The 69,817-nt window shown below is 48.4% G+C and overlaps 9 protein-coding genes and 1 pseudogene across 9 annotated transcripts; 5 read left to right on the top strand and 5 right to left on the bottom strand.

Moving 5' to 3' along the window:
• Nucleotides 1–4,059: 4,059 nt before the first annotated feature.
• On the bottom strand, nt 4,060–4,452 carry LOC149279786 (histone H2A type 2-B). Its single transcript, XM_089500949.1, has one exon. It carries the CDS (start codon nt 4,450–4,452, stop codon nt 4,060–4,062), a length of 393 nt encoding a protein of 130 aa, XP_089357075.1.
• Nucleotides 4,453–4,802: 350 nt separating this feature from the next.
• Nucleotides 4,803–5,183, top strand: LOC149279785 (histone H2B 1.1-like). The gene has a single exon (XM_089500948.1). It carries the CDS (start codon nt 4,803–4,805, stop codon nt 5,181–5,183), a length of 381 nt encoding a protein of 126 aa, XP_089357074.1.
• Nucleotides 5,184–7,170: 1,987 nt separating this feature from the next.
• LOC149279784 (histone H3-like) lies at nt 7,171–7,581 on the top strand. The gene has a single exon (XM_089500981.1). It carries the CDS (start codon nt 7,171–7,173, stop codon nt 7,579–7,581), a length of 411 nt encoding a protein of 136 aa, XP_089357107.1.
• Nucleotides 7,582–8,063: 482 nt separating this feature from the next.
• Nucleotides 8,064–8,729, bottom strand: LOC149279783 (histone H1-like). Its single transcript, XM_089500952.1, has one exon. It carries the CDS (start codon nt 8,727–8,729, stop codon nt 8,064–8,066), a length of 666 nt encoding a protein of 221 aa, XP_089357078.1.
• A 14,319-nt stretch (nt 8,730–23,048) lies between these two features.
• LOC149279782 (histone H2A type 2-B-like) lies at nt 23,049–24,368 on the bottom strand. Its single transcript, XM_089500947.1, has 2 exons — nt 23,980–24,368; nt 23,049–23,184 (listed from the first exon to the last, which is right to left on the bottom strand). The coding sequence occupies exons 1-2, from the start codon at nt 24,366–24,368 to the stop codon at nt 23,049–23,051; spliced, it is 525 nt and encodes a 174-aa protein (XP_089357073.1).
• A 351-nt stretch (nt 24,369–24,719) lies between these two features.
• LOC149279781 (histone H2B 1.1-like) lies at nt 24,720–25,100 on the top strand. Its single transcript, XM_089500946.1, has one exon. The coding sequence runs from the start codon at nt 24,720–24,722 to the stop codon at nt 25,098–25,100; it is 381 nt and encodes a 126-aa protein (XP_089357072.1).
• A 3,310-nt stretch (nt 25,101–28,410) lies between these two features.
• LOC149279780 (histone H3-like) lies at nt 28,411–28,800 on the top strand. The gene has a single exon (XM_089500970.1). It carries the CDS (start codon nt 28,411–28,413, stop codon nt 28,798–28,800), a length of 390 nt encoding a protein of 129 aa, XP_089357096.1.
• Nucleotides 28,801–29,297: 497 nt separating this feature from the next.
• LOC149279779 (histone H1 pseudogene) lies at nt 29,298–30,068 on the bottom strand (annotated as a pseudogene).
• A 20,410-nt stretch (nt 30,069–50,478) lies between these two features.
• On the top strand, nt 50,479–51,081 carry LOC149279778 (histone H1.01-like). Its single transcript, XM_089500967.1, has one exon. The coding sequence runs from the start codon at nt 50,479–50,481 to the stop codon at nt 51,079–51,081; it is 603 nt and encodes a 200-aa protein (XP_089357093.1).
• Nucleotides 51,082–51,565: 484 nt separating this feature from the next.
• Nucleotides 51,566–51,976, bottom strand: LOC149279777 (histone H3). Its single transcript, XM_089500944.1, has one exon. It carries the CDS (start codon nt 51,974–51,976, stop codon nt 51,566–51,568), a length of 411 nt encoding a protein of 136 aa, XP_089357070.1.
• Between the last annotated feature and the right edge of the window lie 17,841 nt (nt 51,977–69,817).

The raw sequence follows: 69,817 nt of genomic DNA, 5'->3' as shown, positions 1-69,817 counted from the left end.
GAGTCTGTGCTGTGAACGAGTCTATGAATCTATAAGGGCATTATGGCATATCTGGGGGGTATAAGGCATATGTGGGGAGGGCAGTGTGGCATATGTTGGGAGGGAGGAGTGGCATATCTAGGAGACAGTGTGGCAAGCCTGGGCTCAAATGTGCATAACTCGGGGGGCTGGTTGGGAAATAAAAACAAGAAATGCATTTTTATCATAGTTTTTTTATTCTGCAGTTTGTGTTTAACATCCTGTTATTTTAAATAAATGGAAAATTTACATTTATTTTTTTTAATCCAACAAAAAAATAAATTGGCCAACTAATTGATTATGAAAATAATCGTTAGTTGCAGCCCTAATTCCCACTGAAACCTGCAATTTCTGAACAGATACACCCCCATCCATAGCACTGGCCAAGCCAGCACTGGCCTTGAACTCAGCATATCCTGTGAAGGAATATTTGTCCGCAGGGCCGGCCCTACAATGGAGCCGACTGAGGCAATTGCCCCAGGCGGCACTTCAGAAGGGGCGGCACTTTGCCGCCCCAAGCATTTTTTTTTGTTTTTTTTGAAGCGGAGGAGAGAGAGAGGGGCACCGAGTGGTTTTCGCTTACCCGCTCGGCGCCCCTCTCTCTCTCCTCTGCGGCGAGTTTCCCTGTTCGGTCTCGGTGCCGGCTTGTAATGCAGAGCGCCGGAAGTGACGTGAATTTCCGGCGCTCCGCATTACAAGCCGGCACCGTGGCAGCACAGGGAGACTCGCCGCAGGACTGTTTAAGGGTAAGTACCGGTGGGGGGGTAGATAATGCCGCCCCCCCGGCGTCGGCGGGGGGCGGCATTTTAAACTTCGCCCCAGGCGGCGTTAAGTCTTCGGCCGGCCCTGTTTGTCCGGCTGAATGACGCATGCACACAAAATAGCCGGGGGAGGGAATCTCTAGGATCTCGCAATTAATTTGCAAGAAGGATATCACAAAAAAAACTAAAAGTGCCATGTAGTTATCATATGCATTACAATGATTTTAGCTGAAGTATCCTGCTAAACAAAGCCTAAAAGGCAGTAAATACAATGAGAATAATGCATGGTGCAGTTGCCACACTTCTGCTGCGCGGTCACAGAACGTTCTATGAGCTCGAAGTACCCCCAGCCACATCGGGAAAGCAGGGACAGAGGTAAGTCCAGGACTCAGGACGTACGTCTTCATTCCAAAAACGACATCCTGCTTCCTGTCCCGTTGCCCCCTTGTCCTTTGCTATGACGACATTCACTGAACCACTCCATTAGTTGCTATGGACATTTTTTTTTTTTTAATCTCTGCGTGAGTATTACTACTATTTATGTATAAACCAAGTGGGCACTTCAGGCTGCATTAATATACAGGGTTTTTGTAAGTAAACTTACTGGGTTTCCCAAAACAACTGGGTGATCCGGTAAGTGTTTTGGTTTCTGTCTGGATACCGACAGGCTAGAGAGGTTGACCAGAAGATCTCTGGAATACGTAATTCTATCTGCACTCGGTGAGGAAAAGAAAAAGCATAATAAGAAAACGACATTTAGCTGATGAAATATCCTGGGTTAAACATCATAAACAATACAGCTTGATTTGTTGAATCTATTGAAAAGTCATTTAACTTAGCAAAAAGTACTAAAATAACAATATGACTAATGGGCGCATTACACTCGGTGTCAGCAGATACATTTAATTGACAAAACAGGGTGAATGTAACAATTTAAATGGGGGCTGAAAAAACCCAGACTTCTAAAATGCTACAATCCGATGACACCAATCATCTAACTGCATATATCGCTTCCTGGCTCCTACACTCTAAATGCATTTACAGCTCTGAGCTACTGCAAAAGGAGAGCAATCTTCTAGTCAATGGTACTAAGCGCCGACTATCTCCGTTGGCTCCAACTACCTAAAAAAAAAAAAAATGGAGCTAGCACTTACTATTTACCACACTTTAAATACCCTGTAGTGTCTAGTTTTTAAAACTGGTTTGATGAGATAAATTGAATTGGCCGAGTTCAAGGATATCCCAAATAAGACATGGGGGCAGGATAACCAGATGGTAAAGTTCTAACTTGAAGAATGCAAACCTCCCAAATGTGGCATTTGAGACCCAAAACACTACTTGTACTTATTGCCCAATAACTTGCAAAAAACCACTTGGTAGCAGTTTTGTTTTTCCCCATTAGCTTTTGTAGATGAGTAAGAGATTTTTTTCTTTTCACATTTTCAGCATATTTTTTTAGAATAATTAAAGCCCTTCTTGTTCTGAAAGAAAAAAAACCCAACATATAACTTGTGTGGGTTCACTAAACAAGACAGAAGAAATTTACAGCTAAACACGAGCACCAAAAAAGTGTTAACAGCCTGGGTCACAAAGGGTACAAAAATAAACAGCCTGCTCCTTAAGGAGTTAACTAAATAGGAGAGAATGATTACATCACTTCTCACAATAGGTATTTGTTTGGAATACTTAACAGATCTGTGACGGGACCGACCTGTACCCCGACTGGGTACTCCAGCCAAACGTTGCTTCCTTTGCCCCATGGCCACCGGGGCACCAGAGATTCACTGTCTGTGGCTAGCCAAAACTGAGCTACACAGTGGGGCTATCGTCCTGAAAAGGACAATACGCGATCATAGCCGAGAACACAGCTCTTCAGGAACCTCGGCCGCACTGTAGTATACCGAAGTATAGCAATACAGCGCTCTACCGCCCTGATAAGGGCAGCACCAAGGCTTACCTCAATAACAAGACAGAACTCGTAGTGAGGTAAAACAGGAACTCTCTTTATTTGGGAACACAGGGGTATTTAAGCAGTACAAGGGATTGAATTACATCCAATAGACACACAAGGGCATTACATCCAATAGACACACAAGGGAATTACATCCTGCCCTCCTTTGCATATGACTGAGTATTACCACTCAGCCCAGTGGGGGGTCTCTACTGTAGTCTGTGTAAGGGGGGAGGGGGCAGGACATGTGGCACCTGGACAGGGTAGCAAGCAAGGGGAACAAAATCACACACCATAATTACATATACTGGGAAATGCAGGTATCACAAACAATAACTATTACAGACGGTACCGATTAACCCGGGGCCGTCACAAGATCCACTTTAAGACGATTTACCTTTTTCCTTCTGAGGTGTCGGTCTTTAAATCGATAGGGAGCCGAACATTCTTTGAACGTATCATGTATGTTGTCAGCTGAGCTCCGCTAAAGGAAATATCAGATGACGTGTAACAGGTGAGAACATAATATTGGGAACATCATAACGGCACAATTACTTGAGAAGTGTTAATGCCGTATTTGCTCGATTATAAGACGACCCCCCAAAAGATGAATATTAATTTAGGGGGGGGGGGGGGGGGGGAACCTGAATATAAGACGACCCTAAAGAAAAAAAGTTTTACCAGTGAAAGTTAATTCATGTAAACTATTTATTTATTTTTAAACAAAAGCTATGATTGAGAAAAATATTTTGTTTTTATTGCCTTGTATTTTCCAACCTGCCCCCCCGCCAGTTATGCACATCTGCCCCAGAAATGCCTTATACCCCCTATATGCCACTGTGCCCCATCATATGCCTTTTGACCCCCCCCCCATGTGCCACTCTGCCTCCAGAAATGCCTTATACCCCTATATGCCACTCTGGCATTTAGGGGGTTAAAGGGCATATTATGGGGCAGAGTGGCATGTAGGGAGGTATAAGGAATTTCAGGAGGCAGATTGGCATAGAGGGTTAAAAAGCATTTCTGGAGGCAGAATGGCATTAAGGGGGTTAAAAGCGATTTCATAGAGCACTCTGCCTACAGAAACGCCTTATGCAAAGGGGGGGGTAGGGTGCATGATGTAGCTTGTATGAATGGTGTTTAGCCCACGTGAATCTCAACAACTAAACATCGGGCTGAAAAACTGCAGTGGAAAGCAGTTGCCTTTAAAGAAGTTTGCAGCAAGTTTATAGCAAGGGAAGATATAGCTTGTTCCAGAGATTATGGGTGGCTCTGAAAAGAGCCTTTGGTGGTGCTGGCTAATTGCCCTGCAGTTACCGATTGCTGCACTCACTTGCTCTTGGCAGGTTTGTGGCTCTCTGTCTTCTTGGGCAAGAGGACCGCCTGGATGTTGGGTAGAACACCTCCCTGAGCAATGGTGACCCCGCCGAGCAGCTTATTGAGCTCCTCGTCGTTACGAACAGCGAGTTGCAGGTGGCGAGGAATGATACGGGTCTTTTTGTTGTCGCGTGCAGCGTTACCAGCCAACTCCAGTATCTCAGCAGTCAGATACTCCAACACCGCTGCCAGATACACGGGTGCGCCGGCGCCTACTCTCTCGGCATAATTACCCTTGCGAAGAAGCCTATGCACACGGCCGACAGGGAACTGCAGACCAGCACGGGAAGAACGTGTCTTTGCCTTAGCGCGAACCTTTCCACCTTGTTTTCCTCTGCCAGACATGCTTTCGCTCAACAACCGGCTAATCAATCAGTTAACTGTGAAGTTCCTAACGAAAAGAGGCCGCTCACTTACCCTGCTATTTGTAGCTTCCCCCCGTGACGCTCATCGTCGCTGATTGGTTCCTTTTCAAAACAGCCAATCGGGTGGAAATAGTCTGAGACACCAATCGGTGTAGGCACTGCGGTTCATGGGCGGCCGCATCTTCTCACGTGACAACCTCATCGAATCGGACGCGAGACAGCAGAACGGCCTTATTTGCATGCGGTGCCTATAAAGGGAAGGGCCCGGCGCAGTAATTTCAGTGTTAATCACGTTCTCTTGAATTGCGTGCTGAAAGGAAAGCAGACGCGATGCCTGATCCAGCGAAATCTGCGCCTGCGCCGAAAAAAGGCTCTAAGAAAGCTGTTACGAAGACCCAGAAAAAAGATGGGAAGAAGCGCAAGAAGAGCAGAAAGGAAAGTTATGCGATTTATGTCTACAAGGTACTGAAGCAGGTGCATCCCGACACTGGCATTTCCTCCAAGGCCATGGGCATCATGAACTCGTTTGTCAATGACATCTTTGAGCGCATTGCCGGGGAAGCTTCACGCCTAGCCCATTACAACAAGCGTTCCACTATCACTTCTCGGGAGATTCAGACTGCTGTACGCCTCCTCCTTCCTGGAGAGCTGGCCAAGCACGCTGTGTCAGAGGGCACCAAGGCTGTTACCAAGTACACCAGCGCCAAGTAAAGTTCTCGTTCTCTCACTTTTTAAACAAAGGCTCTTTTGAGAGCCACCCACATCGTCCATCTCAGAGCTATGTAACTGATCTAGCGCTTTTGTCAGGGACATGCTAGCTCTTGGTAGAGCATTGAAATGTGCTTCTCACTCCTCCAGGTTAGCTGGGGTATCCAGACTGCTTGGGAAGAGAAGCCCAAGGTGAAGGGGCTCCTGTGACGGCACCGACCTGTACTCTGACTGGGTATTCCAGCTAATCGCTGATTTCTCCTGCTGGGATGCCGGAGATTAACCCCTACACCGCCAGACAGAACCAGCGTTGCAGAGAGAAGGGGCTTCTTTACCACTGTGGCTAACCGAAGCTGAGCTACATCGTGGGTCTGTTGTCCTGAAAAGGACAATGCGTGAGGACACAGCTCTTCAGGAACCTCGGTGGCGCTGTAGTATACGGGCTTTCCCAAATAATACATAACTCGGTAGTGTCGTGGGCAGGACATTTAGCACACGGACAGGATAACACATGAGCGGACTACAAAGGCATAATAAAATTCACCCACATACCGGGACATACAGAATACAGATAACTACCACAGACGGCACCTATTAAACCTGAGCCGTCCCGGCCCCCATTCAAGCGAGCCCCGCGCAAGCCTTTGGTGGACACCAGCTGCCAATCCCAGCACATGTTCTGCAAACGGGCCCAACTCCCAGCACTCCGATCCTGCCAGTAGCTCAATCTATAGCCAGACCCAGCCACTGTGCAGCTGGTTATTTCAAGGTGTGCATAGAAAAGCACGGGCAGACAAGGGAACAACATGATCATAGCCTAAGAGAGGGTGTGGGTGGCTCTGAAAAGAGCCGTTGGGTGTTTCTGGGTCACGAGTCAACAAGCTTAACCTCCGAAACCGTACAGAGTACGGCCTTGGCGTTTCAAGGCATACACCACGTCCATAGCGGTAACGGTTTTCCTCTTGGCATGCTCAGTATAAGTGACTGCGTCACGAATCACGTTCTCCAAAAACACTTTGAGCACACCACGAGTCTCCTCATAGATCAGCCCAGAGATACGCTTTACGCCTCCTCTGCGAGCCAAACGGCGGATAGCAGGCTTGGTGATACCCTGGATGTTATCCCGAAGCACCTTCCTGTGCCTCTTTGCGCCACCTTTCCCGAGTCCCTTACCTCCTTTGCCACGGCCAGACATGCTATCGCTTACTTCACGAGTTTCACAGCACAATACTCGCTGACGGCCAGCCCGCTTTCTTTTATACGTACTTGACGGACCTGATAGGGAACCGCACCATGATGCCTCAAGGGGGCGTTGCTATTTGAATATATGCTTCACGTTGGTTGGCTGGAGAAGCTTCCAAGCGTGCCTCAGACACCGATTGGCTATTTAGGAATATCAAAGGAAACCGGATATGAAGAATTCAAACCAACCTCCTTTGCGCCACTCTCTACACCAAGCCCGCATCTGCTTTCAAAGATGCCTAGCCTTTATTAATCAAACCTTTCTACTGCATCAAGTACCTTAAGCTTCTGCCTCCCTCACCTCCACGTGATCGCTTTCGACAATCCCTCATTTACCACTAGGTGGCAGCATATCGCTGTAAATAAACGCCAAACGGCGGCCAAGATAAAGGCGGGCTTTTAGCTGTCGCCGTATCGCTGTTAACGGTCAGCCAGTACACAGGTTTACTAGGTAGGAGGCTGACCAAAAGAGAGGAGAAGAAATAAATAAAAAAAGAACCGCAGCTAACGAATAAATGACCGATTCGAGCATTTAATTTAAATAAATTAAAAAAAGATAACGCTCCACACCGAAGTCTCTTGATCAAAAGCTGGCTTTTTCAAACCATCGTCCTAGCCTATGAAAAAGCGGGGCGTGATTAAGCGTATCCAATCACATTTACCGCTACTCTATAAAGGGGTTGAGTTGGCCACAGAATCGTTACAGTTACGTTGTATCCGTCGGTGAATCGTATCCGCACGCAGCAGTATGGCTCGCACCAAGCAGACAGCCCGTAAGTCCACCGGAGGAAAGGCTCCCCGGAAGCAGCTGGCGACCAAAGCTGCGAGGAAAAGCGCTCCAGCTACCGGGGGCGTGAAGAAACCACATCGCTACCGCCCAGGCACCGTAGCTCTTAGGGAAATCCGCCGTTACCAGAAGTCTACGGAGTTGCTTATTCGAAAGCTGCCTTTCCAGCGGCTGGTCCGTGAGATTGCTCAAGACTTCAAAACTGATCTACGTTTCCAGAGTTCTGCTGTCATGGCTCTCCAGGAAGCCAGCGAGGCTTACCTGGTGGGGCTTTTCAAAGACACCAACTTGTGCGCTATTCACGCTAAGCGGGTTACTATCATGCCAAAAGACATTCAGCTGGCTCGCAGGATCAGAGGTGAACGTGCCTAAGTAAACGCGGTGTGGGCGAACGCGATCTCCCCACAGCCCCCACAAAGGCTCTTTTAAGAGCCACCACATTGTCACTCAAACGAGCTTGTGGTTTGTGTTTCCCTTCGCATGCACGAAATTAACCCTGTTGTTCGCGCCCAAGCTTGAAACGTCTCACACAATTATCCCACTACCGAACGAGCCGTTGAGCGGCCGAGTCCCCGGCTGGGCATAACGAGTAACAGCAAAGCACAATCTTTAAGCCCGCCCCTTATCTCTATTCTGTTACGGACAGAGCTCCGAGCGAGAGCGCTGGCCGAATATGTCATTCTACGCACAAGTACGGGGCTAGGCTTTCAGCGGGAGGCCCACATAGCCGCGGCCGGGTGATTAAACGCTTTTTTCCTTTTTCGGAGGATATGATGGTTCTGAAAAGAACCTTTTGTGAAGAACTAAGTGGGAAAGCACACACCAGAGGCGCTCCAAAACCCATGCCCCCCTCCTCATTTTTTCGGGGCTGCCTTTTTAGCCTTGGGCTTTGCGGGGCTTTTGACTGCCTTGGGCTTTGCGGGGCTTTTGGCAGCCTTGGGCTTTGCGGGGCGTTTGACTGCCTTGGGCTTTGTGACCTTCTTAGCTGGGCTTTTGCCAGCTTTCTTCGCCTTAACAACCTTAGGCTTCTTGGGACTCTTGGCAGCGGCCGACGGTTTCTTGATCTTTTTCGGGCTTTTCTTCACTCCTGCAGGGGCTTTCTTGGGCGACTTCACAACCTTCTTAGGGGCTGCTTTTTTAGGCTTTACGGGAGTTTCCTTCTTCTTTGATGTCTTCTCTCTGCTCTCCGGCTGCTTCTTATTCAGCTTGAAAGAACCAGAGGCACCGCTTCCTTTCAGCTGGATCAGGGTCTCTTTAGACACCAGACCCTTGAGAGCGAGCTTCAGGCGGCTGTTATTCTTTTCTACGTCGTAGCCGCCAGCAGCGAGTGCTTTTTTAAGAGCTGCGAGAGACACTCCGCTGCGCTCCTTGGACGCAGAGACTGCTTTCACAATCAGTTCGGAGACACTGGGACCGGACTTCACAGGACGGCTTTTTGCAGCTGCCGGCTTCTTCGGCTGTTTCTTCTTGGCAGAGGTTTCTGCCGGCGGAGGCGCCGGGGAAGGAGCTGTCTCGGCCATCTGAATGCTTGGATCGCGCCACGGAAGACTTGCAATCGCACGTAAACACGGGGTTAAACCGCCAGAAGTTTGGCTTTTATAGACGAGCTGCCGCACATTCATTGGTTCATGAGCGGTAGCCTGCGAGTCTATGATTGGACGCCGTTTCTGAAACCTCCCCATGCTGCAGGGGCATCGCTGGATTTGCATTCAGGGGAAGAGGGGGGTTGGAAAGGAAAATATACTTACCGTTTGCGCGTAAACGTCTCATCACACTTCTAATTCAAAGCAGTTGAATTTCCTACACCAAGCAGCCCCCACCCCCCCCCCCCGAAAAAAATCAAAAACTGCCAGGGAACAGCACCCAAGGTGTGAAATAATAAATAAATAAAATAATGAATACAGATAATTAATAAAATAAATTATTTAATTTCACCTATTAAATATTAATTTACCCTTAAACTTAATCTATAAATTTATATAACCCAATTATTATTATATTAAGAATAGCCTAATATTTATACATTAAAGAATAACATAAAAAATTATGAATATTTTTAACTAATAATAATCAAATAATTTAAAATAAATTGCATTTCTACTGCTAGTGCCTGGCTGCCTGCCGGTCTTAGGACTTGTAGTTGACAGGAGTTTACTTAGGGGTTATTTATTATTAACGTATTATATTATTTATTTATTATTCAAAATAATAAAGTAATTATTAAGATTAGGTTTTGTCTTATCAGGACGTTTTATGTGCGAGAGTGTGTTTGTGTGTATTAGCGCGTGAGCATACGTCAGTGAGGAAAGGGTTATGCGTGAGAATGTGTTTGTGTGCATGCACCACTGTGTATTAATTATGTATATACTATTTATTTAACGTGAGTGCGTGTGTATAGAACTAGAAAGGGAAAATAACAGGAAAGATCCTTGTGAATTGTGTGTGTGTGTGTGTGTGTGTGTGTGACCTCCGTAAAACACAGCTTTACATCTATGATCATATAGACTGACCTCTGTATAATAACACACAGCCTGACTTCTATACAAAACCCCCTGACCTCTGTATAAAACCACACACCATGACCTCTGTATAGTAACAAACAGACTGACATGACTATACGTTAATATTGGGGGCCCAGAGCAGCAGACTAGCGTGCCCCCCTCCCCCTGCCCTGTAATCAGCCCTTCGAAGCCTGTATTTTTGTGACAGGGGGAGCCGGCACCAGACTTACTTAAGAGGGCGCGGCTTCAAATTCAGCAGCCGGCACCAATACGGAGACAGGGGAGGGACTATCTAGCCTTCTACTACCTCTCTCATTCTCCTAGCCCCTCCCCCGAGTGTCTGTTTGGATTAACCCCTTCCTTTCTTGTGTCTTCTGGAGATTCCAGATCTGCTCAAGGCAAGAAAAAGTTGGAGGAGGGAGAGAGCGGATGGACGTGAAATTACATTTTTAATATATTTTTTAAATAACATTTTAAATGGATTCCTGCCTTGAATAGGGAGCCGAGTCCCGCTCCTTAGGTATTTAGTTTCTTGTTGTTCTTGTTGAGTACTTTGATGGTTTGGGCAGCAGTCCCGGTGTTCTTGTTGCGGTTTGGCAGCAGTCCCGGTGTTCTTGTTGCGGTTGGGCAGCAGTCCCGGTGTTCTTGTTGCGGTTTGGCAGCAGTCCCGGGGTATTGATTGGTTGCGGTTTGGCAGCTGTCCAGGCGTTCATTGACTTGGTGTTGTGATAAATGAATGCCGGCGAGGAGAGGGAGCCGAACGTTCCTTTAATTGTCACGTAACAGGAGGGGACGCTTCTCCGTGCGGATTGAGAAAGCTCACACAGCTCCCTGACTGCGACTCGGATGATTGACTGCCACGCGGGGGCCACTCTCCCACAGCTTCCTGACGGCCACTCGGCCCCCCCCTCCAGAAGGCCACTCGGGGGCCCCCCTCCAGAAGGCCTCTCGGGAGCCCCCACCCACAGCTTCCAGACTGCCATTTGGGGGCCCACATCCCAATTATTCCAGGGGGCCACCCGGGGGCCCCCTCCAAACGGCCAATGGGGCGACCCCCTCAAACTGCTTCCGGACTGCCACTCGGGGCCCCCCTCCTAAGGATTCCAGACTGCCACTTGGGGCCCCCCCTCCCACAGCTTCCGGACTGCCACTTGGGGGCCCCTTCCCACCGCTTCCTGGCCTCATAATGTGTATTTATACCAGCAATGTATTATATATATAAATAAAGTTAGTTCCATTTATATGTGATGGCTCAGAGTAGTAGTAGTGTTCGACAACTAAATAATGGATAATAAATTACACTGACATACTATATACTGTGCTGCAGAGTATGTTAATGTATTCTGTTACAGTATTATATAATTGTGGCATATTTGTTACATTGTGCATTCTATTTGATAATGTCATATATATATATTCATTGTCGCTTCCCAATGTTATTTCTTTGATTTACTGTAAAAGTTATGCCATAGTTAGTACAGGCAGACAGATGCCCAGACTCTTCTTTAATTCTGTGATCAGGCCCCAGTTACCCCTGCATTCCTGTGAAAATATGTTGTCGTTCCATGTCAGTAATGTCACAGAGCTGGCTAGTACGACCGACTACCTCCGCTGACTTGTGCTCCCTTAGCCTTGGACAACACTCCCTTCCCAGATTCCCCAGTCACTAGCAGTGTAGGGTATATAAAAATGAAGAACACTTTATTTTTTACACACATGGCTAGATATAGCCAGCAAAGCGAACATTAACATAAACAGTCAGGTATTGGATTACAACGGCTACAGAACCGCCCCCTTAATCTGGGTAATTTGGACTCCCAGGGGCAATAGGGCCATTAAAGTGATTAACAATACAATGGGGTCCCCACCTCCACTATATATTACTGGCCAACATTTCCAGGGAAAAGAATGGTTTGGCCGGTGTCAGACAATTCTTGCGTGAAAAGAGTTAAAATGCTAGCGTGTTAAATGTCCATGGGTTTTCTAGTGTTTTTTTTAAAATGTATGATTTGATGGGTAAATTGAATTGGCCGGGTTCAACAATGTCCCAAATAACACGGGGGGCAGTGACCACACGTCACATTTCCAATTTGAAAAATGCACACCTCTCAAATGTGGCCTTTTAACCCCCCAGACGAGGACAACAGTCCCACTCGCCAGGGCAGGGAGGCAGGGTCCATAATCTGTGGGTAGCAGGCCTGCGTTCGGTCCTCTCCAGGGGCCCCAGTGATGGACCCTTCCGTCACACACTCCATCACACTGTTGAGGTGTAAATATACTAAGTATGCACTGAGTTCAGACTTTGGAAACTGAGAAACAATTTCTTTTTAGTGCCTGGATTAACTAGCAAATCCGGCAGCACTGAAATCTGGTACAGAAAAAGATAGTAAATATTTTAGTTATCCCACCGCTGCCACCACATATGTCACGGTCAGGACTACTTGCCAAGCTGTGACGGTGTGGAGGGTGTGGGCATGAACAGAGCCGGCCTTAGGTGTTCCGGCGCCCTGTGCAAATTACTCCTCTGGCGCCCCCCCTCTGTCCCTTCAAACTACCCCCCCCTCTGCCCCTTCAAACTACCCCCCTCTGCCCCTTCAAACTACCCCCCCCTGTCCCTTCAAACTACCCCCAACTCTGCCCCTTCAAACTACCCCCCCTGTGCCTTCAAACTACCCCCCTCTGCCCCTTCAAACTACCCCCCCTCTGCTCCTTCAAAAACTACCCCTTCAAACTACCCCCCCTGCCCATTCAAACTACCCCCCCTGCCCCTTCCTTCAAACTATCCCCCCCGCTCTCCCTACTTCTCCTTATCCTAACTTACCTTGAGGAGTCCTGCCGGCATTTCATAGTGAGCGCCGGAATAGTCCGGCGCTCAACATGAGATGCCGGCACCGCAACGGAGTCACGGAGAGTAAGGGGCGTCGAGTGGTTGCTGAGAACCTCACGAGCAACCGCTCGGCGCCCCTGCCCGGGACATAAATGAAAACATTGTTGGTTTTTTTAACTTTATTTAACATCCTCCATGTTAAATAAAGTAAAAAAAAACTTAATTTAACATGGAGGATGTTAAATAAAGTTAAAAAAAACAACAACAAAAAAAAACAACTATGTTTTCATTTAGGTGCAGAGGGGGGGGCAGCGGACCCCGCGGCGGCATCGGAGGAGGACCCCGCGGCGGCGTAGGAGGACTCCGCGGCGCCCCCTGGCATCAGTTATACCAAATGAACCCCCAAATCCTGCCTTTATCCCCTCAGGTAGTCTGCCACCACTCACGATTTTGATACCGGATTTGTGAGAAATCCGAACTAGAACATTTATCTCTCTATATATATATCAACCCACCACGTATTTGCCCGAATATAGGCCGCACCCCCCCCCCCTTTAAGTCTTTAAAGTGGGGGTGCGGCCTATATTCGGGGTCTAGCGCCCGACGCCCGGGACATGCGTCCCGTTATGATACAGATCCCCCGCAGCGGTGCTGGGGACCTGCATCCTACTCTCTGATACGCTCAGACAGCCTCCCCTGCCGGAGGTTGTTTATGCTCGCGTCGCCGCAGCCGGTGAACATCTGTGTGATGTACGTTAACAATCTTCCTTTCCGGTACTTCCCGCGGCGGAGGGGGTAGAGTGGCAGCAAATCTCGGGAAGGGGGGGATAGAGTGGCAGCATATCTCGGGGGTGGCAGAATTTTTTTTCTTTAAAAAAGCACCAAATTTTTAGGGTGCGATCAATACGGTATATATCCTCTAGAACTTAATAACAATACGGTAACGTGTTATCCTCTCTTAGAGTTTGTGGATATCTATACTAGAGCCAGAGCCAGAGCTGGCCTTAGGTGTTCTGGCGCCCTGTGCGGACTACTCCTCTGACGGCCCCCCATCCCCAAAAAAGAAAGGAAACTCCCCTTTCTCACTATCTATCCCCTCTCCCCCTTTATCACTATCTACCACCTCTGCCCCATCTCACTATCAACCACCTCTGCCCCTTCTCACTATCTACCACCTCTGCCCCTTCTCACGGCCTCCACCCCGACCCATCTCACTGCCTTCCCCTCCCCTCCTCACTACTTCTCATTATCCTTACTTACCTTGTTGAGTCCTGCGGTGGGAGCGGGAGGCGTCCATCTGCCGTGGTGCATGCGTCACAGCTGAGCGCTAGAATATGACATCATATTTTGGTGCGCAGCATGAAACGCCGGCACCGGACGGAGTCACGGAGAATGAGGGGCACCGAGCGGTTGCTGAAAACTTCACGAGCGACACTCGGCGCCCCTGCCCAGGACTTAAATTAAAACATTGGGGAGGTTTTTTGTTGTTAAATATGTTAAATAAAGTTAAAAACTGTTTTTAACATGGAGGATGTTAAATAAAGTTAAAAAAAAACAAACAAACTAAAAAAACAATGGTTTAATTTAAGTCCCGGCCACACAGGTCGTACACCCCTAAGGCCGGCCCTGACTAGAGCCCAAAGACAGACTTGGATTATGAATATTTTAATAACAAAAAGACAAAGATTACACAGTGCCACAATTACAAAAAAACAAGACGTACAAAACAAAAACAAAATGGCAAACAGTTCTTAAAACGATGGGACTTAAACACAGGACCCTCACTCACGGGTTTCTTCAATAAGCCAGCCTGTGGGTACTCGTTAAGTCCAGATGGTTTCTTACGATGTTGTTCCGATCAGAGTTTATCGTGAAGTTCTGCTTTCAGGTCGCTGCATTGCCCCTAAATCAGATTCTGTTTCAAGAAAACATCCCTCTGACCACATGGCCAATTAGATGACACCTTTTCCAAGAATTGGTTCCCATCTTTGATGTGCCAATAAGTTATGGTGGGGTAAAGGTGATGGAAAACCCCTCCACTTAAGATAGGAATGGAATTCCTACGACTAAGGATCCTTATCAGTTAGGCCATGAATCACCACAGGGGTCCTGGGAAGATGTTAATCCTTCAGGATCACCGGTGTTTTCGGGGGTGATCCTGAAGGAGCGGCGGCGATCCCCGGGTGCCGATAGCTCGGGGTCTTGAGTATATCCTGTCCAAAAGGTTAGGCGATCGGTCGAAGGGACCCCGAGCGGCAGCAGTTCAAAGTTTCCGTGACAGACCGTGAGATACCCCACGGGTGGTGGGGGCACGGACCAGGGGTGGTTCGGGGAAGAGGCCTCCTATAGATTACCGGCTGCTGGGGCTGCCAGGAGAGCAGAGATCAGCCGGCGTGGTAACCGAGGTTGGTAACTTGTTTCTGGCTCTTCATCAAGGTATCAGCTACATCTTTAGAGAGACCTTGTGACGGAACGTCCTGTGCCCCAGACTGGACACATCCGCCAGCCAGCTCCTTCCCTCTCCCAGTCAGCGGACACGCTGTGGCTGTCCGAAGAAAGCAGTCACAGACCAGCACTTCCCTCAATAATGAGACAGGACTTCATGCTTTGAGGTTAAAACAGAACTCTCCTTTTATTACACACAGAATTTATATACAATCTCAATTCAATGAGCACCGAACCCAACCCCCAATCCCATCAGCCATATCCCATCACAAATCCCATCAACCACATACCATCACAAATCCCATCAGTTTCCAGGGGATTTATCGGGTGAGGAGATTAAGAGATACAATGGGTTTCCCCCACCTGTGTTATCCCCCCTGTAGTGCGGGTGCCGCCTGGGCAGACAGGGCTGTGCTGGCTGATTAAGAGCCCCAGACGGATTACAGGATCGTCTCTTTGAAGGTTGGAGCTGCAGCTACATTCAAACAGGTTACAAATAAATATAATAATAATAACTAGACTTGGGCACCAGGGGGCTCTTCGTGTTCGTCTTCGTGCTCGTCTTCGGCAAAAAAAAAAACTTCGTATTCGCCTGGTCCTGTCTTCTCTTCGGGCGAATATTCGCGGACATTCTTCGTGTTCGGGTTTTCTTCGTTTTCCCCGGTTAAGGGGTTAAAACGGGGTTAAAGCCGCTCTTGCGCCAGGAGTTTAAATGTCCGTATGAGCAACTCTATTGGTCGTCAGAAGGGGGCTCATCTGCCATTGGTTGGCTGCTGGCGACCAACAGGGTCGCTCGTACAGACTGTTAAACTCCTGGTGCCGTAATTGTCCGGGAGATCCCGCTGGTCTCCCTGTTCTATCATTTATTAACTGATAGAACAGGGAGACCAGTGGGATGTGCCGGGTAAGTTGCAGCATTGGGATTTTAAAAGTCTGTACAAGCGACTCTGTTGGTCGCTCGTACAGACTTTTAGGCTCCTGGTGCTGTAACTTACCCGGCACATCCCACTGGTCTCCCTGTTCTATCAGTTAAATGTCCGTACGAGCGACCGATAAAGTCGTTCGTACGGACATTTAACTGATAGAACAGGGAGACCAGCGGGATGTGCGGGGTAAGTTGCAGCATTGGGGTTTTAAAAGTCTGCACGAGCGACTCTGTTGGTCGCTCGTGCAGACTTTTAAAACCCCAATGCTGCTACTTACCCGGCACATCCCACTGGTCTCCCTCCTTGTTCTATTAATTCAATGTCCGTACGAGCGACCAATAAAGTCGCTCGTACGGACATTTAACTAATTGAACAGGGAGGGAGATCAGTGGCATCGGCAGGGTAAGTTGCAGCATTGGGGTTTTAAAACCCCAATGCTGCAACTTACCCTGCCGACGCCACTGGTCTCCCTCCCTATTCAATTAGTTAGCATGTGCCGGGTTCAATGTCCGTACGAGCGACCAATAAAGTCGCTCATACGGACATTTAACTAATTGAACAGGGAGGGAGATCAGTGGCATCGGCAGGGTAAGTTGCAGCATTGGGGTTTTAAAACCTCAATGCTGCAACTTACCCGGCACATCCCACTGGTCTCCCTCCTTGTTCAATTAATTAAATGTCCGTACGAGTGACCAATAAAGTCGCTCGTACGGACATTTAACTAATTGAACAGGGAGGGAGATCAGTGGCATCGGCAGGGTAAGTTGCAGCATTGGGGTTTTAAAACCTCAATGCTGCAACTTACCCGGCACATCCCACTGGTCTCCCTCCTTGTTCAATTAATTAAATGTCCGTACGAGCGACCAATAAAGTCGCTTGTACGGACATTTAACTAATTGAACAGGGAGGGAGATCAGTGGCATCGGCAGGGTAAGTTGCAGCATTGGGGTTTTAAAACCTCAATGCTGCAACTTACCCGGCAGATCCCACTGGTCTCCCTCCCTGTTCAATTAGTTAGGGGTTAACTTTGTTTTTTAAAGGGTTAAGGGGCCGTGCAAGTAAGCCTATTGGTCGCTTGCACGGCCCTTTAACCTATGGATTTCCGCTCCCGTTAACCCCTTCGATGCTGTGTTAGATAACGCAGCATCGAAGGGGTTAACGGGAGCGGAAATCCATAGGTTCGCTGTCAGGGGTTACAAAGACCGTGCGAGTGAGCCTATTGGTCACCTGCAGGGTCTTCCTCTGGCATCAACCAATTGGTTGATGCCAGAGGAGGTCCCTGTAGGCGACCAATAGGCTCATTCGCACTGCCCTGTAACCCGTGACGGCAAACCTGCGGATTTCCACTTCCGGGAACTGCCGCGATGCCGCGAAGCCAAGGTAAGTTGGAAGAGGGGGGGTCGAATGGTAGACGAAGACGAAGACAATCACAAAGATCTTCGTGGCGTGTGTCATCGTCTTCGCCTATGTTTTACCGCCGCCGTATTCTCTTCGGCGTGTCTTCGGAACGAACACGAAAACGCACTCTTCGTGTTCGTTTCCATGTTCGCCCGAAGACGAATGCACAAGTCTAATAATAACAGTGAAGATGAGACATGGTTCTTCACAGACCTGCCTGAATTAAAGTCTCCCTTTCAGGAGCCAAACTGAAAGACTGAAACAGGCGGGATTTGGGTGGAGGACAGGCCGCTGCTGGAGCAGGTCTGGTTTGATCTCCAACCTTAGAGGGCTCTCTATGGACAGACGAATCAACTCCGGGTACCAAATCCTTTTGGGCCAGTTGGGAGCTATCAGAATCACCCGACATCTGTCCCAGGCGATGAGAGGAAGAGGGGGAAAGATATAACCCAGATCGAAGGCCCAAACCTGAGAAAAGGCATCCAGAGCTAAGGGGTGGCCTGCTGCTGACAGAGAATAAAACAGAGGGAGTTTCTTGTTGGCTGTAGTAGCCATGAGGTCGATCTCTGGAACTCCCCAGATCTTCGTGATCTGATGAAATGTCTCATAGCTCAGGCTCCACTCTCCTTCAAGAACAGAAGTTCTGCTTAGGAAATCTGCAGTGACGTTCTCCTTTCCATGGATGAAGACGGCCGAAAGGTGAGAAAGATGAAATTTGCCCCACTTCCCGATCTTTTGACGAAGACTTCCTAACTGAAGACTTTTCGTGCCACCTTGTTTGTTCAGGAAAGCCACTACCGTGCGATTGTCCGACAGAATTCTTACCGCTTTCCCTCGTAGCCTGGACTGCCATGAGAGGAGAGCTTTCCAAACTACCTGAAGTTCCAGCATATTGATTTGAAGATGGCGCTCGTGGTTGGACCAAAAACCTTGACGAAATTCTTTGTCCATCGTAGCTCCCCAACCGGATAAACTGGCGTCCGTGGAAACGACTGTCCAAGAGGGCTCGGTCCAGACCAGACCTGAACCCAGCCTTTTCGCCTGAAGCCACCATCTGAGGGAAGAACGGACGCTGGGAGGAAGAGAGACCTTCCTTGAAAGTGCCAGAACGGATCGATTCCATGACTTCAGGATGAGACATTGTAGAGGACGGATATGCAGAAGCGCCCATGCCACGGCAGGCCTTGTAGAAACCATCAGTCCAAGAAGTCACATGAGAAGCCGTAGACTGGAAAGACGTCTGGAAAGAATCAAGCTGGTAAGGCTGATAATGTTCTGAATTTTGTTCTCCGGCAGAAAAATCTTTTGACACGTAGTGTCCAGGATAAACCCCAGGAAGGGAATTATTCTGGTGGAAAGCAGGTGGGATTTTCGAAAATTGACAATCCATCCCAAATCCTGAAGCATGGAAACAGTCCTGTGAATCTGTTGAGACTCAGCTGATAGAAGCCAGTCGTCTAGGTATGGGACTACCTTGATTATTTCCTGAGGAAAGCCACGACCCCTGATAGTAGTTTCGTAAAAATTCTCGGTGCTGAAGCGAGACCGAAAGGAAGGGTCTGGCACTGGAAATGACGAATCCCTGATGTAGACGGAATGGCCACCCGAAGGAACCTCTGAGAATCTTGCTTGTTGGGAACATGGAGATAGGCGTCTTGAAGATCGAGAGTAGCCAGGAAATCCCCTTCGGAAAGAAGTTCCACGGTGGATTTGATAGATTCCATCCTGAACTTCCTGGAACTCACTAATTGATTTAGAAACTTGAGGTCTTTGATAAGCCTGAAGTCTCCTGATGGTTTGGGAACCACGAAGATGTGGGAGTAAACACCTCTTCCTCTTTGGGCAGCAGGCACTGGGATAAGTACTTGTTTCTTGACAAAATCCTGCACCAGATCCAAAAGCGCCTTTCTCCTGGAAGGATCCGCGGGAGGTGTAGACATCATAAAACGCTCTGGGGGAGTGCTGACAAGCTCCAGACCGTACCCTCTGGAAATGATCCCCAGGGTCCAAAGGTCTGGACAAACAAGAGCCCAAAGGTGGAAAAAAAATTCTCAGCCTGCCCCTACCGCACAACTCCTGGCGTCAAGGTCTCTTAGCGGCTCCATCTTCATGTTTAGATGGGAAGGGTCTGCCCCTACCATGAAACCGAGCCTGGGGTCGGAATCTTGACCTCTGGAGGACCTGAACGAACAATTTGGACGAAAACGAGGTAAGGGTTTACGTTTAGGCAAGACGTACTTATCCCTAGTAGCCTTTTCCAATAAAGTTTCCAGCTCTTTCCCAAACAGATCTTTGCCAGAAAAGGGAATCACATGTGTCACATAAAAAAATCAGCAGCGCTCTTCACATCTGAGATGCCATGGAGGATATCCTCTTCTCCTGCACCGCTTAGGATATCATCTTCAATTTGTTGAAGCCATAAGCGCATAGTCCTAGCTACTGAGGCTGCTGCAATGCCTGGCTTAAAGATAGCTGCTGAGGCTTCAAAAGATCTCTTAGCTGCCCCTTCTGCCTTCCTATCCATGGGATCCGAAAAATGAGAGGAATCTTCTAAAGGTATAGCAGATCTTCCGGTGGCTCTGGCCACTGGAGCATCAACTTTGGGAGTTGAATGAACAGAGCTCAGATAAATCGTCTGGAAAAGGAAAGAGTCTGGACACCCTTTTAGAGGTAGTTAGCCTTCTTTCCAGGGCCTTCCACTGGTCAGTGATCAGGGCCGGCCCGACAATGGAGCCGAGTGGGAGGGAAGGAGGGAGGGCGAGGAAGGGTAGATAATGGGGGGGGGGGGGGCAGGGACGGAGAGAGAGAGGAAGGGTAGATAAGGGGAGGGGGGGGGCGGCATTTTAAAATTCGCCCTAGGCGGCATTTTGCCTTGGGCCAGCCCTGTCAGTGATTATGGATTTTAAGGTTTCATGAATAGGAAAAACCTTAGGTTTCTTAAAGGAGCCCTGGTTTGTCTTTTGGCTGCTCTTCTTCCAGATCCAGAACAGCCCTTACGGCAGTAACCAGCTTGTTTACTTCTTCTGCTGGAAAGAAGAAGGATTCTTCCGATAGTTCCCCATCCTCTAGGGATTTGGGATCTTACATCTGCCATTCCTTTTCAGAATCTGAAGTGTAAGGATCCTGACCAGAGGGCCGGAACCCAGGCCGAGGGTCTAGGCTGAGGTAAAGAAAACATAACAGAGGTTTTAATCTGCTGAAACGTGGACTGAAGCTCAGCCTTCATCCATTCCTTGAATTCTGAAATGGACTCCTCTCTGGCTTTGAGGCAGGATGAGCAAAATTTCCTAGAGGCGTCAGACATTGTAGCCTTGCAGTTTTTACAGGCAAAATGTTTCGTCTTGGATGCAGCCTTCCTAGGGGCTGGTGATTCTTCAGGGAGGTCTGGCTTATCTAGTGACATCCTGATAATAAAGGATAGGAGACGGTTAAAACAAAAAGAAAAAACAAACGCAGACAAATTCCCATAGACTCATAACCTACTTGGGTTAAGAGGCAGAAAACACCAGAACAGAAAATCTCAGGAAGCCAGGACTCTTCATCAGAAGAAAACTACAAACTAAAAGCAGTACAAGATAATAAAAAACCTTACCAAACCAAGGGAAAAAGGTCCAGAAAACCGCCAAAAAACCTTCTCTGACCTGAGAGCTGCTTACAGATCTGCCCCCTTCCTGACCTCAAATGCCTCCTGGCAGACTGAGATGAAACCGGAAGCACGCCACCGCAAAGATCAGACGCTTCCTGTCTGAAATCGTCGGCAGACTGAAGCAGAGTACCGGCGTTCTGCTTCCAGTTACTCCGCCCAAGGGCTGCTAAAGGTAAGTAGGCTAGAGTCCTACCGAGGACCCTGAGTGAAGGAGCCTTTCCCTGCTCCGGTAAACAGGTTCCTACCGAGGACCGGACCGGAGAGGGCTAAAATGGCCGAGAAACGCTTGCCCGCTACCCAAAGCGGGACTGCAGCGCTGGACAGGAGAGCTCTGCCACGAGCTCTGAAAACAACAAATGGGGGATGTACCTACCCGGATAGGGTAGGAAAGAACTGTGGGTAAAAGGGAGGTTCTGGGGGTTTAAATCTTCCCTGCCCTATTCGGATAGGCGGAGCTATCTCCTATGCTACCGGTAGTAACAAGGGAAATTTATCCTCACTCTCGTGGACTATGCCACCCGTTACCCCTCTAGATTTGCTTAGAGAGCACTGGCAGGGACCGAAGGGCCGACCATAGTAGAGTATGTGTTGGACATGGTCCAGGAAAACCTTCAAGTGGCGCAAGGTTGGCAGAAACGGTGGTACGACTGAACCGCCCCGGAGCCGCGCCTTTGAAATAGGGCAGAAGGCCCTAGCGCTTAAACGATCCCGTCAGGATAAGCTGCAGGTGGTGTGGCAGGGATCGTATCGGGTGGTGAAGCAACTGTGCAACACCACCTACATGGTAGCTAAATGTGCAGACAGAAGGATCCAGCGAACCTTCCGTGTGAACATGTTGAAAGCCTACCAGGAGCGTCCCGAGGAAGTAGCAGTTATTTGCACCCCGGCGATAGATGACCCTGAGGGATTACCGTTGCCCCAGGTAACGTCGGGGACGAGGGAACTTGGCACGATATAGTTAGCGGTGCAGTTAGGGGAATTCCAGAAGTCCAAGTTCACCAGCTGTTAGACCAGAGAGGCGGCTTACTCTCTGCCCTCCCCGGATGCACCACCGCGTGGAGACTCCAGGGCAGACCCCGTTACGCCAAGCGGCGTACCGAGTTCCTGAGTCTGTCCGAGAAGGGATGTTAATGGAGATTAGGGAGATGCTCGATCTCAGAGTGATTGAGCCGTCCGAGAGCCCCTTGGCTTTTCCGGTAGTCCTAGTGCCTAAGAGAAATGGGACGACCCGGTTCTGTGTAGACTACCGCAGGCTCAATGACCGGACTGTGACTGACACGTACCCCATGCCCCGAGTAGATGATTTGTTACACCGCATCTCTCATGGTAAGAGAGATCGGCCTTCATCACCCCATTGGGACTATACCAATTTAGGGTAATGCAGTTTGGGTTGAAGAACGCTCCAGCGACGTTCCAAAGGATGATAGATCGACTCCTCGATGGCCTCCAGGACTATGCTTGCGCGTCGCAATCGGAGTTAGCCACCTAACCAAAGAAACAGCCCTAAGCCGACCCGTTGGGGTCTAGCCGGGTCTGTCACTGGAAACAAAGGGGGGAGTAATGTGATGGTTCCTAGAGTCACCCTACCCCTCAGTTAATGTTATCCAGTGACATGAAACTCTTTGATGTGTTATTAATAAAAATGTATATTATTGCCTTATTTTGTAAAAGTTTGCACACGGCACACTAAGGTCTGAGAGATAATCTAATAAAGATACTGTGTGCTCTTTATCTCCAAGACTTAGTGGTGCCGGTTGCCTACAGATTGCGGGGAATTATTGTCCTGAAGGGAGAAGTCGCTCTTGGTGGAGAGGGAGAACCTGAGGTCCCTGGTCGGTCCGTCACACCGACACTAGCGGAGCAGGTTAGGTGATAAAAAGGTCATAAATCAGACACACATCTTCCCTCCCTGCCCAGACGGTCCGGCACCACGCTTAGGCAACCGAGCCCCGCAATATCCGTAGGGACCCCGAGCGGCAGCAAATCGAAGTTTCCCCGGGACAGCCGGCGTTTGTACGATAGCCGCACAGCCTGATTGCCACCTCTCTAGCGGCTACAGTGACAAGGGATCCCCAGTCTCTGCGAGGGTGTCTGGGCTACGAGAGCCGAAGTCCATGGGTAGAGCAGGTGATACATGGATGAGGTAGGACGGGAAGGGGAGCCGAGCGGCAGTAGGTTGACGCTTCCCCCGGGATGGACCGCGGGACAGCTGGCGTGGATCCGATAGCCGCGCTGGGGCAGTTATGGTTAATGAGGGTATTTAGGGGCAGTAATGGTTAATGGGATGTTTAGGGTTAATTTAATGCTGAGGACTGAGGGTTAATTTAATAAAGTTAACTAAAGGTGCAGTTAGAGGTAAAGCAATCTAAAGGTGGACAATCTAAGGGGAATCTAAATCCTGGGGGCAGTGAAAATTATTAATGTATTTATTTATAAAAGTATGGTGTCAGTGATATTCTCTGAATGGTTTGAATCTCTGAACGATTCTCTGCCTTCAGTGACATCGCTAGAGTAGGCAGGCAGGAGGGTTCATTGACCCTAATGAAAGGGAAGGGGCCAATCGTTAATTTGACTGCAGGGAGGGACTGGGCAAAAGATTCGGATCATGAATCGGATCATTTCAATGAACGACTCGAAATGATCCGATTCTGCCACTTTAATTTGCGGTAAACCACAATTTCCTATGCAATGCTGCCACCGTGTGGTAGCACTTGCCCACCCACCTTTCTTGAGAACCATATTTATCCATTTAAGTGCTGGCAGCTTTGCCTCGAATTTTAACCCTGAAACGGACGGGGGGGTAGGGTGTATGATGTAGTTTGAATGAATGGTGTTTAGCCACCGTTAAGCTCAGCAACTAAACATCGGGCTGAACATCTGCAGTGGAAAGCAGTTGCCTTTAAAGACGTTTGCAGCAAGTTTATAGCAAGGGAAGATATAGCTTGTTCCAGAGATTATGGGTGGCTCTGAAAAGAGCCTTTGGTGGTGTTGGCTAATTGCCCTGCGGTTACCGATTACTGCACTTACTTGCTCTTGGCAGGTTTGTGGCTCTCTGTTTTCTTGGGCAAGAGCACCACCTGGATGTTGGGTAGAACACCTCCCTGAGCAATGGTGACCCCGCCGAGCAGCTTATTGAGCTCCTCGTCGTTACGAACGGCGAGCTGCAGGTGGCGAGGAATGATACGGGTCTTTTTGTTGTCGCGTGCAGCGTTACCAACCAACTCCAGTATCTCAGCAGTCAGATACTCCAACACCGCTGCCAGATACACGGGTGCGCCGGCGCCTACTCTCTCGGCATAATTACCCTTGCGAAGAAGCCTATGCACACGGCCGACAGGGAACTGCAGACCAGCACGGGAAGAACGTGTCTTCGCCTTAGCGCGAACCTTTCCACCTTGTTTTCCTCTGCCAGACATGCTTTCGCTCAAAACCGCCCACGCGAACAAGTGATTAAGAAGTATGTTACAAATAAACGCCGCTCACTTACCCAGCTATTTGTAGCTTCCAACCGTGACACTATTCGTCACTGATTGGTTCATTTCCAAAGCAGCCAATCGGGTGGAAATAGTCTGAGACACCAATCGGTGTAGGCACTGCGGTTCATGGGCGGCCGCATCTTCTCACGTGACAACCTCATCGAATCGGACGCGAGACAGCAGAACGGCCTTATTTGCATGCGCTGCCTATAAAGGGAAGGGCCCAGCGCAGTAACACTTCAGTGTTCATCACGTTCTCTTGCGTTGCGTGTGGAAAGGACAGTAGACGCAATGCCTGATCCAGCGAAAGCTGTGCCTGCTCCGAAGAAAGGCTCTAAGAAAGCTGTTACAAAGACCCAGAAAAAAGATGGGAAGAAGCGCAAGAAGAGCAGAAAAGAAAGTTATGCGATTTATGTCTACAAGGTACTGAAGCAGGTGCATCCCGACACTGGCATTTCCTCCAAGGCCATGGGCATCATGAACTCCTTTGTCAATGACATTTTTGAGCGCATTGCCGGGGAAGCTTCACGCCTAGCCCATTACAACAAGCGTTCCACTATCACTTCTCGGGAGATTCAGACTGCTGTACGCCTCCTCCTTCCTGGAGAGCTGGCCAAGCACGCTGTGTCAGAGGGCACCAAGGCTGTTACCAAATACACCAGCGCCAAGTAAAGTTCTCGTTCTCTCACTTTTTAAACAAAGGCTCTTTTGAGAGCCACCCACATGGTCTGTCTCAGCGCTATGTAACTGGTGTAGCCCCTTTTGTCGGACTGCTAGGTCTGGGAAGAGCATTTGTGATCATTGAAATGTACTCCTCACTCCTCCAGGTTAGCTGGGGTATCGTGCCCATCGACCAGACTGCTTGGGAAGAGAAGCCCAAGGTGAAGGGGCTCCTGTTATGGCAACGACCTTTTCTCCTGCCGGGACTATAGAGATTAACCCCTTCACCGCCAGACAGAACCAGCGTTGCAGAGAGAAGGGGCTGCTTTACCACTGCGGCTAGCCGAAGCTGAGCTACATCGTGGGGCTATTGACTAAGCCATGACTCGGTAGTGTCGTGGGTAGGACATGTGGCACACGGACAGGATAAGACATGAGGGGACAAAGGCATAATCAAAATCACACACATACTGGGACATACAGAATTAAGATAACCACACACCAGACGGAACCTACTAATCCCGGGCCGGCCCCCATTCAAGCCAGCCTTTGGAGGACACCAGCTGCTGATCCCAGCACATGTTCTGCAAACGGGCCCAACTCCCAGCACTCCGATCCTGCCAGTAACTCAATCTATAGCCAGACCCAGCCACTATTAAGCTGGTTATTTCAAGGTGTGAAGAAGTGAAAAGTTATGAAAAACCAGTCCGTATATTAAGTGTGTAAAAATAAATAAATAAATAAATCGAGGGGGATACTACCCTTAGTTTCTGGACCGATTACACAGCTGCGACCTTGTAACACACTCTCCAGGTGCAGAAAATTCACAACACAATCCAACCAGGTGCGCTCGTGTTAACCGATAAAATAGAATAATGTAAAAAAAAAAATAATAGTGTAGACGTATAGTCAATCAATTAAACGGATCAGTATGTTATATGCACTCACAAGTATACGTGATGCTTCAAAGTGAAAGAAAAGTCCTCTATAGGCCCGTCTGTCTGCTTGCATATGTGGACAAGAAACACAAAAACCAAACAAACATGGGATAATATCTTTCAGGGAGGGAGTACCATAAGGTGGTGGATGCACTTACTCTTATGTAGAGAGTGTTCAGCGTTGGATCCCCAGAGGGGACTTTTTTATTCCAGTACTTCTATCTTTTTTGATTACTGGTTTTTAATACATTCATTTATTTTTATCTTTGGACATAACGGACTGATTTTTAAATATTTATCTATTTATTGTGGCGATATTTATTTATTTATTTTAAAATCATGTACTTGTAGTCCATTAGGTACTTTTTGTATAGGGCTTTGCCCTCAAATAAATTCTTTTTTGATTAACTACTTTGTTGGCTACTAACTTATGGTAGCTTCCTATTTCGATACTACATTTTTTGGGAAGAACTACTAAAGACCAACACGAGACTGCAGACAAACGTAAAGGAGAAATCTATCAGGAGCCACCCTCTGGGGATCTCGTTGGTTGGCTGGAGAAGCTTCCAAGCGTGCCTCAGACACCGATTGGCTATTTAGGAATATTAAAAGCCCGCCCGCGGGAGATCGCTTTCGACGATCCCTCATTTACCACTAGGTGGCAGCATATCGCTGTAAATAAACGCCAAACGGAGACCAAGATAAAGGCGGGCTGTTAGCTTTCGCCGTATCGCTGTTAACGGTCAGCCAGTACACAGGTTCACTAGGTAGGAGGCTGACCAAAAGAAAGGAGATCAAATAAATTAACAAAAAAAGAACCACAGCTAACGAATAAATGACCGATTCGAGCATTTAATAAAATAAAATAAAAAAACTCTCCACACCGAAGTCTCCACACCGAAGGCTGGCTTTTTCAAACCCTCGTCCTAGCCTATGAAAAAGAGGGGCGTGATTAAGCGTATCCAATCACATTTACCGCTACTCTATAAAGGGCTTGAGTTGGCCACTGAGTAGTGATGGGAAGTTCGGATCATTAAAGTGAATCGGATAATTTCGATTCGTTCACTGAAATGATCCGATTCATGATCCGAATCTTCGGATCACTCAGTGTGCCTGCACGGAGTTACTGTTTTCCAGTAACTCCGTGCAGGCACACTAACAATTGGCCCCGCCCCTTTCATTATGAATCCTCCCCCCTGCCTCAAGTGATGTCAATGAAGGCAGAGAGTCGTTCAAAGATTCGAATCTTACAGTGATCCGGATCACTGTAAGATCCGGATCACTGTAAGATCCGGATCTTTGAACGACTCTCTGCCTTCATTGGCATTCTAATCATTCAGAGAATATCACCATACTGTTATAAATAATACATTAATAATCACTGCCCCCAGGATTTACATTCCCCTTTACCTGCACCTTAAGCTAACTTTATTAAATTAATTAAATTAACCCTCACCATTAAATTAACCCTAAACACCCCATCAACCATGACTGCCCCTAAAATTAACCCTTAACACCCCATCAACCATGACTGCCCCCAAATTAACCCTAAACACCCCATTAAGCATAACAGCCCCTAAATTAACACTAAAGACCCCATCAACCATACCAATTTATTTGGTAATTTATCTGGAGTACATGCAATTAATTTAGGGGCAGTTATGGTTAATGGAGTATTTAGGGTTAATTTCAGGGGCCGTTATGGTTAATGGGGTCTTTAGGGTTAATTTCAGGGGCCGTTATGGTTAATGGAATCTTTACGTTTAATTTCAGGGGCAGTTATGGTTGATGGGGTATAAGGGTTAATTTTATGCTGATGACTGAGGGTTAATTTAATTAATTTAATAAAGTTAACTGTAGGTGCAGTTATAGGTAAAGGGGGGCCAAGTCAGGGGAATCTAAATCCTGGGGGCAGTGTGAACTTTTTTAATGCATTTATTTATAAAAGTATGGTATCAGTAATATTCTCTGAATGATTTGAATCTCTGTAAGATTCGGATCCTTGTAAGATCCAGATCCCTGTAAGATTCGAATCATTCGACTCTTCGGATCATTCGACTCTTCGGATCATTCGACTCTTTGAACGACTCTCTGACTCTATGAGTCATCGTTCCTGTGTGAATTAATGAGCTGTAACCTGACCCCAGAGTCTGTGTCTGAGTGCTCTGCAGATGACTCACAGCTCTAGGATCAGGTTACAGCTGCATGATTCACAGACTGAACCGCTACAAATGAATCGTTCAGTCTACTGAACTGATTCATCCGGATCCCTAAAAAGAACCGGATCAAATGAACGATTCGTTTATGATCCGGACATCACTACCACAGAGTCGTTACAGTTACGTTGTATCCGTCGGTGAATCAGATCGTTACGCAGAAGTAGCATGGCTCGCACCAAGCAGACAGCCCGTAAGTCCACCGGAGGAAAGGCTCCCCGGAAGCAGCTGGCGACCAAAGCTACCGGGGGCGTGAAAAAGCCACATCGCTACCGCCCGGGCACCGTAGCTCTTAGGGAAATCCGCCGTTACCAGAAGTCTACGGAGCTGCTTATCCGAAAACTGCCTTTCCAGCGGCTGGTCCGTGAAATTGCTCAAGACTTCAAGACCGATCTACGTTTCCAGAGTTCTGCTGTCATGGCCCTCCAGGAAGCCAGCGAGGCATACCTGCTGGGGCTTTTCGAAGACACCAACTTGTGCGCTATTCACGCTAAGCGGGTTACTATCATGCCAAAAGACATTCAGCTGGCTCGCAGGATCAGAGGTGAACGTGCCTAAGTAAACGCGGTGTGGGGGAACGCTGTTTCCCCATCACCCTCCCACAAAGGCTCTTTTAAGAGCCACCACATTGTCATTCAAACGAGCTTGTGTTTTGTGTTTCCCTTCGCATGCATGAAATGAACCCTGTTGCTCGCGGCCAAGCTTGAAACATCTCACACCATTATCCCATTACCGAGCGAGCCGTTGAGCGGCCGAGTCCCCGGCTGGACATAACGAGTAACGGCAAAGCACAATCTTTAAGCCCGCCCCTTATCTCTATTCTGTTACGGACAGGGCTCCGAGCGAGACCGCTGTCCGAATATGTCAATCCACGCTTAACACACAAGTATGGGGCTAGGCTTTCAGCGGGTGGCCCACATAGCCGCGGCCGGGCGATTAAACGCTTTTTTAAAATCTTTTTCGGAGGATATGATGGTTCTGAAAAGAAACTTTTGTGTGAAGAACTAAGTGGGAAAGCACACACCAGAAGCGCTCCAAAACCCACACCCCCCTTCTCACTTTTTGGGGGCTGCCTTTTTAGCCTTGGGCTTTGCGGGGCTTTTGACTGCCTTGGGCTTTGTGACCTTCTTAGCTGGGCTTTTGCCAGCTTTCTTCGCCTTAACCTTAGGCTTCTTGGGACTCTTGGCAGCAGCCGACGTTTTCTTTATCTTTTTCGGGCTTTTCTTCACTCCTGCAGGGGCTTTCTTGGGCGACTTCACAACCTTCTTAGGGGCTACTTTTTTAGGCTTTACGGGAGTTTCCTACTTCTTTGATGTCTTCTCTTTGCTCTCCAGCTGCTTCTTGTTCAGCTTGAAAGAACCAGAGGCACCGCTGCCTTTCAGCTGGATCAGGGTCTCTTTAGACACCAGACCCTTGAGAGCGAGCTTCAGGCGGCTGTTATTCTTTTCTACGTCGTAGCCACCAGCAACGAGTGGTTTTTTAAGAGCTGCGAGAGACACTCCGCTGCGCTCCTTGGACGCAGAGACTGCTTTCACAATAAGCTCGGAGACACTGGGACCGGACTTCACAGGACGGCTTTTTGCAGCTGCCGGCTTCTTCGGCTGTTTCTTCTTGGCAGAGGTTTCTGCCGGCGGAGGCGCCGGGGAAGGAGCTGTCTCGGCCATCTCAATGCCTGGATCCCGCCACGAAAGAGCTGCAATCGCACGTAAACACGGGGTTAAACCGCCAGAAGTTTGGCTTTTATAGACGAGCTGCCGCACATTCATTGGTTCATGAGCAGTAGCCTGCGAGTCTATGATTGGACGCCGTTTCTGAAACCTCCCCATGCTGCCGATCGCCGGGGCATCGCTGGATTTGCATTCAGGGGGAGGTTGAAAGGAAAATATACTTACCGTTTGCGCGTAAAGTCTCATCACACTTCTAATTCAAAGCAGTTAAATTTCCTACACCGTGCAGCCCCCACCCCCCAAAAAAAAACAAAGCGAAGAGAGAGGGAAAGCGGCGCTGAGTGGTTTTCGCTTACCAAGCTGTCAGTACCCGCTCGGCGCCCCTCTCTCTCTCTCCTCTGCGGCGAGTCTCCCTGTTCGGTCTCGGTGCCGCCTTGTAATGCTGAGTGCCTGAAGATTTCCGGCGCTCAGCATTACGAGCCGGCACCGAGACCGAACAGGGAGACTCACCGCAGGACTGCTGAAAGGTAAGTACAAGGGGGGGGAGGAAGGGTAGATAATGGGGGGAGGATAGATAATATGGGGGGGGGGGGTAGATAATGTGGGGGGGAAGCAGGGACGGAGGGAGAGGAAGGGTAGATAAAGGGGGGAGCGGCATTTTAAAATTCGCCCCAGGCGGCATTTTGCCTTGGGCCGGCCCTGATCTCACCTATTAAAGATTAATTTACCCTTAATCTTAATCTTAAATTTATATAACCCAATCATTAATTATTATTAATTATTATATTAAGAATAGCCTAATATTTATACATTAATTATGAATATTTTTAACTAATAATAATCAATTAAATAATTTAAAATAAATTGTATTTCTACTGCTAGTGCATGGCTGCCTGCCGGTTTTAGGATTTATAGGATTTATTTATTATTCAAAATAATAAAAGCAATTATTAAGATTAGGTTTTGTCTTATCAGGACGTTTTATGTGCGAGAGTGTGTTTGTGTGTATTAGCGCGTGGAAAGGGTTATGCGTGAGAATGTGTTTGTGTGCATGCACCACTGCGTATTACTGATGTATATACTATTTCTTTAACGTGAGTGCGTGTGTATAGAACTAGAAAGGGACAATAACAGGAAAGATCCTTGTGAATTGTTTGTGTTTGTGTGTGTGTGAACTCCGTAAAACACAGCTTTACATCTATGATCATATAGACTGACCTCTGTATAATAACACACAGCCTGACTTCTATACAAAACCCCCTGACCTCTGTATAGTAACACACAGACTGACTTATGACTATACGTTAATATTGGGGGCCCAGAGCAGCAGAGTTGACAAGGACTAGCGTGCCCCCCTCCCCCTCCCCTGTAATCAGCCCTTCGAAGCCTGTATTTTTGTGACAGGGGGAGCCGGCACCAGACTTACTTAAGAGGGCGCGGCTTCAAATTCAGCAGCCGGCACCAATACAGAGACGGGGGGGACGACTATCTAGCCGTCTACTACCTCTCTCATTCTCCTAGCCCCTCCCCCGAGTGTCTGTTTGGATCAACCCCTTCCTTTCTTGTGTCTTCTGGAGATCCCAGATCTGCTCAAGGCAAGAAAAAGTTGGAGGAGGGAGAGAGCGGATGGACGTGAAATTACATTTTTAATATATTTTTTAAATAACATTTTAAATGGATTCCTGCCTTGAATAGGGAGCCGAGTCCCGCTCCTTAGGTATTTAGTTTCTTGTTGTTCTTGTTGAGTACTTTGATGGTTTTGGCAGCAGTCCCAGTGTTCTTGTTGCGGTTTGGCAGCAGTCCCGGTGTTCTTGTTGCAGTTTGGCAGCAGTCCCGGTGTTCTTGTTGCGGTTGGGCAGCAGTCCCGGTGTTCTTGTTGCGGTTGGGCAGCAGTCCCGGTGTTCTTGTTGCGGTTTGGCAGCAGTCCCGGGGTATTGATTGGTTGCGGTTTGGCAGCAGTCCCGGTGTTCTTGTTGCGGTTTGGCAGCAGTCCCGGTGTTCTTGTTGCGGTTTGGCAGCAGTCCCGGTGTATTGATTGGTTGCGGTTTGGCAGCTGTCCAGGCATTCATTGACTTGGTGTTGTGATAAATGAATGCCGGCGAGGAGAGGGTGCCGAATGTTAGGTTAATACGTACGTGTTTGTTTTGTATTAAATATATAAAGAAAAATACGTTATTTTTGCAGTTGTAAAACCTGTTTTTTTTCTCAAGCATAATTAAGACATTCAGAACGAACAAAATACGTTGCGAACGTTCCTTTAATTGTCACGTAACAGGAGGGGACGCTTCTCCGTGCGGATTGAGAAAGCTCACACAGCTCCCTGACTGCGACTCGGATGATTGATTGCCACGCGGGGGCCATTCTCCCACAGCTTCCTGACGGCCACTCGCCCCCCCCCTCCAGAAAGCCACTCGGGGGCCCCCCTCCAGAAAGCCACTCGGGAACCCCACCCCACAGCTTCCGGACTGCCACTCAGGGGCCCCCCTCCCAAGGATTCCAGACTGCCACTCGGGGGGTCCCCTCCCAAAGCATCCGGACTTCCACTCAGGGTTCCCCTTCCCACCGCTTCCTGGCCTCATAAAGTGTATTTATACCAGCAATGTATTATATATATAAATAAAGTTAGTTCCATTTATATGTGATGGCTCAGAGTAGTAGTAGTGTTCGACAACTAAATAATGGATAATAAATTACACTGACATACTATATACGGTGCTGCAGAGTATGTTAATGTATTCTGTTACAGTATTATATAATTGTGGCATATTTGTTGCATTGTGCATTCTATTTGATAATGTCAATGTTATTTCTTTGATTTACTGTAAAAGTTATGCCATAGTTAGTAAAGGCAGACAGATGCCCAGACTCTTCTTTAATTCTGTGATCAGGCCCCAGTTACCCCTGCATTCCTGTGAAAATATGTTGTCGTTCCATGTCAGTAATGTCACAGAGCTGGCTAGTACGACCGACTACCTCCGCTGACTTGTGCTCCCTTAGCCTTGGACAACACTCCCTTCCCAGATTCCCCAGTCACTAGCAGTGTAGAGTATATAAAAATGAAGAACACTTTATTTTTTACACACATGGCTAGATATAGCCAGCAAAGCGAACATTAACATAAACAGTCAGGTATTGGATTACAACGGCTACAGAACCGCCCCCTTAATCTGGGTAATTTGGACTCCCAGGGGCTATAGGGTCATTAAAGTGATTAGCAATACAATGGGGTCCCCACCTCCACTATATATTACTGGCCAACATTTCCAGGGAAAAGAATGGTTTGGCCGGTGTCAGACAATTCTTGCGTGGAAAGAGTTAAAATGCTAGCGTGTTAAATGTCCATGGGTTGCCTAGTGTTTTTTTAAAAATGTATGATTTGATGGTGTGGTAACTTGTCTTCTCCCCATAAACAAAGGGAATAGGTTAAGGTGGGCGTTCTTAGAATCCTTCCCTCCCACAGTTCACTAAAGGAAGTGATGAAACAGGATGTGATGTCAAATGAAGGGTTTATAATATAATACCACACATGGACTCTTTCAGTTCTTTTTGATTTTCCTCCATGGTGTATGTGGGGAGAGTCAGCTCCCAGCAGTGAGCTATTATCGGATCTGGAGGTTTGACATTGGGTGAGATCAAATTGTGTTGAAGGGAATTGTTATCTGTATAGAGAGAGAGATAAAAGGGGGTTGTTGTCCTGTGGGTTTTGGCTAGGCGTGTGTATATGAAATAAATGTGTTTGCTGTGTTGTTACCTTATAATAAATACCTTTTTAATGTAGACGAACCTTTGTGAGATATATTTTTATATTTGGTTTAAACACCACAGATGGGTAAATAGAATTGGCCGGGTTCAACAATGTCCCAAATAACACGGGGGGCAGTGACCACACGTCACATTTCCAATTTGAAAAATGCACACTTTTCAAATGTGGCCTTTTAACCCCCCCAGACGAGGACAACAGTCCCACTCGCCAGGGCAGGGAGGCAGGGTCCATAATCTGTGGGTAGCAGGCCTGCGTTCGGTCCTCTCCAGGGGCCCCAGTGATGGACCCTTCTGTCACACACTCCATCACACTGTTGAGGTGTAGATATACTAAGTATGCACTGAGTTCAGCCTTTGGAAATTGAGAAACAATTTCTTTTTAGTGCCTGGATTAACTAGCAAATCCGTCAACACTGAAATCTGGCACAGAAAAAGATGGAAAATCTTTTAGTTATCCCACCGCTGCCACCACATCTGTCACGGTCAGGACTACTTGCCAAGCTGTGACGGTGTGGAGGGTGTGGGTATGAAGTGGTTAATAGCACCAGGCCTCTGTATTTACTATCTTCCCCACTTAACAAGGCATCAGTTATACCAAATGAACCCCCAAATCCTGCCTTTATCCCCTCAGGTAGTCTGCCACCACCAGGGCCGGCCCGACAATGGAGCCGAGTGGGGCAACCGCTCCAGGCGGCACTTTTGAAGGGGCGGCACCAAGCCCTTTTTTTTTTTTTTAAGGCGAAAGAGAGAGAAAGGGGCGCCAAGTGGTTTTCGCTTACCAAGCTGTCAGTACCCGCTCGGTGCCCCTCTCTCTCTCCTCTGTGGCAAATCTCCCTGTTCGGTCTCAGAAGATTACCTCATTTCCGGCGCTCAGCATTACAAGCCGGCACGGAGACCGAACAGAGAGACTCGCTGCAGGACTGCTGAAAGGTAAGTATAAGGGGGGGGGCGGAGGGAGAGGAAGGGTAGATAGGGGGGGGGGCGGCATTTTAAAATTCGCCCCAGGCGAAGAGAAATCCGAATTAGAACATTTATCTCTCTATATATATATCAACCCATCACGTATTTGCCCGAATATAGGCCGCACTTTTTCACCCCACTTTAAGTCTTTAAAGTGGGGGTGCGGCCTATATTCGGGGTCTAGCGCCCGACGCCCGGGACATGCAGTCCTGATAAGACAAAACCTAATCTTAATAATTACTTTTATTATTTTGAATAATAAATAAATAATATAATATGTTAATAATAAATAACCCCTAAGTAAACTCCTGTCAACTACGAGTCCTAAGACCGGCAGGCAGCCAGGCACTAGCAGTAGAAATACAATTTATTTGAAATTATTTAATTGATTATTATTAATTAAAAATATTCATAATTTTTAATGTTCTTTAATGTATAAATATTAGGCTATTCTTAATATAATAATAATTAATGATTGGGTTATATAAATTTACGATTAAGCTTAAGGGTAAATTAATCTTTAATAGGTGATTTTAAAGAAATTATTTTATTAATTATCTGTATTCATTATTTTATTTATTTATTATGTCACACCTCTTGGGTGCTGTTCCCTGGCAGTTTTTTTTTGGGGGGGGGGGGGCTGCACGGTGTAGGAAATTCAACTGCTTTGAATTAGAAGTGTGATGAGACGTTTACGTGCCTGCATCCTACTCTCTGATACGCTCAGACAGCCTCCCCTGCCGGAGGTTGTTTATGCTCGCATCGCCGCAGCCGGTGAACATCTACGCGATGTACGTTAACAATCTTCCTTGCCGGTACTTCCCACGGCGGAGGGGGTAGAGTGGCAGCAAATCTCGGGGAGGGGGGGGATAGAGTGGCAGCATATCTCGGGGGTGGCAGAATTTTTTTTCTTTAAAAAAGCACCAAATTTTTAGGGTGCGGCCTATATTCGGGTGCGGCCTATATTCGAGCCAATACGGTATATATCCTCTAGAACTTAATAACAATACGGTAACGTGTTATCCTCTCTTAGGGTTTGTGGATATCTATACTAGAGCTAGAGCCGGCCTTAGGTGTTCTGGCGCCCTGTGCGGACTAGTTCTCTGGCGCCCCCCCATCCCCCAAAAAGAAAGGAAAAAAAATCTTGTCACGGAACTCCCCTTTCTCACTATCTATCCCCTCTCCCCCTTTATCACTATCACCCACCTCTGCCCCTTCTCACGAACTCCCCCCCGCCCCATCTCACTGCCTTCCCCTCCCCCCTCGCCCTACTTCTCATTATCCTTACCAGGCCCGGACTGGCCATCGGGCACACACGGTGAGCTGGGCCGCGGCAGGGCCGGATTGATTTAGGGGCTGATGGAGCCGCATCTCCAGGCCCCTACCTTAAAATATTCCCAGGCAGGACCGGACTGACTGGGCCTATGCGGCCTTTACGGCCACATTAACGCAGGGCATAAGGGGCACCTGCCCCATAAGCCTGCCGCAACTGCGACCGGGTCCGCCACTCTAAGGGGCCGCGAAGCCCCCACCAGGGCCGGCCTTACGGGTGTGCGGCCGCACAGGGTTTAAATTAAAACATTGGGGGGGGGGGGGGGTTGTTGTTTTTGTTAACTTTATTTAACATGGAGGATGTTAAATAAAGTAAAAAAAGAACCCCGATGTTTTAATTTAAGCCCTGTGCGGCCGCAGACCCCTAAAGCCGGCCCTAGTGGGGGCTTCCCGGCCCCTTAGAGTGGCGGACCCGGTCGCAGTTGCGGCGGGCTTAAGGGGCCCTGCGTTAATGAGGCCGCATAGGCCCAGTCAGTCCGCTCCTGACTGGGCCGATTTTAAGGTAGGGTCCTGGAGCTGCAGCTTCATCAGCCCCTAAGTCAATCCGGTCCTGCCGCCGGCCCGGTCGCAGTTGCTGCTTGCTCCGGCAACAAGGTAAATAGGGTGAGGGAGGGGGGTGCAGTGAGAAGGGGCAGAGGAGGGTTAGATAGTGAGAGGGGGTACAACATAGTGAGAAGGGGCAGATAAGATGGGGAGAGGGGGTAGTGTGAATGCGTATGAGAATGAATGAATAAATGTGTGGATGAATTGTGTGAATGCGTATGACAATTAATGAATTCATGTGTGGATGAATTGGTTGAATGATTTGTGAGACTGCATTAATGAATGTGTTAATGATCTGTGTGAATGAGTGAGTAAATGCAAAGATGGTACATGAAGGGTGGGCTTTAACAATAAATAAATAAATAAATAAAAATGGGCTGCTCAGGCTTAAATGCCCGGGCCTATTTTCTGTCCCAGTCCGGGCCTGATCCTTACTTACCTTGTTGAGTCCTGCGGTGGGAGTGGGAGGCGTCCGTCTACCGCGGTGCATGCTTCACAGCTGATCGCTGGAATATGACATCATATTTTGGTGCTCAGCATGAAACGCCGGCACCGCGACGGAGTCACGGAGAGTGAGGGGCACCGATTGGTTGCTGAAAACTTCACGAGCGACCGCTCGGCGCCCCTGCCCAGGACTTAAATTAAAACATTGGGGTTTTTTTTTGTTGTTTTAACTGTAACATCCTCCACCACCTGATGTTGACCCTGGGCTGGAGGGTGTCAACATACACCACCGTCGCCTCAGGGGCAACATACTCCACCCCCACCTGATGTTGACCCTGGGCCGGAGGGTGTCAAAAGACACCACCGTTACCTCGGGCGCAACATACTCCACCACCAACTGATGCTGACCCTGGGTCAGAGGGCGCCAACAGCTACCACTGTCACAACATACTCCACACCACCTGATGTTGGCCCTCGGCCGGAGGGCATCAACAGACACCACCGACGCCTTGGGCGCACTATACTCGGCCACCACCTAAAGTTGAACCTGGGCCGGAGGGCGTCAACAGACACCACCGTCGCCTCACGGGCAAAATACTCCACCCCCACCGGGTGTTGACCCTGTGCCGGAGGGTGTCAGCAGACACCACCGTCGCCCCAGGGAAAACATACTCCACCACCACCTGATGTTGACCCTGGGCCGGAAGGCATCAACAGACACCACCGTCACCTCAGGGGGAAACATACTCCACCCCCACCTGATGTTGAACCTGGGCCGGACAGGGGCAAGAGACACCACCGTCGCCACAGAGGCAACATGCTCCACCACCACCTGATGTTGACCTTGGGCCAGATGGCGCCAACAGACACCACCATCACAACATACTTCACACTGTGACGGGACCGACCTATACCCAGACTGGGTACTCCCGCCAAACGTTGCTTCCTCCTGACGGGACACCAACAAGTAACCCCTTCAGCGCGGGGCAGAACCAGCGTTGTAGATAGAAGGGGGGACGTCGCTGCACTGTAGCTGCTTTGGCACTGTGGCTATCAGAAGCTTAGCTACACAGCGAGGCTACAGCCCACCCCAAACATCAGGCAACACTCATGTTGAGGTGAAAACAGGACTCATTTATTAAAACCAAAGACAGAGCTATATATACACAAGTAAGAAAAGGGGCAAGACAAATATCACATGATCTAATTACCATGGCAGGAAGGAAGTAATTAGATCAAATCCTGCAACACAATATCCGGGGGAAGGACAGAATGACATGAGACATAAAAAATTACATTAATTGGGGACGTAGACGTGGAATGACGATAGACATATAATTGGCTTGAGACAGACAATGGCCAGGACACAGGGATAACAGGAGCTCACAGGATTAACAGCTACCTGTTATGTAATTGATAATTAGGTATGCAGCAGTGACACCTAGTCATACCTACAGGGGGTCTTAAGACAACGGCTAACACACATTAACAGGGGAAACACCTATACAATTAACAATGCTAAGACAATCAGCCTTTTTCCTACCACAGGATGTCCAGCTGACGTTACAGTTCTGAGACTCTGAGTGCTAAAACATGGGGTACATCAGCAGACTGAACTCCTGTATCCACACACAGAAGTCTCTACAAGGCCTGGGCCCATAGTCGATAGGGAGGAGGCTGGCTCTCAGGCCTCTCCAGGGGCCCTAGTGATGGAGGGTTCTGTCACATCCCTAATCTCCCTTAACATCCCTTCTCGGACAGACTCAGGAACTCGGTACGCCGCTTGGCGTAACGGGGTCTGCCCTGGAGTCTCCACGCGGTGGTGCATCCGTGGTGAATAAGCCGCCTCTCTGGTCTAACAGCTGGTGAACTTGGGACTTCTGGGATTCCCCTGTATCGCGCCAACATGTTCACACGGAAGGGTCGCTGGATCCTTCCGTCTGCACGTTTAGCTACCATGTAGGTGGTGTTGCACAGTTGCTTCACCACCCGATACGGTCCCTGCCACACCACCTGCAGCTTATCCTGACGGGATGGTTTAAGCGCTAGGACCTTCTGCCCTACTTCAAAGGCGAGGCTCCGGGGCGGTCCGGTCGTACCACCGTTTCTGCCAACCTTGCGCCACTTGAAGGTTTTCCCGGACCATGTCCGTGTGTCCTTCAATCTATCCCAGAAGGCCAACACGTACTCTACTATGGTCGGCCCTTCGGTCCCTGCCAGTGCTCTCTAAGCAAATCTAGGGGGGTAACAGGTGGCATAGTCCACGACAGTGAGGATAAATTTCCCTTGTTACTCCCGGTAGCATAGGAGATAGCTCCGCCTATCCGAATAGGGCAGGGAAGATTTAAACCCCCAGAACCTCCCCTTTACCCACAGTTCTTTCTTGCCCTATCCGGGTAGGTACATCCCCTATTTGTTGTTTTCAGAGCTCGTGGCAGAACGCTCCTGTCCAGTGCTGCAGTCCCGCTTTGGGTAGCGGGCAAGGGTTTCTCGGCTGTTTTAGCCCTCTCCGGCCCGGTCCTCGGTAGGAATCTGTTTACCGGAGCAGGGAAAGGCTCCTTCACACAGGGTCCTCGGTAGGACTCTAGCCTACTTACCTTTAGCAGCCCTTGGGCGGGCTAACTGGAAGCAGAACGCCGGGACTCTGCTTCAGTCTGCTGACGATTTCAGCCAGGAAGCGTCTGATCTTTGCGGTGGCGTGCTTCCGTTTTCATCTCAGTCTGCCATGAGGCATCTGAGGTCAGGAAGGGGGCAGATCTGTAAGCAGCTCTCAGGTCAGAGAAGGTTTTTGGCGGTTTTCTGGACCTTTTTCTCTCGGTTTGGTAAGGTGTTTTTTATTAGCTTGTACTGCTTTTAGTTTGCAGTTTTCTTCTGATGAAGACTCCTGGCTTCCTGAGATTTTCTGATAAGCCAGACCTCCCTGAAGAATCACGAGCCCCTAGGAAGGCTGCATCCAAGACGAAACATTTTGCCTGTAAAAACTACAATGTCTGACGCCTCTAGGAAATTTTGCTCATCCTGCCTTAAAGCCAGAGAGGAGTCCATTTCAGAATTCAAGGAATGGATGAAGGCTGAGCTTCAGTCCACGTTTCAGCAGATTAAAACCTCTGTTATGTTTTCTTTACCTCAGCCTAGACCCTCGGCCTGGGTTCCGGCCCTCTGGTCAGGATCCTTACACTTCAGATTCTGAAAAGGAATGGCAGATGTAAGATCCCAAATCCCTAGAGGATGGGGAACTATCGGAAGAATCCTTCTTCATTCCAGCAGAAGAAGTAAACAAGCTGGTTACTGCCGTAAGGGCTGTTCTGGATCTGGAAGAAGAGCAGCCAAAAGACAAACCAGGGCTCCTTTAAGAAACCTAAGGTTTTTCCTATTCATGAAACCTTAAAATCCATAATCACTGACCAGTGGAAGGCTCCGGAAAGAAGGCTAACTACCTCTAAAAGGGTGTCCAGACTCTTTCCTTTTCCAGACGATTTCTCTGAGCTCTGTTCAACTCCCAAAGTTGATGCTCCAGTGGCCAGAGCCACCGGAAGATCTGCTATACCTTTAGAAGATTCCTCTCATTTTTCGAATCCCATGGATAGGAAGGCAGAAGGGGCAGCTAAGAGATCTTTTGAAGCCTCAGCAGCTATCTTTAAGCCAGGCATTGCAGCAGCCTCAGTAGCTAGGGCTATGCGCTTATGGCTTCAACAAATTGAAGATGATATCCTAAGCTGTGCAGGAGAAGAGGATAGGTGGCCGGTTAGGGGGATGTTGTGTCCCTTCTTATAAAAGGCAACTTGTCCCATAATACACAGTTTTTCTTTTGTTGTACCTAAAGACTAGCCTCGCCTGGTTATTTGGGTACTGGATAGCGATATCACTTTGCTTGGGGATATTGCCTACAGATTGCGGTAGGTTATCGTCCTGAAGGGAGAAGTAGTTCTTGCCGTAAAGGGACAACCTTAGGTCCCTGATCAGTCCATCAGAGTGGCCCTCCAGGAGGCTGTTTTACCCCGGGGTCAGTGTCTTCCAAGCTCCGAACAACGGATTACAGTCCAGTGGGAACTACGGATGTCATTCCTGGGACAGCAACCCCAAGAGCAATGGGTATCCGAATTGGACAAGCTCGTCTGTGACGGCTCCAGGTTAATCGGTGCTGTCTGTAGTAGTTGTTGTGCCCATCAGATGGGTTAAAATGTGTGGATATATTAATTATTGGTGATTTATGTATTTTCCCCATATATGTGGGGTTTATTTGTGTAAACTTTGTTCTCCCTCATGTCCTATCCTATCCATGTGCCACATGCCCTGCCACCGGACTTCTAAGCCTGTATAACCCAGACACCGTCGGCCTGACCACAGCACTATCGTATGGAGATACCCCACGGGTGGTGGGTGTGACGGCCCTGGGTTAATCGGTGCCATCTCTAGTAGTTGTCATGACCATCCGGCGTTAAAATGTCCCAAGAGCAATGAGTATGCGAATTGGAAAAGATGGTCTGTGACGGCCCCGGGTTAATCGGTGCTGTCACATTTTAATCCGATGGGTTAAAATTTGTGGATATATTAATTATTGGTGATTTATGTATTTTCCCCCATACACGTGGTGTTTATTTGTGTGTACTTTGTTCTGCCTCATGTCCTACCCTATCCCTGCCCCTGGACTTTTAACCCCGTATAGCCCGGACATCATCGGCCCGACCACAGCAAGGATGCACGGAGACACCCAACGGGTGGTGGGGGCACGGACCAGGGGTGGTTCGGGGAAGAACCCTCCTATAGATTCCCAGCAGCTGGGGCTGCCAGGAGAGCTCTCCTGGCAGCCCCAGCAGCCGGGAATCTATAGGAGGTATCTCACGGTCCGTCACGGGGAAACTTTGAACTGCTGCCGCTCGGGGTCCCTTTGACCGATCGCCTAACCTTTTGGACAGGATATCCTCCGGACCCTTAGCTATCTATCGGCACCCCATAGTCACCGGACATACAAGACTTGGATCAACAGGTTGAAATATTGTCGAAGACAACAGGATATACAGCCTCTCAGGAACCTCGGCGGCACTGTAGTATACGGAAGTATAGCCTGTCATGATTAACTCATATAATGTAGTGGATACATGGAAGATAATCCAGCAGAGGTGGTTAATTCCTTTGTGTTAGCATTCAATGAGCTAACTCAGTTTCTTTGTACATGCCCTCCTTATCTGTTCTGGCAAGAGGTGTCATCTTCCCAGGACCCCTGTGGTGATTCATGGCCTAACTGATAAGGATCCTTAGTTATAGGAATTCCATATCTATCTTAAGTGGAGGGGTTTTCTATCACCTTTACCCCACCATAACTTATTGGCACATCAAAGAATGGAACCAATTCTTGGAAAAGGTGTCATCTAATTGGCCATGTGGTCAGAGGGATGTTTTCTTGAAACAGAATCTGATTTAGGGGCAATGCAGCGACCTCAAAGCAGAACTTCACGATAAACTCTGATCGGAACAACATCATAAGAAACCATCTGGACTTAACGAGTACCCACAGGCCGGCTTATTGAAGAAACTCGTGAGTGAGGGTCCTGTGTTTAAGTCCCATCGTTTTAAGAACTATTTGCCATTTTGTTTTTCTTTTGTATGTCTTGTTTTTTTGTAATTGTGGTACTGTGTAATCTTTGTGTTTTTGTTATTAAAATATTCATAATCCAAGTCTGTCTTTGGGCTCTAGTATAGATATCTACAAACCCTAAGAGAGGATAACAAGTTACCGTATTGTTATTAAGTTCTAGAGTGTGTATATATATATATATCTATGTTGTTTGCCCGGGGTGGGTTGATATATATATATACAGGGAGATAAATGTTCTAATTTGGATTTCTCACGAATCCGGTATCAAAATCGTGAGTGGTGGCCAGGCCGGATTGACTTAGGGGCTGATGGAGCTGCAGCTCAAGGCTCCTACCTTTAAAATAGGCCCAGTCAGGACCGAACTGACTGGGCCTATGCGGCCTCTACGGCCGCATTAACGCAGGGCATAAGGGGCACCTGCTCCTTAAGCCCGCCGCAACTGAGACCGGGTCCGTCACTCTAAGGGGTCGGGAAGCCCCCACCAGGGCCGGCCTTACGAGTGTGCGGCCGCACAGGGTTTAAATTAAAACATCGGGGGGGTTTTTTGTTTTTTTTATTTAACATCCTCCATGTTAAATAAAGTTTTTGTTAATTTTATTTAACATGGAGGATGTTAAATAAAGTTTAAAAAAAACCCCTGATGTTTTAATGTAAGCCCTGTGCGGCCGCAGAACCCTAAGGCTGGCCCTGGTGGGGTCTTCCCGGCCCCTTAGAGTGGCGGACCCGGTTGCAGTTGCGGTGGGCTTAAGGGGCAGGTGCCCCTTATGCCCTGCGTTAATGCGGCCGTAGAGGCCACATAGGCCCAGTCAGTCCGGTCCTGCCGCGGGCCCGGCCGCAGTTGCTGCTTGCTCCGGCAACAAGGTAAGTAGGGTGAGGGAGGGGGGTGCAGTGAGAAGGGGCAGAGGGGGGTTAGATAGTGAGAAATGGGGAGAGGGGATAGATAGTGAGAGGGGGTGAAAAGGGGGAACATAGTGAGAAGGGGCAGATAAGATGGGGAGAGGGGGTAGTGTGAATGCATATGAGAATGAATGAATAAATGTGTGGATGAATTGTGTGAATGCGTATGACAATTAATGAATTCATGTGTGGATGAATTGCTTGAATGATTTGTGAGACTGCATTAATGAATGTGTTAATGATTTGTGTGAATGAGTAAATGCAAAGATGGTACATGAAGGGTGGGCTTTAACAATAAATAAATAAATAAATATGGGCTGCTCGGGCTTAAATGCCCGGGCCTATTTTTTGTCCCAGTCCGGGCCTGGTGGTGGCAGACTACCTGGGGGGATAAAGGCAGGATTTGGGAGTTAATTTGGTATAACTGATGCCTTTGAGGGGTGAAGATAGTAAATCCAGAGGCCTGGTGCTATTAACCCCTTCATGCCCACACCCTCCACATTGTCACGGCTTGGCAAGTAGTCCTGACCGTGACAAACTTGGTGGCAGCCAGTGGCGGAACTACCGGGGTTGCAGGGGTCACGACTGCGACCAGGCCCTGGAGTTCTGCCAGTCAGGGGGGCCCAAGGGGTGCCGAGTGGTCGTTTTCAGCAACCGCTCGGCGCCCTTCTGTCTCCTCTGCCTCCGCAGGCGCCTGCCTCAGTGCTGCCCCGACTGCAGTGGTGGGAGCGTGAGGCGTCTGTCTCCGGTGCCATGACGTCATATGCCGGCGCTCAGCAGTGAAGCCGTGCACACCGCGGCAAGGCAGCGAGACAGAGGCCTCGCGCTCCCACCAGAGGACTGCACGGTAAGTGACCTACAAAGGGGGGTAGGGAGAGGGTAGATAGTGAGAAGGTGGGGGTAGGAAGAGGGTAGATAGTGAGAAGGTGGGGGTAGGAAGAGGTTAGATAGTGAGAAGGTGGGGGTAGGAAGAGGCTAGATAGTGCGAATGAAGGGTAGGGAGAGGGTAGATAATGAGAAGGTGGGGGTAGGAAGAGGGTAGATAATGAGAAGGGGGTAGGGAGAGGGTAGACAGTGAGAAGGGGGTAGGGAGAGGGTAGATAGTGAGAAGGGAGGGAGAGGGGGTAGATAGCATGAGAAGGGGGTTGATGGTGTGAGAAGGGGGTAGATTGGGTTGGGGGAGGCCCTTAACAGATTCTCGCACTGGGGCCCTGAGGCTTCTAGTTACGCCCCTGGTGCAGCGGTGGGATAACTAAAAGATTTTTCCAGATTTCAGTGTTGCCAAATTTGCTAGTTAATCCGGGCACTAAAAAGAAATTGTTTCTCAATTGTCAAATGCTGAACTCGGTGCATACTTAGTGTTATGAAAATGATTTTCCTAATTTGTGATTTACGTCATAGACAGCAGAATGACAGCAGAATTAATTTAATATAAAGGCTGAACTATTGACCTACTGGTCAATAGTTGTCCTAGGATCCCACCAACAACAACAACAAAGTTGCTATACAAGCTATCCTAGCCTGAGGCGATAACAGCCAGTTCTTGTGTGATTGGTGTTGCTTAGTTACATTTAGGCAGAGGCACATTTTGTTTTATTCACATGTGTGTAGGTATAGGATGTGTTAGTGATTCCGGTGTGCATGGTTACAACCGAAATACTGTGCACCTTTCAACCGAAAAAACTGTTACTAGTTTACAATTGATACGGTTGCTATTTACATAGCAACCTATCAATACTATAGTAAAAAACACCTTAAAAAGAACCATACACCATGTGCTAGAGGAACTTCAATCCAGGGCTTGACGGTGCCTGGATCCAGAGGGCTTCACCTGTTTGTCAGCGCCCTGGGTTATAGACCGGAATCCTTCCCACGTTTCATCAAGTAGTCGTTATGACCAACCGCGTTCCACTTGATATTGTTTTGCTGGGTTTCTTCATCATCTCTATAAGCTGACCAACAACCGAAGCTAAGTATTATTGTTATGTTATTGCAATCTGTTAAGACTGGTGTGTGATTTTAATTCTGCTGATCATTAAAGTATAATTACCATTCACCGCAGTATTTAAGTATTTCTCACCATATGATCGACTGGAATACCTCATATTATATACCATTTGTATATCAAGATACAGAGTGTATATAGATTTAATAAAAATTATTGTTGTTATTAAGGTTCCCTGATAACCTTAATTAAATAATTTAAAGTTAGAATCATTCCACAACCACAACAATTGGCGTAGTCGGCACGATTCACAACAATTGGCGTAGTCGGCAGGATCCACAACAATTGGCGTAGTCGGCAGGATCCACAACAATTGGCGTAGTCGGCAGGATTCACAACAATTGGCGTAGTCGGCAGCAATCTGTGCAACACTTAGTATATTTACACCTCAACAGCCCGCCCCCTTTTCTCTGTTTTTCTTTTTTGCTATCACTTGTTTGGGCCAGTTTGAAATAGAGTACCAAGCGGAGTCCAAGGCAGCACTAGACCATCTTTGCCGTGAGAGATTGATTCCCTGCTGGGGAAAAACTAAAGAGGAGCAAGTACAAGCATTGGTAGACTATGACATACAACAAGCAGCACAAAGTGATACCTGCAGCTGATGTCAGTGACGCTACGAGATCTGGAGATCCCTTGGACTCTTATCTACAAACTGTTTTCAAATACGTGGACCTAAGACTTCATCTCATCCTTAAATATCAGGAGGCTGCAGAGCGCAGGCGGCAAGAGAGCATGAACTAAAACCGGCAGAGTTGGAGAGGTTAAGTGCCTTGCCTATCAGTGTTGGTTTGAAAGACTTTTCTGCACCCAAACCACTTGCAGAGAATTTCCCAACTTTGGACAAAGATGGGGATCTGTATGTTTTCCTGCGCAGTTTTGAAAAGGTTTGCAGGCAGTACCATTACCAAAGGACCAGTGGGCAAAGTACCTCACCCCTGGTCTCAGAGGGCCTGCACTGGAAGCATTTGCAGAGCTACCAGCAGAATTTGACCAGGACTGTGAGGCAATTAAGACTGCACTGCAGAAACGGTACAACCTTACTCCTGAGGTGTACCGAAAGAAATTCCGGACTTTGCAGAAGCGTTCCACCGAGAGCTACACTGCACTTGTTGGTATTACTAAGGGAGCATCCACCTGGAAGACCACTGCACCACAGCTCCCCATAACCAAGCCTACTGTAGCATCTTCTGCGTTAGCTTCTACCTCAGGGAGAGGGGGAGCTAGTGCCATTTCTACGCATTGGGGATAGTTGCAGGTGGTTTATTTGTAAAAAAGTGGGGCACATTAGTGCTACTTGCCCGGAGAAAAGAAAGCCTACACCATCCACAGGAGCGGATCACCCCTCAGGATCACTGTCACGGAGCTGGCTAGTCCGACCGACTACCTCCGCTGTCTTGTGCTCCCTTAGCCTGGGACACCACACTTTCCCCGGTTCCCCAGTCACTAGCCGAAACTCAGTGTAGGGTAAAACCAAAAACGAAGACTGATATATGTTGGACACACAGGGCTGGATATATCCAGCAAAACACACATTTACATAAAACAAGATATTGGGACACAAACCGCCCCCTTAATCTGCCTCCCAGAGACAACAGGGGCAGTAACGAGATTAACAATACAATAGGGGGGAGACTGATTTATACAACATTAAACTGAAAGAATGGTGGTCACTCCCTGGTGGCAGATCCTGGCTGTCTGCTGGAGATAATCCCCTCAACCAGTGATGAGATGATACTGCTGGGGGTAGCCACAGAAGCCTTTACAAACCCAGGGCCCATAGTCAATAGGGAGGAGGCTGGCAGTCAGGCTTCTCCAGTGGTCCCAGTGATGGAGGCTTCCGTCACAATCACCATCTTCGGTGTTGTTCGTCTCCAGCACTGAGAACACCCCCAATGTGAATATGCAACCTGTCACTGTGGGAAACAAGGTAACTGTGGGGCTCAGCGACAAGGCGGCAGAAGTGACTCTTGTGCGTCCAGAGCTAGTGAGCTCCGAGGACTTTATCCATGGCAAGACCTTATCAGTGAGATGAATTGGGGGAGTAGGTCCTGCAGTGCCAATAGCACGAGTATTTTTGGATTGGGGAGCAGGGAAGGATGTAAGAGATGTGGGGGTATCGAATAACATTCCTACTAATTTGTTACTGGGTACTGATTTGGGTAGGCTGTTATCAAAGCATATGCCTGAGGATGATACTTGTAATTTATCCAAGTCTACTAGGGGCCCTACTATAGAAAAGGCAGTGTGTAACAATGTACCAAGGCAGCCTCAGGGGGAGAGTGGGCAGAAAGGTTGTGCATGTCCGTCTGTGCCAGAATCCAGGATGTCTGAGGTGCCGTGCGAGAAGGTGGAGGTTTCGCATCACTGGGAGGGAGGGCAGAGTGAATCTGTGCCAGAGCCAGGGATGTTTGAGGTGCTGTGTGAAGGGCAGAGGGTGAGTGAGTGTTCCTCTGTTTCAGGATTAGTCGGTTCCCAGGGTCCTGTATGTATGCCTCCTTGGAGTGGAACAGGTGGAGTGACAGAGGTTTCAACCATAGCTGTGGTAACCTGGCAGCAGTCTTCCCAGAATAAGGGGCAAGGGCTGACTCGGCCTGTGGACTCAGAGCATGTGTCCGCAGGGGAGCACACTGATGGTGAGACCAGGGGATCTGGCAACATGTTACCCTCCCCTCCAGCAGCTCAGGGGCAGGAATCTATTGCAGAGTACTTTGTTGATGCTGAGACTCAGGCACAGAGCCCCGAATTCCAGCAGACCCAGCAGACAGATCCCACGTTAGAAATACTCAGGGAACTGGCCTATGCCACTGTAGAAAAGGAGTGTCTTGTTATCGTTTGGGCCTTGCAAAAACTACAACCGTACCTACATGGGCACCAATTTACTGTGATTACTGATCGCAACCCCCTACACTGGTTACACAGGGTGGCTGGGACAAATAGGAAACTTCTCCGAAGGAGCCTAGTTCTCCAGCAATATGAGTTTGCCATACAGGACAAAAAGGGGAGTACGCATGGCAACGCCGATGGTCTGTTAGGCCAAGGGGAGGATCCCACCTAATACGCTAGGTAGAGGCATGTGAGCCTCCTCCCACTGTGACCGGTCATGCCGCTTTTTGGACCGGATATTCCTGGACCCTGAGCGCCGCCCGGGCACCCCCGAGATCGTCGCCACTCCCTCGGGATCACCCCAAAAATGACGGCTGAAAGCTGTATGGACATTGTGGGGCTCGGTGGCCTACGTGTGGCGCCGGACTGTCTGGGCAGGGTGGGGTTATGTGGACATGGTTTATGGCCTTTTTCCTGTGTTGGACTGTATATAAGCCTGTGTGTTTCCCAAATAAAGATTACCTGTTTTACCTCACTACGATTCCTGTCTTGTTATTGAGGTAAGCCTTGGCGCTGCCCTTATCAGGGCGGTAGAGCGCTGTATTGCTATACTTCCGTATACTACAGCACCGCCGAGGTTCCTGAAAAGCTGTGTCCTCTGCTATGATCACGTATTGTGCTTTTCAGGACAATAGCCCCACTGTGTAGTTTAGCTTCGGCTAGCCACAGTGGTAAGGCCCCTTCTCTCTGCAACGCTGGTTCTGTCTGGTGCTGAAGGGGTTAATCACTGGTGTCCCGGTGGCCGTGGGGCGGAGGAAGCAACGTTCGTCGGGCGTACCCAGCCTGGGTACAGGTCGGTCCCGTCACATTGGTGGTAGCAGTGGGATGCTTCCTCAGTACCGAGACAGCCCAACCACTACCGGGACTAACATGCTTGGGGAGGGAGATGTGACGTCCCCGGCACGGAAAGAGTGTGTTGTCCCAGGCTAAGGGAGCACAAGTCAGCGGAGGTAATCGATCGGACTAGCCAGATCCGTGACACATATGCATCTACTTTTTCATTTCCTACTTCTTTACAAATCTTGCTTTTTCCTAATCTTTCTTCTTTTTGCCTTATGGTTCTTTTTGTTTCAGATTTGCATGTTCTTATCTATTCTTTATGATTCTCTTTTTCCTTTTGATTCTTTTTCCTTGCTCTTTCCTATTCTTTCTTTTTTCCCCTTATGATTCAATCAACCAACCCAAAAAACCACACAAACACACACACACACACACACAAACAATTCACAAGGATCTTCCTGTTATTGTCCCTTTCTAGTTCTATACACACGCACTCACATTAAAGAAATAGTATATACATCATTAATACACAGTGGTGCATGCACACAAACACATTCTCACGCATAACCCTTTCCTCACTGACGTATGCTCACGCGCTAATACACACAAACACACTCTCGCACATAAAACGTCCTGATAAGACAAAACCTAATCTTAATAATTACTTTTATTATTTTGAATAATAAATAAATAATATAATACGTTAATAATAAATAACCCCTAAGTAAACTCCTGTCAACTACGAGTCCTAAGACCGGCAGGCAGCCAGACACTAGCAGTAGAAATACAATTTATTTTAAATTATTTAATTGATTATTATGATTTAAAAATATTCATAATTTTTAATGTTATTCTTTAATGTATAAATATTAGGCTATTCTTAATATAATAATTAATAATAATGATTGGGTTATATAAATTTATAGATTAAGTTTAAGGGTAAATTAATCTTTAATAAGTGATATTAAATAATTTATTTTATTAATTATCTGTATTCATTATTTTATTTATTTATTATTTCACACCTCTTGGGTGCTGTTCCCTGGCAGTTTTTGATTTTTTTCGGGGGGTGGGGGCTGCTTGGTGTAGGAAATTCAACTGCTTTGAATTAGAAGTGTGATGAGACGTTTACGCGCAAACGGTATATTTACCTTTCAACCCCTCCCCCCTTCCCCTGAATGCAAATCCAGCGATGCCCCTGCAGCATGGGGAGGTTTCAGAAACGGCGTCCAATCATAGACTCGCAGGCTATCGCTCATGAACCAATGAATGTGCGGCAGCTCATCTATAAAAGCCAAACTTCTGGCGGTTTAACCCCGTGTTTACGTGCGATTGCAAGTCTTCCGTGGCGCGATCCAAGCATTCAGATGGCCGAGACAGCTCCTTCCCCGGCGCCTCCGCCGGCAGAAACCTCTGCCAAGAAGAAACAGCCGAAGAAGCCGGCAGCTGCAAAAAGCCGTCCTGTGAAGTCCGGTCCCAGTGTCTCCGAACTGATTGTGAAAGCGGTCTCTGCGTCCAAGGAGCGCAGCGGAGTGTCTCTCGCAGCTCTTAAAAAAGCACTCGCTGCTGGCGGCTACGACGTAGAAAAGAATAACAGCCGCCTGAAGCTCGCTCTCAAGGGTCTGGTGTCTAAAGAGACCCTGATCCAGCTGAAAGGCAGCGGTGCCTCTGGCTCTTTCAAGCTGAACAAGAAGCAGCCGGAGAGCAGAGAGAAGACATCAAAGAAGAAGGAAACTCCCGTAAAGCCTAAAAAAGTAGCCCCTAAGAAGTCGCCCAAGAAAGCCCCTGCAGGAGTGAAGAAAAGCCCGAAAAAGATCAAGAAACCGTCGGCCGCTGCCAAGAGTCCCAAGAAGCCTAAGGTTGTTAAGGCGAAGAAAGCTGGCAAAAGCCCAGCTAAGAAGGTCGCAAAGCCCAAGGCAGTCAAAAGCCCCGCAAAGCCCAAGGCTAAAAAGGCAGCCCCGAAAAAATGAGGAGGGGGGCATGGGTTTTGGAGCGCTTCTGGTGTGTGCTTTCCCACTTAATTCTTTACAAAAGGTTCTTTTCAGAACCATCATATCCTCCGAAAATGAAAAAAAAAAAAGCGTTTAATCACCCGGCCGCGGCTATGTGGGCCTCCCGCTGAAAGTCTAGCCCCATACTTGTGTGTTAAGCGTGGATTGACATATTCGGCCAGCGGTCTCGCTCGGAGCTCTGTCCGTAACAGAATAGAGATAAGGGGCGGGCTTAAAGGTTGTGCTTTGCCGTTACTCGTTATGCCCAGCCGTGGACTCGGCCGCTCAACGGCTCGTTCGGTAGTGGGATAATTGTGTGAGATGTTTCAAGCTTGGGCGCGAACAGGGTTAATTTCGTGCATGCGAAGGGAAACATAAGCTCGTTTGAGTGACAATGTGGTGGCTCTTAAAAGAGCCTTTGTGGGGGCTGTGGGGAGATCGCGTTCGCCCACACTGCGTTTACTTAGGCACGTTCACCTCTGATCCTGCGAGCCAGCTGAATGTCTTTTGGCATGATAGTAACCCGCTTAGCGTGAATAGCGCACAAGTTGGTGTCTTCGAAAAGCCCCACCAGGTATGCCTCGCTGGCTTCCTGGAGAGCCATGACAGCAGAACTCTGGAAACGTAGATCGGTTTTGAAGTCTTGAGCAATCTCACGGACCAGCCGCTGGAAAGGCAGCTTTCGGATAAGCAACTCCGTAGACTTCTGGTAACGACGGATTTCCCTAAGAGCTACGGTGCCCGGGCGGTAGCGATGTGGCTTCTTCACGCCCCCGGTAGCTGGAGCGCTTTTCCTCGCAGCTTTGGTTGCCAGTTGCTTCCGAGGAGCCTTTCCTCCGGTGGATTTACGGGCTGTCTGCTTAGTGCGAGCCATACTAATGCGTGCGGAGACGATTCACCGACGGATACAACCTAACTGTAACGATTCTGTGGCCAACTCAACCCCTTTATAGAGTAGCGGTAAATGTGATTGGATACGCTTAATCACGCCCCTCTTTTTCATAGGCTAGGACGATGGTTTGAAAAAGCCAGCCTTTGATCAAGAGACTTCGGTGTGGAGCGTTATCTTTTTTAAATTTATTTAAATTAAATGCTCGAATCGGTCATTTATTCGTGAGCTGCGGTTCTTTTTTTATTTATTTCTTCTCCTCTCTTTTGTTCAGCCTCCTACCTAGTGAAACTGTGTACTGGCTGACCGTTAACAGCGATACGGCGACAGCTAAAAGCCCGCCTTTATCTTGGCCGCCGTTCGGCGTTTAGTTACAGCGATATGCTGCCACCTAGTGGTAAATGAGGGATCGTCGAAAGCGATCACGTGGAGGTGAGGGAGGCAGAAGCTTAAGGTACTTGATGCAGTAGAGAGGTTTGATTAATAAAGGCTAGGCATCTTTGAAAGCAGATGCGGGCTTGGTGTAGGGAGTGGCGCAAAGGAGGTTGGTTTGAATTGTTCATATCCGGTTTCCTTTGATATTCCTAAATAGCCAATCGGTGTCTGAGGCACGCTTGGAAGCTTCTCCAGCCAACCAACGTGAAGCATATATTCACATAGCAACGCCCCCTTGAGGCATCATGGTGCGGTTCCCTATCAAGTACGTATAAAAGAAAGCGGGCTGGCCGTCAGCGAGTATTGTGCTGTGAAACTCGCGAAGTAAGCGTGATTATGTCTGGCCGTGGCAAAGGAGGTAAGGGACTCGGGAAAGGTGGCGCAAAGAGGCACAGGAAGGTGCTTCGGGATAACATCCAGGGTATCACCAAGCCTGCTATCCGCCGTTTGGCTCGCAGAGGAGGTGTAAAGCGTATCTCTGGGCTGATCTATGAGGAGACTCGTGGTGTGCTCAAAGTGTTTTTGGAGAACGTGATTCGTGACGCAGTCACTTATACTGAGCATGCCAAGAGGAAAACCGTTACCGCTATGGACGTGGTGTATGCCTTGAAACGCCAAGGCCGTACTCTGTACGGTTTCGGAGGTTAAGCTTGTTGACTCGTGACCCTGAAACACCCAACGGCTCTTTTCAGAGCCACCCACACCCTCTCTTAGGCTATGATCATGTTGTCCCTGTGTCTGCCCGTGCTTTTCTATGCACACCTTGAAATAACCAGCTGAACAGTGGCTGGGTCTGGCTATAGATTGAGCTACTGGCAGGATCGGAGTGCTGGGAGTTGGTCCCGTTTGCAGAACACGTGCTGGGATCGGCAGCTGGTGTCCACCAAAGGCTTGCGCGGGGCTCGCTTGAATGGGGGCCGGGACGGCCCAGGTTTAATAGGTGCTGTCTGTGGTAGTTATCTGTATTCTGTATGTCCCGGTATGTGGGTGAATTTTATTATGTTTTTGTCGTCCCCTCATGTGTTATCCTGTCCGTGTGCCACATGTCCTGCCCACGACACTACCGAGTTATGTATTATTGGGGAAAGCCCGTATACTACAGCGCCACCGAGGTTCCTGAAGAGCTGTGTCCTCTGCCAGGATCACGCATTGTCCTTTTCAGGACAACAGACCCACGATGTAGCTCAGCTTCGGCTAGCCACAGTGGTAAAGCAGCCCCTTCTCTCTGCAACGCTGGTTGTCTGGCGGTGAAGGGGTTAATCTCCGGCGTCCCAGCAGGAGAAATCTGCGATTAGCTGGAATACCCAGTCAGAGTACAGGTCGGTGGCGTCACAGGTGGTGTCTGTTGATGCCCTCCGGCTCAGGGTAAACATCAGGTGGTGGTGGAGTATGTTGTCTCTGAGGGGACGGTGGTGTTTCTTGGCGCCCTTCATTCCAGGGCCAACATCATTTGGTGGTGGAGTATGTTGTCCCTGGGGCGACGGTGGTGTCTATTGACACCCTCCGGCCCACGGTCAACATCATGTGGGGGTGGAGTATGTTGTCCCTGAGGCGACAGTGGTGTCTGTTGACACCCTCCGGCCCAGGGCCATCATCAGGTGGTGTGAAGTATGTTGCGACAGTGGTGTCTGTTGGTGTCCTCTGGCCCAGGGTCAACATCAGGTGGTGGTGGAGGTTTTCGCAGTTACTCCCGTACCCTTTCTTGGAGATCGGTGCTTCCACAAAAGGAAAGACTACCTGCCTCACGCATGTTGCTTTGGGAGGTAATAATGTGAATGTTAAGGCTAAATATACTTACAAACTCTGAGAGATAATGAGGGGAAGGCAGGTGGCAGCAGACTGAGGGGCAGGGACAGGCAGGTGTCAGCAGACTAGGAGGCAGAATCTGGCAGGTATAAGCAGACAAAGGAACAAACGGAGAAAGGCAGGCAGCAACTGACTGCAAGGAGTGGGGTTAAGCAGGTGGCAGTGCACTAAGAAGAGAAATAGACAGGCTGCCCACTACTAGAAGGTGAACAGGCAGGAATAAGCAGGCAGCAAAATAGGGGTGGACCAGGCACAAAGGAAGAGGCTGCCAACACACAAGTCAGTAAACAGGCAGTCTGTTTCAGAGTAATGGGGTTAAACAGGCAGGCGACAGTAGAATGGGTAAGAGAACTGGGTGGAAAAAAGCGGGCAGCAGCAGACTGCTATGTAGGAGAGGCAGAAGGTAGCAGCAGAAGCTGGGTAGAAGGGGAGCAGACTGCAATTGTGAAGGGGAACAAGCAGGCAGCATCAGACTGGAAAGGGTACAAAAAAGTGACACTTGACCGAGAGAGGTACAGCCTGGAGGCAACAGTCTGGAGGGGGATTAGGCATTCTGTAGCAGGCTAGGAAGAGAACAGACAGTTGGCATCAGGCTGGGAGAGCTAGAGAAGAGTGGCATTAGACTGAGGAGGAACACAGCCAGGCAGCAACATACAGGGGGTGTTAGGCAGGCAGTAGCATACTGGGAAAGGGGAACAGACAGGTGTAATCAGACTGGGAAGGGTAGAGGGAAGTGGCATTAGACTGAAAAAGGTAAAGCCAGACAGCAGACAGAAGGTGAATAGGTAGATAACTGCCAATGGGTTATTTAGGCAGGTGGCAAAAGATTGTGGGAAGTAACAGACAGGTGGCAGCAGAGTGTGTGGATAATTGGCAGCAGGCTGGAATAACTGGCAGGTAACCGACTGGCAGTACACTGTAGGGAAATGGGCAAGCAGCAGATTGGAAAGGAGAACAAGTAGCGTTAGAAGCACAAAGGTGAGAGCGGGGAGGAAGCATGTAGTAGCAGGCTAGAGTGACAGACAGGGGGTAGCAGGTGAAAGTAGGCTTAAGGGGCAACAGGTGGGCAGCAGCAGACTAGGAAGGAGAACAGACAAGTGGCAGTAGATCGGGGAAGTATAGGCATGAGAAAGCAAACTGGGTGTAACACGCAGGTAGCGAATTGGGAGACAGATGACAGAAAACTAGAAGGGGAAAAGGCAGCCAATAAACTGGGGGCAGGCACCAACTTATCAGGGAAACTTGGAGGCAGCAGAATAAAGGTCTGAACAGTGGACTGCAGAATGGTAGAGGTAATAGGCAATCATCAGACTGGATAGAAGAAAAGGCAGATAGCAGCAGAGGGTAAGCCAACATGTAGGTGGCATCAGTATGTGGAGGGAGAGGCCGGATTAGATTGGGTGAGGAACAGGCAAGCAACAGCCTCTGAGGGAACACACAGGCCCCAGCAGAATGGGGGAGATAGGCAGGCGGCAATTGACCAAGGGGACACCGAACTAGAGGGCAAAAGGTATGTGGTAGGTTACTAGAGGGGGAATTGAGTGAATAGGTAGACAACAACTAGGAAATTGTAGGCAGCCAGCAGATTGGAAGGGGGTGCAGGGAGGAATAGGCAGGCAACAATCATGGGATGTGTAGCCAGTCAGCAATAGCGCAAGAGGGGAAGTAGGCAGGCAGAAGTTAACTGAATAATAGGCAGCAAAATGGAGGGGGACATCTAGGGGGAATAATAAATAATTACGAGGAGCAGATGGGGAGGGAAAAGCAGACAGCACAGTGGAGGGGAGGGCTGCTGGCTGGGTGTGGGGCACAGTCATAAAGCAAAAGTATTGGAGGGGAAAATAAGGTTAAAACTGTACGCTGAAAACTGAGGGAATAGAGGTAGGCAAACCCAGGCAGGCAGCTTGAGATGGAAAAGGTATGGGGAAGTGGTATTAGACTAAGGAAGGTACAGCCAGGCAGCAACAGACTGGGTGGAGGTGGTAAGATGCAGCAGTTTTTTGCAACCGGCAGGCAGCAGACTAGGAGGGGAAAATGAAGGTGGGAATAGGAAGACAGCAAACGGGAGGGAGAGGCAAGCAGCAACATACTGGAGGGGGAACAGTCAGATAGCAAAATAATAAGGGGAAAATGAGCGCGGGAACATGTATGCGGCAAACTGTGTGAGGCACGCAGCAGATGGTGCGTCATATGTTGAAAAGAATAGGCAGGCAGCAGACTGGGGGCAGGCAGGCAGTAGCAGATTGAGGGAAACATGAAGGAAGGAATAGGCAGGCGAGGGAACAAGCAAGCATCAGAGTGAACTTGAGAGAACAGGCAGCAGCAGATGACGGGATGTGCACAGGGGGGGGGGGGTGAAGCGGCAGTGGGCAACAGACTGGCCGGATAGGAGGGTGGTAACATACTAGGGTGAGCTAAGTAGATGGTGATAGACCAAGGGGTTGATAGACAGGGGGCAGCATGCTAGAGGGCAACATGCATTTGGTTGGTTACTAGGGCAGAACAGGGATGCGGCAGAAGACTGGACACAGCAGACAAGGGACAGGCAGTCATCAGACTGGGGGCATGCAGTAAAGAATAGGATGGCAGTGGACTGAGAGGGATCATGCAGGAATAAATAGTAAGGCAGCAAAGTAGGGACAGGTAGTTAGCCATAAATCAAGGAGGAGATAGGCAGGCAAAACCAAACTGAAGAGGTACAAGCAGACAGCATTAGACTGGGTACGGGAAAGTGGCATTAGACCGAGGGAGGTACAGCCAGTCAGCAACAAGAGGGAATAGGAGGGAAAAAGAAAGGCGGGAATATGGTGGGAGCAGGCAGGTGGCAGACTGGGAAAAATATGCAGAAATTAATAACCATGCAGACAGAGTGAAACAGACAAGCAGTGGCAGGACACTGGGAGAGGAACTCACAGGCGACAGAAGAAGGGGACGCAGGTAGGTGAGTCAGGTGACAACAGACAGCGGGACAAGCAGGAAAAGCAACAGAAAGGTAGTGAACAGGCAGCATTAGCAACAGAACAGTGGGCACATACAGGAGGCAACAGACTGGGGGAGGCTGCAAAGGGGTAGCAGCAGATAGATGGAAACCAGGCAGCTGATATTTGACTTTGGTAAGGAAAACTGTCAGAAAGTAGGCGAGAAGCAGAGTGGGGGGAACAGGTAGTTAGTGGAGTGGGAAGGAGGAACAGAAAGGTGTCAGCAGATTAGCAGGGGAACAGGAAGGGGCGAATAGGTAGGCAACAAACCTGGAAGGGATCGCGATTTTTAACCCTGTGCAGGATTACACTTACTAAGCCATAGAAACACCTAATAATGGTCCAAATTACATGTTTTAAATGCAGCTCCATGTTACTTACGACACTACGCTTATAGGCAGGGGGTACCATACTAGAGGGCAGAAGGCATGTGATAGCTTACTAGGTGGGAACAGTCTTGCTGCAGAGATCTGGGGGAATAGGCAGGAAGAAGACTGGGAAGTGGTAGGAAGCCAGCAGATTGAGGGGGACTCGTAAGAAGAAATAGACAGGCAGCAGAATGAGGGGAAACATGCAGAAATGAACAGGCAGACAGCAAATGGGACGAGGCAGGCAGAAGCAAGCTGGGGAGGAATAGGCAGGCAGCAAAATTGGGGTGGGGTGATTGTTGGAAAGTAAAAGGCACGCAGCAGAATGAGGAGGGGTAAGTGGCACCAGGCTGTGGCAAATGTCCAACAATAGACTAGGAAGGAAACAACAGGCAGCAGAGACCTTTACTCTGCTGCCTGCTCCTCGTCTGGGGAGAGAAAGGAATAGGCAGACGGGGAGCAGGCAGCAGAGAAAAGGTGAGAGAATAAGCAAGCAGTAGAGTGAAGAGGAGGGATAAGAGGTAGGCGGCAGCACAAAGTGTAGGAGTGCATTAAGGCGGGGAGGGGAGCAGGCAAGCAGTAGCAAATTGTGAAAGGAAATAGACAGGTTGCATCAGACTGGGAAGGGTAGTGGAAGTAAAGACAGGAAGCAGCAGACTGGTCTAGTGACAGGCAGGCAGCAAACACGAGTGGTTGAATAGGCAGGTGGCTAAAGACTGTGAAAGTAAGAGGCCGGGGCAACTGGAAGGAAGAGTGAAAATGAGAGAATAAGCAAGCAGCAGAGTTAAGAGGAAGGAAAGAGAAAGATGGCAGCACAGAGTGTAGGAGTGCATTTAGGCAGCAAAAGACAAGGGTAACAGGCAGTCAGCAACAGACAGGGGAGGGGGGAAAGGTGGCGAAAGATTGTGGGAAGTAACCGGCAGCCAGCAGCAGTTGGTTATAAGTGGAAGCAGGCTGGGTGAACTGACAGGCAGTAGAATAGGATGGGAAAGGAAGATGGGAGTAGTCAGGCAACAAATTGGGTGGGGTAGACAGCTGATTGGGAAGACTATGCAAAATGGAATAGAGAGGCAGCAGACAGATGGGTGAAACAGACAGGCAGCAACATGAGACTGGAGACGAATTGGCAGGGGGTAGCAGATAAGAAAATAGGTGGGGGAGAATGTAGATGACAACAGAGTAGGGAAACAGGCAGTTAGTAGATCAAGGACATTATAGATGGGGGCAGCATACTAGAGGGCAACAGGCATGTGGTAGCTTACCAGGGGGTAACAGGCATTTGGAAGAAGACCAGGGGAATAAGAAGACAGCCATCAGATTGGGGGGGGGGGTGAAGGAACGAATAGGCAGGCAGCAGTCTGAGGGAGATGGGGAAGAGACAGATACCAACAAAATAGGAAGGGAGAAGGAAGGTGGGGATGTGTGGACCAGACAGAAAAGGCAGGTAGTAGATGGAAGGAAGAAGCAGTCTTCAGCAGACTGGAGTGGAGATAAGGCAGGAAGCAGGGGGCAGGCAGCAATAGACCAAGAAGGGGTGTAGGCAAAAGGAGACTGGAGAAGAATATTTTTTCAATTTTCTTCTTTATAGAGTGTATACTGTATTGTAACTCTTGCTGCAGGGTTTAATTTACTCTGCTTCTTAATTCATTTGTTTTTAGAAAACTTGGGTGGGCAGAAAGCAGATTAGCAGGGGAATTGGCAGGCAGTAGAACAGGGGCAAAACAGGCAGAGGACATCATACTGGTAGAGCGAAGAGGCAAGCATCACACTGGGTAGCACAACAGGCAGGAGACAGCAGGTGGCCGAGGTCGGGGCAGGCAGCACAGGTTCAGAATCAATAACAAAGCCGAGGTCGGGGCAGGCAGTGTAGGAGCGAAGGTCAGGAACAATAGCTGAGGTCTGGTACACGGAAATCAGGTAGCGAAGGTACAGGAGTACAAACGAACAAACACACACCCCGAGTAATACAGACTCTTTGCACGGGCACTAAGCACTGGGCAAAGAGGGTTTATATGGACTAGAGGCGGGGAAAACATCCAATGGATGGGCGATGACGTCATCGCGACTGGCGCCCGAGAATGGCGCCGTCGCGATGGCAACATCGCCAACAACAAGCTCTGCCTGTGTTACCTCCGCGCGCGGCGTGGAGGGGCCACACAGGCAGAAGCGGTAGCAGACGAGCGCCGCGAGTAGCTTGACCCGAGCCGTGACTGGGCGTGGCCTGCCGCTGCGCACGCCCCTCCGTGCACGTGGCACGCGCACGACCACAAGGAGAGGACGCGCGAGCGGCACCTCGGGAGGTCCGCCCATCCCAGACGGGACGGCGCGGGAGCCCGACCGGACAGGTAAGTGTAACAACCGTAGTGTGAGGGGGAGGGCAAGTGGCAGCAAACTGGAAAGAACTGACAGAGTATTTGGGAAAATATATGCGGTAACAGACTGGGAGTAATAGGAAGCAGGTGGCAGCAGCAGCAGCATTAGGGGGAAAAAGGCAGCAGGGAAAAAGGAAGGAGGGAATATGTATGCAAGAAACGGGGGTAGCAGGCAGCAGACTGGGGGAAAGATGCATGGAAGAATAGCCAGGTAGGCAGGGGGCAATAGACCAAGGGGGTGATTGGCAGGGGGCAGCAAACAAAATGAAGGCATGTGATAGCTTACTAGGTGGGAACAGGCATGCTGCAGATAACTGGAGGAATAAACAGACAGAAGACTGAGAAGTGACAGGAAGCTAGCAGATTGAGGGGGGCTTGTAAGAAGGAATAGACAGGCAGCAGAATGAGGGGAAACATGTAGGAATGAATAGGTAGACAGCAAATGGGGTGAGGCAGGCAGAAGCAGACTGGGGAGAAATATTCAGGCAGAGATTTTGGGGGGAGGGTTGAGAAGTCTCCATTGGTAGGCAGGCAGAAAAGAACAGGTCTAAGTGACATTAGACTGAGAAAGGTACAGCCAGACATTGGCAGACTGGGTGTTAAGGGAGGCACTAGAATACTGGGAAGAGGAACAGGCAGGGGGCATCAGACTGAGAAAGGTAGAGGAAAGCAGTATTAGACTGAGGGAGGTAAAACCAGGCAACAGACTAGAGTGGTTGAATATGCAGGAAATAGCCAAGGGTTTATTGATCAAAAAGGTGGCAAAAGATTGTGGCAACTGTCAAACAACAGACTAAGAGGGGAAATGGAAGGTGGGGATAGGCAGAGAGCAAAATGGGGGGCATCTGGGCAAAGGAAGGAATAGGCAGATGGGGAGGGAACAAGCAGGCAGTAGAGAGAAGAGCAGAGGGAAGAGGTAGACGGCAGAACAAAGTGTAGGAGTCCATTTAGGCAGCAACAGACTAGGGGAACAGGCAGTCAGCAGCATACTGAGGGGTAGGCAGGAAGCTGAAGACTGGGTAGGGGAGTGGGCAAGCAATAGCAAACTAGGCTGGCAGCATCGGACTGGAATGGTCAAGGAATTAAGCATTAGACTGAGGGAAAGCAGCAGACTAGGAGTGGAAAAGGAAGGCTGGAATAGGCAGGAAGCAAACTGGGGGGGGGCAGGAAGGCAACATCAGAATGGGAGGTGAACAGGTGATAGTAGATGGGATGAACAGTGAAGAGGCAACAAACAGGAGGAAAGGCAGGCAGCAGTAGATCAAGGACATAATAGGCAGGGCAGGGTAAACATGCATGTGGTAGATTACTAGGGGGGAAGAGGCATGTAGGAGAACACTGGTGGAATAATCAGGCAGCCAGCAGATTGGGGTAAACATGTATAAAGAAATAGGCAGGCATTAAACTAAGTGGGAACATGCAGGAATGTTTAGGCTGGGAGGAAACAGAGCAGGGGTAAGACCATGGAAGACTAAGCTGGCAGAAGCAGACCGAGGAGGATAGGAGAATAGGAAGGCAGAAAACTAGGGGGTTAGGACAAGGCCCCATCTTCGGGGTGGGGAAGCAGAAAAAAATAGGCAGGCATCAGACTGACTAGGCAGGTGGCAGTCGATGGGAAGTGAAAGGGCAGGCCAGATCAGACTGTGGAGGGACAGGCAGAATTAAATTGGGTTGGGAACAGGCAAGCAAACTGGGGGAGGGGACAGGCAGGGGGCAGTAGACTGAGCGTGTGGGAAGTTGACAGCAGACTAACGGCGAGCAGGTATATGGGACCAGAATGACACAGGGGGAATGAAGGATGCAGCAGACTCAATGGGGAATAGGCAGTCAAGCAGACTAGGTAGGAGAACAGGCAGGGACAGCAGACAGGGGAAATGGCTGTTCCCCCCAGTCTACTGTCATTTATTTTTTCTTACAATCAGTCAGCAATAGACCAAGGGGGGAATAAGAAGGCAGCATCAGATTGAGAACAGGTACAGGAAAGTAGGCAGTAGCAGATAGGAGGATAAGAGGCATTTCTTAGCTTACTAAGGAGGAACAGGCAAGAGGCAGAAGACTGGTGGAATAAGTAGGCAGCATACAGAGTGTACATGCAGGCAGTAGAAAACTGGGAGGGGAAGGAAGAGGCAGGAGGGCAGTGAGGAAGCAACAGACGGAGGAGAAACAAATGAATTTAACCTTTGAAGGGTCTTGTGTAAGCAGCATTTTGCGGGGATCACATTATTCACACAATACCATCTGCACAGGGCGGAGATACTTTAGTTATTAACGTCTGATAGTGAAGTGATCGAGCAGCAAATAAAGGGAGTTTATTGGAATACAGCTTATTACTGTATATGCTGCTGGGGGGGGGGGTTATCTTAATGTATATAGCGCGGGGGGTTATATTACAGCACTAGGGGGTGGAAATCTGCACAGCCCCCAAATCTCCAGGTGTCCAAATCAGGGTCCCTTTGTTAGGAGTAAGGAGGGGCAGGATAGGACCATGACGTGGGCAGACTGGAAGATGTGAATGCCCTGTGAGTGTCGTGGCTGTTGGGAGCTATGACTCTGAGAACTGATCCTATGAGTGCTGGAACACAGAGTCGCGTGTTACTCCTGGACATGTTGCCATTTCCGCTTTATGTTCCAGGTTACAGTGTTGGTAACTACTGCAATAATTCAGGGGGTATTACAAACGCAACATGTTCTAAAAATGTTTGGTCCCTTCCGTGCCAGTACTTACCCTCTTTCCCTGCTGGGGTGAAGGGGGCTTGTTGAGCAGAAAGATCTGCGCCTTTGCTGCTCTCAGCGCTTCTGCGCATCATTATCTCTGCTGGTTGGCGAGTCCCCGCAGAAACCTCCTAGCTCTGGCTCTCTGCCCGGCACAGTCTCCCTTCCAGTAATAACCCTGATTTGGGGCAGATATATAACTCTACATATACAACAGTCGCTAAGATGCTTCTGATGCCCTGGAAGCCTGTTGGAGTTCAGGCCCCTGAGTGCATCACGTGAAGCAGCGTACGACATAATCGTGTAAATATTAACACATAATGTATAAAAAAATAAAAGTATAAATTATCAGTGGATGCGAATGTTATCACGTAAACCGTGTATTGTTACTAAAAAAGCGAAATGCGTAATTATTCGGCTTCCCGCGGCGCATCTGATGGCAGCTCAGGCCGGTACCAGAACCTTTGTGTCCGGAGTCCGGCAGGAAAACGCGACATCAGCTTCAGCGAGCGGCGGATTTACTGCAGGGAAATCACACGGGGAACGGACTAAGAGACGCCCTGCAAGACTTTCCTGCTCCGAGTAACAAAATCCTACTCGCCGTATTAATGCCTCCCACGCCCGGAACGGATGTGGAAAGGCACCTCGAGCCGCGACCCAACAGATCAACAGGAGGATAAAATTGGGCCGTTTTCAATAAAATAAAAAAGCTGTAATGTTTGGATTTAGTGCAATAAAAGAGGCTAATGAGGTTTATACCCAGCCAGGGCCGGTCTGGTGTTGATCGCATGGTGCTGGCACTTTAAGGCCAGCGGCCGCCTGATGTTCACATAGCAGCAGCACCTGATCTGTCACTGGAGCAGCAGATCGGGAGTGTGAGGGGCCGATGGTCATTAAAACCCGGCTTTCCCACCGGTCCGATCTGATGGTGGAGCAGTTTGGGGGTTCCTGCTGGATTTAAACAAATTAATTGCATGAGAAGTAGAAGTCTATCCCCCTGTTCTTGTGTTGTTTAGGTGGGTGTGACGGGCCCCCTCCCCATTGATGATGTCATAACACCAGCATGCAAGAGACGTAAACATTTGTATCAATTTATAGCATTAAAGGGAAGCTCCAGTGACCCCATGCAGCCTCAGCAACACAGAATGAATATTTATTTATATAGCGCCATCATATTCCTTAGCGCAGTACAATGTGGGGCTGTGTGAGTACTTTAATACTCAATAAATACAGAATCACCTTTGTGGGAAGCTGCAGCTCCTTCTGAAGTCTCACCTTCATGCCATTGATTAACTTAAAGCAGCCAATCAGTGACAGAGAATTGCTTGTATTGAAATCAGTGTAAGCACTTTCTGTGTATGCGCACGCAGGGTCCCGTTAGCTCCAGAGATGGTCCCAGGGGGGCTCTGACTGGCGGTGAGTATTTCATGAGGCTGGGGAGGGTAGGAGATGTGTTCAGCCAAACAGATCTACTGCAAGCCAGGGAGTGTGGGGGGGGGGGGGGGTTAGGAGGCAAATACATATTCTGCAGAAATAGGCAGAAAGGAAAGAGGGACTGTACCTACACCCAGGGACACTTGGGACATATGCACTGAGACTATAATTATTAATCATTCCCTGTCCAGTTAATTCAACCGGACAGGGAAGATAAAAGAAGTCATATTGGACACATCATCTAATTAGAAAAGGTTTCCGTTTTCGGTTTGTCTGTAAAAGTTATGTTGCCTAGAAACCACCTTAACAAAAGGGAAGAGATAACGCAATGGGGAGGAATAATCATGCAGATTCTGAGAATAGGAAAAGAAGTTTGTGACAGATCTGCCTTAACATTCCCATCTACTTTATAAACCGGAAACCACTACCTTTGTAACTAAATTCATCCAAACTTCACATCGCTTGGTACTCGGGTGGGTGGGGAGCTAATAAAGTGGTCTGGCTTCTACTGAGCTTTCACACAGAGGCCTCCATGGATTCCATCTATCCGTCCGTTTCTCTTGCGGTAAAGATTCAACCTTAATCAGTCGTTGGCCTGGTCCTAGATTCAGTTCCCATATGCCTATCCCATGCACTCTGAAATTATCTCACATCTACCACTTCTGCTGGAAGGCCGATCCACTTATCAACCACCCTACTTCCCTCCAATAATCTTTTCCCGTTCCTTTGTTTTGCTGAAGCCCGGGGTACTACTCGCCATTGGATATATATATATAAACGGTTTAATAATGGTGTAACTTACGGGCTTCTGATTGATGCGTCTGCTCCATTCTTGCGCCATTACAACTGGAAACGGATAGGTTTCCCAAGAGACACCTCAGCATGCGCAAGTTGCCCGTTACTCAGTGCCCAGGGAGGGTGTACATCCCCACCCTCTATCTTCTGCAATTCGGGAACCCAAAGCCGGAAATAGTCACCCTATAGAATAAAAACATATAGATATGAACACTGGTATACATCAAGGGAAAAACACTATATGACGGAAGATGTGATTGGTCGATTCTGTAACATTATGTAAAAGGTAACGTATCTTCCGGGGCGATGTGGCCGCTGTGATTGCGTAACACGGAACTTCATTTGTTTATTGACCCGACATTTAGTTATTCTTCACTTCTTCCACCAAGTTGTGTCGGAGACATTTAAGGGTTAAACCCTGGTTTCAAAACATAGCTGCCAACAGTCCAGTGGCATCGCTACAGGGGGGCAAGGGGGGGCAATTGCCCCCCCTAGGTTAATCCTTGCCCCCCCTGTTGCCCCCCCTGTTGCCCCCCTGCCGAATTTGGATCCCGTCTTTCTTTTTTTTTTTTTTTTTTATTTCTTTTATTTAACGTGGAGGAGAGAGAGGGTGCGGCCCAAGTAAGATCGGCAGCCAAGGCTGCTACTTACCTGTGGGAGGGTCTTCTGTACTGCATAGGAAGCGGAACCTAGCAGAGTTCACGTGACATCACATGACTCTGCTCCAGTCCCGCTTCCTCTGTGCTTTACCAGAGAACGCAGAGGGAGTCCGCGCCCTCTGCTGAAGTCTGCGAGTGGCATCGAGGAGCTGCACTGCAGGTAAGGGGTGGGGAGGGAGTTTGAATGAGAATGTGTGATTGAGGGAATTAATCTGTGAATGAATGAGTATATGAATGAATGAGTGTGTGTGTGATAGCATGGATGTGTAAGTGCTGGAACCTAGGCATGATGGGACTTTGATTGCTGTTAGCAATCAAACTCCTATCATGCCAAGTCAGCCAGTACATGCTGAAACCTAGCTAGCTGCCCCCCTTGTCTATGGATGCTGCCAGCAGTATGGGGTCTGCACATCACTTACAGCCATCCTGTACCAGCATGTACTGGCTGACTTGGCATGATAGGAGTGTGATTGCTAACAGCAAGCACAGTCCCATCATGCCTAGGTACCAGCATTTACTGGTTGCCTGGGTATGATAGGAGTGTGATTGCTGTGTGGGCAGTGTGGACGGCAGGGCTGGCTTTGGGGTGTGCAACCTGTGATCTATGCCTGTAATTAAGGGGGTTTTAAATATACCTTTAATGCTATGTTTTTATGTGAATTCCAATTGATCTTTACCTGCAAAGCTGGGTTTTTGCGTTATTCTGTAGATCCATATCTATATATTTCCATACATTATTTATGTATACCTGCAAATACAGTGTTTGTATGTCTTATTCAGTTGATTAATACCTGCAATGCTGTTTCCATGTATTTATTTGATCTATACCTGCAATGCTACGTTTCATATACTACTGTATACCTGCAAATACAGGATTTGTATGTCTGATTCTGTTTATTTGATATATACCTTCAGTGCTGAGATCACAAGTGAATTTCAGTTGATCAATCCATGCAAAGCTGGGTATGTGTGTTAATGTGTTGATCTATACCTGCTATCGGCAACTGGGGCTAATATTAATATATATGGGCAGCAGGGGCAAAAACACTAAGGGGGGTATAAACGACAATGCAGTGTGAAAAATCCATCCTGATGCAGACGTCTGTGACGTAGATTGTGTCCTGCTGTTTGTGTGTTTTTGGTTATCAGTGTAGCAGAGCCTGTCCTCGGGTGTGTGTGTATAGGTGTTGGTGTGGCAGAGCCTGTCCTGGTGTGTGTGTTCAGTTGTCAGTGTGGCAGAGCCTGTCCTAGGGTGTGTGTTTGGATGTGGGTGTGGAAGAGCCTGTCCTGATGTGTGTGTTCAGTTGTCAGTGTGGCAGAGCCTGTCCTGGTGTGTGTGTCTGGGTGTTGGTGTGACAGAGCCTGTGTTGGTGTGTGTGTCTGAGTGTTGGTGTGACAGAGCCTGTGTTGGTGTGTGTGTTTGGTCATCTGTTTCCTGGCACTTAACTTACAGTAGGAATTATTTAATTTATATTTATCCAGAGATAAAATGCCCTCCTGAAGTTGTAGTGACTTCAGGGGACAAAACGTTCAAGGCCCTGAAATCATTTAGTGGAAAAGTTATTTATTGTGTTATAATATTTATTTCAAGGATTAGTCGCACTCAGTTGTGGCTTCAGGCTTCCCATGTTGAATGATCAAGTATTATTTTAGCCCAATAACAAAAGTATAATTCCATAGCACATACATTTTTGAAATTATGAATGCCCCCCCAGTTTGACTGTGATATCTTGTGTGCCCCCCCTATATATTGTTTCTAGAGTCGCCACTGCAACAGTCCCACTTATTAGATAACAGAATTAATCTGCTTCTAAATATCTCACCCAGTTACATAAGTAACCTCAACTACACCCACTAAAATAAAGTCACCCCTCTGTTGAAACGGGGAGGAATTACTCACATTGTCATCATAATACAGTCCTTGCTTAGTCATGTTGAACTTTCTGATCCCTGCGCTGTGTAGCCAGTACCCGTAATTACTACAAACGTCACAGTCCACCTAGCAGAGAACAGAGTAAATGCGGAGGTGGCTTATTACCAGAAGAGGCCACCAATGGGATTCCCAAAGCCGAGGCCAGACCTAATGATGGAGTCCACTTCAAGATACTCCTGCTAGGAGGCTGTTCCACTTATCTACCACCCCTTCAGGAAAAAAAAATAAAAAATACTGGTATTTTAGAGATTAAAAATAAAAAAAGAAATCATTGAAAAGGATGCATTATGGAGTTTTTGTAGTTGTGTTAGGAAAAAAAATAGATCAATTGCTAAATAGTAGTCGCTACTCCTTCCCCTCCGATAGAAGGAGAATTAACGAAGAAAACAAATCAGAACAAAACGAGAACACAAATAACCTCTCCTCTCCTCTCTGGTGGCTTTAAGGTTTTGAAGTAAATGGGGAGATTCTCAGGATTGTTACTTCAGGTTATTTACATGAGTATCAGGGTCTTGGGGTGAATATGATGATTCTGAAGGTTTTTCCCCACCTGCCAGGGTATCGGGTTTAATGGGCAGTTTCTCAGGATTTTAACCCCATCCTCTGAATCTAAGAGTGAAAGGGCAGATTCTAAGGGTGTTCTAAATGGGCAGAGTGTCTGGGTTTTATACCCCAGTGTCAGTCTCGGGGTGAATGGGCAGATTCTAGAGGTTTTTGACAACAGTCTAAGCGTACTGGAGTGAAATGGGCAGATTCTCAGGGTTTTTATCCCAGTCTCAGGGTGAATGTGCAGATTCTAAGGGTTTTTAGCCCAAGTCTCAGACTCTGGTGGGAAATGGGCAGGTTTCTGTTCTTAATCCGTCTCAGATTCTCAGGGTGAATGGGCAGATTCTCAGGGATGTTCCCCAGTCTCAGAGTTTCGGGGTGAATGGGCAGATTCTCACGGATGTTCCCCAGTCTCAGAGTTTCGGGGTGAATGGGCAGATTCTCACGGATGTTCCCCAGTCTCAGAGTTTCGGGGTGAATGGGCAGATTCTCACGGATGTTCCCCAGTCTCAGAATCTCCGGGTGACTGGGCAGCTTCTCAGGGTTAGAACATACCCATTAAGATAAGATTAATAACTGTTTTTTTAATGCAGTCTTAGAGTCTTGGGCTCCTAATTCCTCGATTTGGCTTAGAAATAAGCCTGAGGGCATGTTCAAACGCGGGAGATGTAGATTGGCGTAGGGTAGGTGTTACATACATGACCGATTGAGCTTTGTGGGAAAAAATACATTGGGAAAACTTTTAGAGAACTCGGGATAAGAGGGCTCGATTCGGTTAGAGATACGAGGGACACCCCAGTCTCCCGTCATGAAAAGCATCGTAGCTATTGAAAAGATCAAACAATCACCATGAAAAAGCAATATTAATGTGAAATTACTAAGGAGTGAGTGTTTTTGGTAGTTACAGACCCTCCCCCCCAAAGGGCTGAATGAGGGGTTTTCGTTTGCTCCATTCATTGAATAATATAAATATACACATCCAATTTTGTGGTAATATGTGATAAACACAATTTTTATTTATTTTTTCCCCCGTATTTATAATTATTGCTCCTGGTTTCCTTTTGGGGGGTCTCCGTGGCTGCGGTACATCTATATGTGCCAAATGGGATATATACATTTTACCTGTAACTATACACAAAGATCTAGTGCAAGTATATCATTATTATGAAATTGGTACATAATGACTCTGTGAGGAAGTGGAATACATGAGTTGGGGCAGGACATAAACCATCATGATTTCCTGACTGATCTGTCATTTAAAATATCATCAGGTACGGGCTATTAATGCTCTGTTTGGGGCATTATCAGCCACGCGATGATAAGCGTTGGTACTTCTTTTGATATGTGATGCAGAAGTGGGGAGCCCCGCTCCTGGATGGAATGATGCAATATGCTGCATTTATTTTTCTTTTTTCTCTTTGATGCAGGCAGTCCTAGGATGTTTGTAAGCGAGACAGACTGGCAGATTAGGGCACCGTCTACATCATCTGATACGGAGAATGTCACTATGGGAGAGTAACTTTATTAGATGTAGGCGGTCTGGGATGTAGGGAGGAGCGATAGGGTGAATAGTTATACATAGTGTCTGTCGTTAGGAGTCTCTATGTTGAGCGGTCACTGACACTGTTTAGATACTTTGTATTGATCTCATACGTTACACTTACTAATAAGAGTTACGTTTTGATGGTAGGATTTATTTGACTGGATAGTTTCTCAGGATTTTTCCTCCAGGCCAGGGTCCCCATTTCCCCTCCTACTTCCCGCCCACTTATGCCTATGCACAGATAG

This window comes from Sceloporus occidentalis, unplaced genomic scaffold, assembly GCF_023333645.1.
Source record: "Sceloporus occidentalis isolate IW3139 unplaced genomic scaffold, rSceOcc1.0.p SCAF_161, whole genome shotgun sequence".
Lineage (NCBI taxonomy): Eukaryota > Metazoa > Chordata > Lepidosauria > Squamata > Phrynosomatidae > Sceloporus > Sceloporus occidentalis.
This window is presented reverse-complemented; position numbering and strand designations above follow the sequence as displayed.

Coding starts and splice junctions, on each gene's coding strand:
- LOC149279786 (XM_089500949.1), bottom strand. CDS start 4,452: ATGTCTGGCAGAGGAAAACAAGGTGGAAAGGTTCGCGCTAAGGCAAAG.
- LOC149279785 (XM_089500948.1), top strand. CDS start 4,803: ATGCCTGATCCAGCGAAATCTGCGCCTGCGCCGAAAAAAGGCTCTAAG.
- LOC149279784 (XM_089500981.1), top strand. CDS start 7,171: ATGGCTCGCACCAAGCAGACAGCCCGTAAGTCCACCGGAGGAAAGGCT.
- LOC149279783 (XM_089500952.1), bottom strand. CDS start 8,729: ATGGCCGAGACAGCTCCTTCCCCGGCGCCTCCGCCGGCAGAAACCTCT.
- LOC149279782 (XM_089500947.1), bottom strand. CDS start 24,368: ATGTCTGGCAGAGGAAAACAAGGTGGAAAGGTTCGCGCTAAGGCGAAG. Junction 23,185..23,979: donor CACAAACCTGCCAAGAGCAA/GTAAGTGCAGTA, acceptor TAACTGCCCCAG/CGCGGCTATCGGATCCACGC.
- LOC149279781 (XM_089500946.1), top strand. CDS start 24,720: ATGCCTGATCCAGCGAAAGCTGTGCCTGCTCCGAAGAAAGGCTCTAAG.
- LOC149279780 (XM_089500970.1), top strand. CDS start 28,411: ATGGCTCGCACCAAGCAGACAGCCCGTAAGTCCACCGGAGGAAAGGCT.
- LOC149279778 (XM_089500967.1), top strand. CDS start 50,479: ATGGCCGAGACAGCTCCTTCCCCGGCGCCTCCGCCGGCAGAAACCTCT.
- LOC149279777 (XM_089500944.1), bottom strand. CDS start 51,976: ATGGCTCGCACTAAGCAGACAGCCCGTAAATCCACCGGAGGAAAGGCT.